We start from the raw sequence: 72,089 nt of genomic DNA, 5'->3' as shown, positions 1-72,089 counted from the left end.
TTCCTCTTCAGCCACTAGGGAAATTGAGGAAATAAAACTTTTTTTTTTAAATGAATTAAATCAAAGAGAAAAATACTAATTTACACCACTGCTAATGTTTCTCAGATATATACACAACTCCTTCTAGTTGTTTTTGTGGCTGATAATGTGATGCAATCTCTTCTGTATTCTTTCTTCCATTTGAAGTTTTGAACAATGAACAAGGATTGCAAAATTTGTGTCTACAGTAGAACGTAGTAGCTCCTCAGCAAAGATGTGAATAAACTATAACTAAGCCATTGCTTAACAGATGTCTTCTTTATTTCTGTTCACAGAATTCTTATTGAAATACACATTCTCAGATTTACTCATTAGTTGAAACGTTTCCTTCACCTATTAATCTCTGAATTGCGGGTTCTTTGAAGACAGCTCCTTTCACCTTCTACAATATAGGATATATTGATGAATTCCATAAACTTGTTTAATGGCTTTCTTACTCAAGGCCATAGCTTGTATTTCAGTGTGCAGTGGCAGCTGAATACTTTTCAGCAAAATATAAAACTTGAGATATACTTTCTGTACTGTTTCAGCATAAAAACCTTTGCTCATGTTATGGGCACGTAGGATTTTACTAGGAATAATCCAAAGAGTTCTTCATTGGCAAGATAATAGATGGTCTGGGCTGAATATATTTCAGAAAGCTAACATTCTCATACTCATCTGAATTCTAGTGATAAGCGAGGTTAGTAGGCTTGTGTTTAGTCAGTTCATATATATATATGTACTCAAGAATCCCAGCTATCTTGTGATCCTCTGTAAGTATATCAAAACAGACTGCTGTACCCATCCTTTTGTAGTTCATCAACCTCAAATTCATGTTATTTTTATGTTTTGCTTGACAGACTAAGGCAAATTCCAGAATGCCCAAGGACCTCAAATATAACAGTGGCTGTAGAAAGAAAAAGGTTATGTGGGAGATCTCTCAGATTATAGACTGGTCTCTTAGAGCAGCAGGGGTGGGAGAATGAAAGCTGATCTGTTGAGAAGAAATTATTAGAAGGTCAATAACAGAAGAAAAGTTCTGTTGGTTTTATGGAAGATGGATGAGGCAGAAATTTTTTTTTAAATAAACATTCAAAATGTTCATAGCTTGCACAAATCAAATCTACAAACCTTCTGAGGTTTGTATATTGCTTTTGACACTCTTAAGCCTTATCCTATGATGTGTGAAAGTACTGCAGACCTTTTACTGTTGATGTAGAAAAGACAGACACAAATCAATACCTTCCTCTTTAGCTGGTAGTAATGTTGGACAAGTCCTGTCTGCCCCCTATTAATGTATAATACTGCTTGTTGGCTGAAGATAAGATTGACATACTTTCCCCTAAAATTTTTTCTTATACCTTTCCTGCTACAGTACATTCATTTTTGACAGAAGAGTAAATGAATTGCTATTTTAGAGATCACACACACATGTGGTGCAATATAAAAGCTGTTAACATCCTTCTGGGAGAACAGGAAGATTACTTCCATGAGGCTATCATCTTTCTCCATCCCTGCCTTAGTAACCAAAGTCTTTTCCTCTGTATAAAAGACATGCAGTCACAGAAAAATGAACATGGATACGTAAAAGTATCTCAAGGATACTTCTGTGCTGCTTGGTAAAAGAAGGCCAGGCAGTGAGCTCAAGAACTGAACCTCTTCTTAGCCCAAAGTAATAGTTTTGATGCAGCACTTTTGAAACGAAACTACAGCAGTCTGCCAAACCAAAGGTTTCTTTAACAGAACATATGAGCAATCTGGGCATAATTACCCAGCTGATTACCCTATCAATCATCACTTCCCTTGTTTAGATGATCTGTCTATCCTTGGGTGACAACAAATCATCAGGTCTTTTCTGCTATCCTCCCTTTTACTGCTGCTCGGGCAAATCTAATTATCTTGTGTTTTTTTAATTTGTAATCATCTTTGCATATCTGAATACACATGTTCATACTTGCTTTATAATTTTACCAAACATATGATTAATCAAAAACTGTAGCAATTTATTCAGTATATTCTAGCAATATACACACACAAAAGTATTATTTTTTATAACACATAGTAACTAACAAAGTAACACTTAAAACATGTCCTTGTAGTACACATGATAATTGTTATAAGGAATTTATTAGCAGACTTTCAAGGCTAAAGCACAAAAATTTATGCTAAGTCCACAGTTTAGACCTACATCCTGATCTCTCACACTGCTTAACAGATGGCTTGCTCCCTACCTCTCACTGTTGTACTCAAAGCAAATCTTCCATAGATGGAAGCATCACTCATGATAAACGTGTGTGTAATCTAGTCTTAAAAACGAAGAAGGATCATTTTTTTTAAGACTTCTAGAGGCACTCTATTTCAGAACTTCATTACTTTACTATTATAAAGGCTTTTCTAATATCAAGACTGAATTGTTTTTGCTGCAATTTAAGTCCATTACCTCTTATTCTATATTGCGGCCTGTTTTTGATAAGCATTGTTTTCTTCCACAGAAAATTGTGCCAAGAGTATGTTTCAAAGCTGAGTTTACTATGCTTAATATGAATGGAATGAAGGTCTAAAAATTTGTGAGGAATATAGATTTTTGAGTATAGCAAAGACTAAAGCACAGAGTGAAATATATAACTCTGATATGTACCATGTGTCTCTGGAAAAACTGTATAATCCCTGTGTGCCTCCCTGAAAACTCATCTAATTGCAGATGATATCCTCTTTCTTACTAATTTCTTTTCTCTGAAATTGTACAGGGACAGCAGTCATCATCAGTTGTCAGTAAGGCTGGCTGAAAATCCTCTATCAAAGCTATAACAAAAGATCAGTTTTTGTCAGACAGTTTTCTTTGTTCTTTTATTTTTTTTCCAGTGGGTGTTCCATTTTCTCAGCACTTTTTTTTTTTAATTCAAATGTATATTTTTGGAGGAAAAGCTTTTTTTTTTAATTTTGAGGATTTTTTTTTTATTTTAAGGAACAGCAAAAGCTTGGATAGTTATCTATTGATTAAAATAAGCCACTGAAAATAGTATCCTTCTAGAGATAATCAGCTATATGCTAAAGGAACCTGCAGTAGAGAGATAACTGTGAGAATAAGCAAGTACTATGAAAAGTTTCTAGGCATAATATCCTTTTAATCAATCTCCCAAATCTTTTACGGTAAGCATACTCTGAAGAGGAAGAAAGGCTGTGTGTATCTTTTCTTTCTTTCTTTTTTTTTTCTCTCTCTCAATGAATTGTAGCAGGACCTTGAACCATCTAGGTCCTTGAGGTGAAACTGCTACCCTCTTCTCCCGTTGCTGAAATGTGCATGTCAACAGACTGCAAAATCTCTAAAGGTATGTTTTACCAGAATGCAAAATGGTATATGGGACCTAAGTAGCTTCCTAAACCAAACAAACCTCTCCTGCGTGAGGCAGATTACTCCTTCCTGCCTCTGGCCAGTGTGTCCTAGGACACATCTTTGTCTCCCATCTAGCTTCCCATCCAGCAAGCGGCTTCCTTTGAGTCTCAGTCAGTGACTTCCTGGGCTGCAGCAAACTGCACACAGCCTTGCTGACTCTGTAGGAGAATCTCTTTCTCTCTACACATGTAGGTTTTGGATCAGGTCTCTGCTCCAGATCTCCTCCTCCACCTTGGCCAGTTCTGTATACTCCTTTTCATGCTGTTTATCTTCATGCTTGTCCCTCCAGGCTTCCCCTAGGTCGGCAAGCTTCTCTCAGGAAGGTGTCATCACTGCTGAAGGACTGGTGACGTCATAGAGTTGTGGGTGTTGGAGGTTTATCTATAATGTCTGAAACAGATGTCTCTTATTCTTCTTCAGCACAGTATCCACTGACATAGCACTGCATATGGTTCCCAGGGAAGGGAAGAAAGGTTAATCAACAGAAAGTTCTGTTGACAGGACTGGTAGCTAAACACCCCTTAACACCACCTACACAGAGTTAAAACATACTTTAAGTTAGAAAGTCAAATATTACTATTGGAGTTAGAATATCTTAGGGTAATTTGGATGATAAGAGATCTTTGGAGATCATCTGGTACATCTCCCACCTCAAAGGGGAGCCAGCTTCAAGCAGGTTGCTCAGGATTGTGTTCACTCAAGATCTGAGTATCTCCAAGAGTGGAGATTCCACAATCACCCTGTGCAATCTTCTTTGGTGTTTGACGATCCTCATTGTGAACAATATTTTTCCTACTACCTCATTGGAATTGTTGCTACTTACATCTGTTGCCTCTTGGCCTTTCACTGAGCACCTCCAAAAAGCATCTAGCTTTGTCCTCTCTGTACCCCTCTAATAGGTAATCAAAGACAGCAATAAGATTGCCCCCTTGGCCTTCTGTTCCTAAGACTGTACAAACCCAGTTCTCTCAGCCTCTCTTCATACATCATCTCTCCAGCCTCCTAATCTTTTGACTGGACTCACTCCAGTCAGTCAATGTCTTCTCCCAGGGAGTCCAAAACTAGACACAGTACACCAGACAGGCTGTCGCAAGGCCTGAAGCAGGAGATAAGAGTAACTTCCTTTGACCTGCTGGCTGTGCTTCTGATAATACACCTTAGTATGCATTTGGACTTCTTTGCCAATTCACATTCAACTTGCTCTCCTGCCGGCTCTTTTCTGGAGAGCTGTATTCTAGCTTTTTGGGGTCCAGCCTCTATTGTTGCTAGCAATGCTAACAATGTAGAAATTACATAGATAGACAGACAGAGAGACAGACAGAGACAGATAAAATAGAACTGCCAGTCAAAGTTTCAGCCTCTAGTGAGACAGACCGTCTTTACATTGTAATTTGTTTCACACTTATAAGACATCTTTGGAGTAAAACTGATAAATCTCTATTGATTGTGAATCAATTTTCTATGTTAAGCAGTTCTGTAGGATCTCTGCTTCGTTTCTTGCAGATATCGCATAGTGAATAAGGTAGAAGATAGCAGGGAAAGAATATGGTCTTATACTTACGGCATTTGACTGCTGCCCTGCCAAACTAGATTCTTTCTTGTCCTTAGCCACACAGTCTTTGTGTAATGCTTGCTAATCACTTCAAGGAAATTATTCATAAGTGAGTGTTAACTGTGTGCTTCTCATTTTATGACCTGATAATCTAAAGTTTGTTTTGTTGAAGTGTTGAACATTGCCAGAAACATAAACCATCTGAATTCTGTCATCTCCTGCATTTTAGGTGCCTGTCTTTGCAATCTTTCAGCATTACTTTCTTTGTCTCTTCTGTCTCTTCCTCTCTCTGTCACTGTCTTTCTCATATAAACACACAACCACATACACATGACATGCAATTGAATTTAATAGCGGTGTCTAAGAACTGAATGACCAATATTCAGATAATTAAAATATTTAAATGAGTCAGCATCATGAAGATGAAATGTACCTTCCTTTTCATTCAATAGGAATAGCACACTTGTCACTTGGGCAGTAAAATTTATTGTGACTTTAATAATTTTTCCTTATTTATAAATGCTTATAATTATTATGTGATTCAGTAAATATAAGTGTTATTATTACTTATATAAATATAAGTAAATATATTGTTGATAATTAGCAGATTTAATTGGTTTTGCAGTAAATGTTTTTAAATTTTGGAATGCAAAGAAATATTTAAAATTGTATCTGTTAAAATCTTACAAGTCAACAGTATGAGGAAAACTGGCTGTCAATTTAAGGTTGATGATTCAATGGCCTTGGAACAGTGAATCATTTCCCATGCATTTTTAAAGAGTATTATAATAAAATTACACTGCCAACAAAACAGAAATGCCTCTGAGTTCAAAAAGATTTGGAATGGGAGCGGGAAGATGGCTTTGAAGAAAAGAAAAAAGCTGCACAGAGCTATGAATAACCACAAATGAAATACTTAGATATTGTTTCTTTGGGCTTTACTGAATGACTTTAGAGTGAATAATAAGTCTATTTATGTCATGGTGACCAGGCTCCTTGTCTGACAGAGAAATCTGTTTGCTGAAGGAACTTTTAGGATGGTAGGCCATATTTAGATAAACTTGTAAAAAAATCTCAGGATTAAAAGATCTTTTTATTTCTCATTACCAGCCAACAACAACAAAAAAGAGAATATTTCCCAGAAGAGGTTAATAAACTTAAAGAATGCTTATCCACAAAACAAAACAAACAAACAAACAAAAAACACCGAAACCCTCCATCCCTAACACAAGAAACAGAGAAGTAGTTACAGCTATTGTTTTTTAGAAAATTCTCAGTTGTCTGGATATGACAAAAGTTAGATTTATGTCTGGTAGTATCTTTCTGAGAAACATAGCATCAGCCAAATAGCATGGAGCCTCTTCCATATAATGCCAAGGGAAGAATAAAAACTTTATAGTTTTGAAAGCTGTAAGAGCCTTACTTTAATATGTAAGAGCGCCTTTCAAAAAGCCATAGAGCACTATGAAAGGGCACACTTTATTCCTGAAATAGCTGTGTTAGCCAGAGAATTTCTCAAACAGTTGAGGGAACAGTCTTCATAGATAAGAGTAAATTTATTGGACCTTCTCAGCATATTTGAAGATAGGTAGCAATAAATGACACATTAGACTGTATTGTGGAAAGCTGCATCTTAGTGAACCTGGCAGATGTAGTGTATTTGTTATCTTCCTGATGCTCGGTAGAGTAATCCTCGTGAATGAGCTGTGTTCTGTGTGTTTGATTATGTACGTACAATATGAAACACAGCAGAAAGGACAAGCTCGCTAAGCAAACCTGATCTCGCAGCAGTGTTTATATTGCAATTTGGTTTTACAGAATAACATAAATTCTGGCTGGATCCTAGTACTTTATCAAACTAGAATGCTCAGTGTAACCAGGAGGAGTTTTGTAGGAAGGGATTACAGGATTTAAAGATAATGTTACACAGATCAAGATTCTCCGGCTGGAGCCATGTGCCCTAGCTCCTGAGTTCTAGGGTCTTTGGAGTAAGCTCATGGATACTCAAAGGACTTAAAAATGACAACAATTCCTAATACCATATTTGTTTTTGAGAAATGGCAGAGAACTGAGGAACTGGCTCTCTTTTCCCACAGAAGGTTGTTTTTTTTTTTTTTCTTTTCAACCAAACATCGCAGGAAGTCAGAGCAGGCAGGATTTAATACCACTTTTACAACCGAAGGAAAAGAAACGGAGAAGCAGAAACATGAAAGCAGAGAGGAATACTGGGAGGCTAGCTTTTTCTGATTTCACTGACAGTGGATTGTTTTCTCAGCCTCCACTCACAGTAATGGGAACTATGACATATTGCACTCGGCAGCTAGTTAGAGTCTGAAATAGCTGCTATTGAGCATAGCTCCTTACATCTGGCAAAGAAAAATTTTAGCCTGCTTTTTTCAATTGGTTTCTAAAATTTCCAGGCCATTTTTGCCTCATTGTAGAGAGAAGAGCTAATCGGTGCCTAACCTTGCTTTTTAATTATTTAATCTTAATTTGATATATCCATTCCCCTTTCTTTTCTTTCACATTTATTAATCTAAAATTAAAGAAATCCTCTAGCAGTGCAGCTGTGACAACATCTTTTCCTTTAAGGCCAAATACTGAACTCAGACGTACATATAAAATGTGTTTAAGGTGTACAATCTCCACTGACATGCACAGCCACAGGCAGTACGTGGCCCCAGTTGTCAATGCCTTCACTGCCATGGATTGCAAAAAGACCCCATAGGATCATCTGTATTATGTATGTCATCCTAAGAACTGACATAATAGAATGACATCAGGAATAAACTTGGTTTATTTTTTCAGTTCCGAAAGGTTCTGTTACTGCTTTATAAGCAAATATGGAAATGTCTGTTCTGTGGTGAAATGCATTCTGCTGCTTCTCCAAGACATCTTGTTTCGCTTTCACTCCCTCATATTTTGTTTTGTGTATGTTGTTAGCTGAACCCATTCAAATAGAGATTGTTTATTACCCTGAGTCCTTTGCCTTCTGAATGTGGAACGTGGGTGTTTCAGAGTAAAATTTTTCTTCTGTATAAGTACAGAATCCAGCACAATGGGGTCCAAATATACCCTGCATCTTGTGGATCTGCTGTAATACACATTATACATTTTACAGTTCCCATCCCAGCAGAACAGAAGAACAGTTTTTCATTACAAACTTTCATGTAGTTCAGAGGCATCCAAACAGATTTTACATGAGCTAACACAGATACTGAAGTCTAGATGAATGGCAGAGGCTAATTTTCTCAATTTCATGCACACAGTCTATTCTATTACCTGCATTAACTTGTTCACAGCTATAGTAGATATCTCTACATTACAGTGCTTTGTGAAGCAGCTATGGTATACTTTTAGCAATATAAGGAAATAGACTCTGAGTTAATGTAGATAAGGTAAGACATAAAAATTGAGTCAAGCTATTGTTTGTGTTTTTTTCCTTCATTTAGCTACCTGGAGCTGATTTCCTACCTGCCAAATGTATATACTGGCTTCCAGAACAGGAAGAATCAGTTAAAAAGAAAGGACAGTTCTATTTTAAAGATAAATTTGAGCATTTTATGTTCTTCTTTTCTCTCTTTTCAATGACATAGTACAGTCATTTTGTTTCATTGGCAGCTCCATCATTCTGGTAATTCCACATTGCATGATTATCTAGAAGGCGAAATCTTCCATCTTTCTCTTCCTTTGGCTTCATGCATTTTAAGTTGTTTAGTTTCTATATGCCTCCTTTCTTTGTCTATACTACGCTAATATTATTGGCTGAGGCTGATGTAATTTAAAATTATGTATAACTCATTTTTGAAACCTTTGCCTCTCTAAGGTGGAAGATGTAAGTTTCTTTTTTTGTTTCTTTTTTTTTTTTTTTGTTACGTGTAGCTCAGTGATAGCTCACCTTATTAAATACTGCATCACTCTAGACTTGCTCAAGTGTTGCATCTTTAAAATAATCCAATGACCAGAATTTATAAAAATCTGAGTGAGACTTACTGTGCAATAGTAGAATTATATTCCTTTAGTATTATATTCTGTTATTATAGGTGTAGATCCAAATATTCTGTTGACTTTTTCTCTGTGCTTCTCTGACCTGTCTGAGCAGTTTTAAAGACAAATCTATTATTATGCCAAGGTCCTTTAGAAAGTTTTCATGCTTTACTTTTTTGATTCATTTTATACTTGTGGAATACTTATTATTTTATTTTCTGCTAGAGTTGTTTTTAATCCATTAACACATTTTATAATATTTGTGGTTGCAAAAATAAGCTGCATTTGAGTTATTAAAATTACTTTCCTTATAGAACTTCTATCTCTACGTTCTACTCTCTAGCTTCTGCAAATTCATCATTTGGGATAGAAAGTCTCTATTCTTGCTTAAACTCAAAAATAATTTTAAATAGATTTTGAATTCTTTATGTCTTAGAAGGAAGAACTTCAATATGACACAGAAACATAAGAGATCTTATGTTTCATAACCAAATATGTTCATTTTTGAAATTTCAAACATCAGAGATAAGAACAGTGTAGTTCTCTGTCAAATAGCAGTACTTAAGTTTGAAAGAAAATCTAGGGCTTTTATTTTTTAAGTATAAACTTTCCATTGTTAATTAAATAATAAGTGAGGTTTTATGAAATACTAAGGGTGAAATATTAGGTGCATAAATATGAAAACAGGAAACTAAATTTGTTTGAAAAATGTGGTCTTTAATTCAGGTTAAAATTGATAATTGATGAAAAATGTTTTTTGTCATGGTATATTATGTAGAGTGGTGGGATCTCAATGCTGAGCTAGTTTGATGGCCAGTAGCAGAGCTATCTAACTAAATACCAGAAAAGTAGATCAGGATCATGTGTTTTTCGAAATCTCACTTTAAGCTGTCATAGACATTTGGCGAATATAGAGAATTACGAAGAATGACCACAGTTGGTCAAGAGATTTGAGTCCCAGTGATATTGAAAGGTGTTACAGAAGCCCCAACACTATCAAAAATACATTTGCCTTTTGATGCTTTATCTGTTTCAAACTTAAATTTAAAATGCTTCACATCCTCACATAAACTAAATAAATAAGTCAGGGTCAATCATCAGGTTAGCTTAAAATAAATAAGATTTCACGTTTAGAATATCTGGGATTTATTCTCTTTTCCTTTTGCTGAATGAATCTTTGGGATACGTTTAATTTCCATTTTCATATATATCTGCAAATAGGAGAATAATCTTATCATTTTTGATAATGAGAGGAGATATTTTCAAATAGATTCATATGTCTTGGAACTGAGACAATGGCTAACTTCAAAATTGTAAAGGACATCATAATAAAACAGAGCAGTTAGCAATAAAGCTATCAACAACTCAGTTTAGAATGATCTGGCCTAACCCCCCTTTTTTTTTACTGTAGATCTGCACTACTGACTCCAGTGTTGTGGAGCCATACAATAAGTTACTGACAGACCCAGAACAAGCTGTACTATTTGGTACATATACAGAATTTAATGTCTACAAGGTTACTCTAAACTGTAACCTTTTAAGCTGGGGAATCTGATAGTATTGCAGCAGTTGTTGTTGTTGTTATTTTTTTTCACCACTTGTTTTCTTCCCAAAATAAAAGCCCACAAATATGGATCTTTGTGCCTGCTTAGGAATTCACTAACTTCTGGACAGGGTTAGGAATCAGGTTGGACTTTCTTGTATCTCTTGAGGGTTTTTTGCCATATGTGAGCTCCACTACTTTTCCCTAGGTCGCAGAGGGTTCTCCTGAGGTATATAAACTTTGGCACAGAGGTTCACAACATCTTGTTTGCTCCCTGACCTGCATTTCTGTTTTGTAAACTGCTGTAGTTGCAAACCAGTCATGCTTCAAAGAAAACAACACCACGAAAGACTGGAGTACAACATTCACAGACATATCACCCTGGAAATAGGGTGAGAATAACTATTATTTATGGTGTCAGGTGATACTCAGCATGAGGAACAGGATTGCAAACTGACTGCACCAAAAATGAAATAGACTCACCATGGCCAGCTCTGGATGTGCATCATGTAGCCAGTTGGACTGTCTGAATCTGGGAGTTTAGGTCATCCCATCTCTGCCATACTGCCAATGCGTGCAACAGAATCAGCCAGTTTGTAGTAACTTTGAAGTATTTCTTGACACGCATCATATATCCAGCATGTATAACTGGAATTATCAAAATCATATGTCTATTTGAAGTAGAGATAAGAAGAAAAATGTGGCCAAAACGATAAGGTATAATTTCAGAGGCTTATTTTTTTGAGAGGGCACTTTTTAAAACATTACAGAAAGTGAACAAATTACTATTACCAGCTGGTTTCTGTCCAAGTCTCCAAACACCTATGATAAGCTGCATTGTATGTTTGTGTTCTTGTTATCAAACTTTATTGCTTGCTTCTTTCCTTTACTAATCCTGAAACTATTAAGCACAGTGGATAGCTAGCAATTATCTGAATGCATAGTTTCCTTTGTAGAATAGTTTGAAGGAGTAAGATTTCCGTGTTGGTGGTAAAGCTATCCCAAGGACTAAAGCAAACAAAACAAGATCAGTGTAGTGTCTTACTCTATTTGCGTAATGGTTACAACTTTTCATTTTTCAATTTTACCTGATAATATAAAAAATATGGTTTTTTTCTTTTTACCTCCAAGGCAACATCAAATGATAAAGAGATAAAATGTTTGCAGGAAATGGGACTATTAAATTCCTTGATTGATGGTAGCAGAAAGAACTCATTCACTGAAGCATTTATTGATGTATCATTGACTTGAAACAAAGAATTAGAACCAACAGGAAACTGTTAAGTGTGATCTATATCAGACATCTTCCATTATTTTATTCTGAAGAAATGAAAATGCATGTCACTTCTGTGAAGGAAAAAAAAAAGCCAAGAAAAATCAAGGAAGAATCTTCATCCTGTTTTCTTCTTTCACAGTGATATGCAGAATATCATATCTATGAGACTATTTTGATCTCCTTTCCTAGGATCAGAAAACTATAGGTAGATAACTTTTAGATTATTACGTATCTCTATACCAGTTTTGAGAAAAACAGTCTTCAAAGGTTTCTTCTTTCTCTCTTTAGTGTATATGGTCTCTTATAGTTTGCCAAGTGCTGTATTTTCTATCCTTTCTCTTTTTATACCTTTAAATTTATGTTTACACTGAGATGTGTCATAAAAAATAAAAATAAAATATAAAAAACGAATTGCAAGTCTTTCTACAGAACACTGGTTTAATGGCTTCTAAAACTGGACCATTATGAGAATATGATCTGACTTCCTCCACAGAAATGCATAGCATTTCTCCAAATAAAGCTTTTGCTGGATGTATTCCTTTTTCCATATTTAGACTCCTAGACACCCTCCCTGCCCTGCCATGCATAGATGGAAGGAGATTCCTCATTTACTGAATTTCTGAAGTAAGCTTTACGGGTGGTGAACTACCAACCAGGTACCAACCAGGAGTGAGGTATCTATGTATAGTTTTACCATAAAGAGAAGCCTGGGAGAGTTACCACTGACGATAGCTGGAGTCGACTGAGCTCCTTCTTTATGGATGCTGGAGTTCCAGGTTCTTTTCCAGACAAAGCCAAGCAGAGCTATGGGTCTTGATCTACCTTCCTTGAGTGCTATAATCATAAAGTTTTAAAGAAAAATGCCATCTATGTCCTACATCGCCTGTCTCAAACAACCAAACACAAATACAGCACTTAAATACTTCTCGGGGTTTGCTGTGGAGGTCTTTTGTGCATTGCAGTGCTAGTACAGGTTAGGCCAATGTTTTTCTTGGCTGAATTGTGTTTAAAACTTAGTCTAGCAGGCCTTTTTCATGGTCGGGGTAGCAACTGGAGTGTGTTGTAATTACCCACATAGTTAGGGAAGGGAGAGGTGAATACTCTGTGTTACTAACACCAATATTTTTAGTCCATAATTGCAGAATATAGTTGTGCATTTGTAGACTGTAGTTGGTAGACTGTAGTAGTCTTGTTCTGCAGGGTGACTGACCTCAGCTGACTTATGAAAACTTGAGAAGAATTAACTTAAGTATTTATACAACAGAAGCCAACTCCGCAGTAAAGACGTAACCTAGGCCAGCAGGCTATTCACTCCAAGCCTGATTCAGTCAAATGGAAGTCTTCGACTAACTTTAACACAAAAGAATTGGACTGCTGTCAAGAAAGGAGCAAAATCTCCAGTGAGCAGCAGAGACTCAGAAAAAAGAATCTTGAATATCTGCTCTCAAACCACTTAACAGCATCTTATCACGTTTATGCATCTTTCGTGGGTAGCAGAAATGAAATACAGCAATAAGGATCTTACTAGTTCACAGGGATTCCCTTCTTTTGCACAAAACAAACAGGGCAGACGGTTTCAGGCAGAGCATCCAAGTTTTCATTTATTGTAACTGCTGCAGCAGACTGGTTGATGAACATTTTTTGGAGGGAGAAAAATTTTGGCCATCACACTTCATAAGAAAACAGGAGAAAAAGCATTTCCTTTTCTTCTTCCCTTTCCATAGTGACTTCAGAGAAGATGGTCAAAGGCATAGTGATTTTTAAAGACTAAAAGTGTACTTTTTCAGAAGTGAAGTAACAGTTTTTATCTCTAGAAAATGTTTTTGCAGGAAACAGGACATAGCAGTACTTCTGTAGCCACAGATATATCCTGTGTTGTTAAAAGGCTGGTGTGATTTTTGGCAGACACACAAATGCTAGTACCATCTGGAGGTTTTGCATGACAGTACTTAAACATTTGCAAATGATTAAAAACTCTCTTTCAACACAAATATCAAATTAAATTGCCAGAATTAAGGTTTGAGCCATATTAATGGCTCATTGAAATCAATGAAACCATTGAAATCGAATGGTTTCATTGAAATCAATCAAATTGCATCTACTAACCTCAGCATTTAATTTTCATATTTATTTTCCCAGATGAAGAAGGTGAAATTCACTATTGAGAATAAACTTAGCAAAAGGCCTATGCACTTCTTAAACCCTCTAAAGCTTCAGACAAAATAATTAGGCAGACAGAACTAAAAAAAAAAAAAGAATGTTCTTGTCAGCTCTGCACAAACAGGCCAAGAGAGGGGTAGAGAGACAGACACAGAGAGAGAAACAAAGATGGGAATATCCCTGGGTATTTTCATATTTTGATCAAATTATTTGTTTAACTTCTTGGTGGGTTGTTTAATAGGAAGATCTGTATTTTGTGCACTGCATGATGCAAAACCATTTACCTTAATTATATTTGATAGTTTAAACATCTTCCTATGAGTCTCCCTTAGGGAATAAAAAGATAACTGGCTTCTTAAAACAACAAAAGCAAGCTGTCTAAATTGAATATTGTGTTGTGCTATAATGGCCTCAAAATTTCTAAATTGCTGCAGTAAAATTCCAAAATTGCTGTCATTAGGAAGATTGGAGAATACTTACAGGTCAAATGGCAATTTTATTCACATGTAAAGCAAGCAAAAATGCCCCACAAAAGGATTAAAATACATGGATACATTTAAAAGTAACAAATACAGAACATTCACTGTCATATTATACAGTCAGTGGGAGTGCAGAACATAAATGAACAATGAATTCATGTTTTCTTGTTAATATTGAATAGTTCATTATACTGCCTTGAAAGTTTTGGGACTGATTCTTGGCACAACAACAACAATAATAATAAACAATGGATAGACGAATCAGCATTCAAAATGTTTAGGTATCAATACTTCACTTACAAAAATCCTTCGATCTGTGATTAGTTGGACTCCTTACAGATTCAAATAGCTACTAGACAATCCAGTGAATGTAAATTTTTACTGAATGCAAGTTTTGAGTCTGACCCCCAAAATTCTTTCTTTAGCTAAAGTTGAAATACAGTGATTTTTTAAGATGTCATTTCATGAATAGAAAGAAGCAAACAAAATTCACTGGGCATTGATAATTTTTTCCCTAATGCAACTGCATTGAAAACAATTGTTTTATCTGACAGATTATTTGATATATAGTTAGTATTGTGTTTTACCATAGTCACTAGTGACAATTCCCTAAATTGTAGTGCAGGAATGAGGAAATGGTTCACTTGCATTGTTCTCGCTCATACACACAACTGTTTGAACAATATACCCCTTTGCATCTGACAATACATTATACCTCCTTGAGTATTACCCATAAAAAGCTATGCGTGTGGAGGGGTACTTCTTACTCCTTTCTTCTTTCTTACTCCCTTTAATCTACTCAGTTTTAGACAACTTTCAGCTTCATCCCTTCACTACAGTATTCCTTGCGTTAGGGATATGCTCTTTCTTCTAAAATGGGTAGAACACCTCTATCTGTCAAATTCCTTATGAAAACTCTACTGTTTATTAATTCCCTCAACTTATTTCATCAGTCAATAGTGCTCCAGGATGTATGTTCTGTTTTATTTCAGCCTTTGGGGCTGAAATATTCCCCTACTTATATTTAAATCCCACTATGTTTTAGTAAATGAAACAAGAACTGTACAAATATATGATAAAAAAGAAAAAAAGTATATAGATGTATAAGAATACAAAATAAATGGAATAAGTAACCATTAATCTTCCTAATATGATCCTTTTCTTAAAAAAAGCAATACATAGAAATAAGGTTAAATCAGTTAAATTATTTAATTGCAAGATTATTTTCAAATATTGGCCTGCCTTTCAATGGCACAAGTGCCACAATCCTGAACGGGCTACAACTTTCCATTATAGACCAGGGACTCATGAAAATTTTATTATATTGTTCTTCATGATGAAATATGTTTGTTCATGAAGAGAAAAACAGTACAGTGTGTGACAATAAACAAACGAGCTCAGCTGGAATCTGAAAATGTCCTTCTTATTTACAAAGTCTTCTTGTAGGTTCTGAAACTTGTAGATACTCTGTTCAAAAAGATATTGCCACAATGACACTTAAATAGTTGCTAAGCTCCTAAGAGTTATTATGGTAATTAATTTTTATTTTTAAATTTTCTTCTATTTTAATGACTGACATTAATTTTTTAATTTTCTTTCTTGGTTCTCAAATATCTTTATTCATAGTACTTAAAAAAACCTTCTTGGAATTAACAAGCTATATCTAAACTTTGCATAAAGGACTGATAACTTTAATCTCTCTTCTATTATCTTTATGTTGCAAATACAAGATTATTTTGTTCTACTGGATTACAGATAATACTGCCACTATATGTGTTAAAACTGTATAAAATATTAATCTTCTTTTATAAGAAGCATAGGAGTAAATGCCTTACTTTACTGTCTCTTAGCAATGATGAACATTGTACCCTTCTTTTTGGAGTACAAGAACACTGCCTGTGTTATTAAAGTGAACGAAGAACAGCCATACTCTGCAGAATTTATTTCTCTAGAAAGACATCACTGTCCCCATGTCACATTGATAGTTTTTGTGTGATTCAATGGCATTTGTCCAAGGGTGCTAATTTTGGGTTACAATCAGATGGTTTCTGATTGGATCCAGTGGCCAAGTGTGTTATGTTTCAATTAAAATTCCTTGAAAGACTGATGAGGAACAGATAATTTTAGATAAAAGTAGGTTTTTACAAGTTCATCAAAACTAAAATGGAGGTATATTTAGCCATCAATCTCTAAAGTTTTTCTTAACAGTGTCATCTTCAGCTAAAAAGCATACATAAAGTGTATTGTTTTGAGAATAGTCCTGGCTTAACTGAAATAAAAGAGTTTTAGTTTCAAAAGATTGCTTTTACCCAAAGAGATCTTTTTAGGATGAAGTGGATCAAAATGGCGAAATACAAAGAAGTGCTCACTTTTTCTGTTTTAATAGTTTTCCTTAGGATTGAATCTTTAAGAAGCCTGAGAAGGTTTTGTAGCTTTCAAGGTGCCTGAACTTGCTGTGGGCTCACTACTCTCTTAAAATGACATGAGTAGAACTTTAGCCTCCGCAGTCTTCTGTTCCTGAGAGTTTTATTGTAGCTCTTTTCCTTTGAAAAGTACTGTTCCTGGTAAGAACAGAAATCACAGTAGAGGCCAATTTCAGATGTTTTTTATGCTCCTCTAACTAAGGTTAGCTTCATGAACCAGAATAACCTATGAAGACTGAAAAAAAGTTGGGATAGAACATTTGAAAGATAGGTGGCTTTTTGCCCAGCTTACTGGTTTATGCTTGCTCTTTTTCATTACATGTGCTGTAATTATGACTCAGTCACTGGGTTGTATTCACAGTAGAGAGGCTAAAAGAAATCAATACCATTGAAAAGAATAAGCAATGAAAGCTCTCTATTAACGACAACTTTCTTCTGCACAGATGAAAACTGAACCCTTTAGTCAGATCACAAGACCTTCCACTCTTGCCAAATTTTAAGTTTAACCCCTCCCCCCCAAACCAGAAAACAAGTAATCCCTTTTAAACATAGAATGTCCTATAAATTCTGATCCTAAAGTTTTTAAGTTAGACTTTGAAGTGGACTGTCCTGCAATAGAGACTTTCCCGATATACTCTCTGAATTATATCAGACCTGATAATTCCTCTCCAGGTAAGAGAATATACCTTAAGATTTTGAGTGAAAATATTATGAGATCAGTTACTATGTCCATACTTCACTAAAAGGGTCTCAGAGCAGCCGTGGATACCTGCCTGCCTCACAATTTCTTTGGCTTCTCCCCAGACAGCTTGCATACTACCTGCAAGAAGCACCTGGACATGATGTCTAGGCATGGGTTTCCCATGGAACAAAAGGTGAAATTCAGATGGAGATTAAAGGTTGTGTTCAGTTATCTAAACATAGGTACCTAGTGCCATTCTACTGCCCTTCATTGGGCTGGAAGATATGGCAAAGGACTTATGGAAGATCTGCATCCTTCTCGATCTGAGGTTAGGCTACAGGTGCACCTCAGTACCTAAAATGACAGTAGGTGATTATTTTTAGGCCACTGAAGTTACCCTAGGACATCAAAAATTGTTTCCAGAATGTGGCTGTTTATGGTAGCTGGAAGTCAAAGCTCTTATCACACTCAGTGGAAAGCTAGTCAATGCATTGCCTTTGGAGCCTTGACAGTGGTTGAGCTAATAGCTGTGATGGATGAGATTCATTTGCTTAAACATTTGAGATACTACAGTGTATCTTGCCCAGTTTCTAAATACTGCATCAGAAGGCCATGAATCATCTGTAGAACCTGTGCTGTATCTGCCAACTGAAATGGATGTCTTAGATACTTGAGGAGATCTAAAATTGTACTAGACACCTATGTTTAGGCATAAATAGCACTTCTGGTAAGTACTGCTTATCAGCTGCCTATGCTCCTGTGATCTTCTGGAGCACAGGCTGAGGCCCTACCAGATACACTAGGGCAGGCATTTAAAATTGCAGCTGATGCCTATGTTTAGGCACCTGAATCCCACCCTTTGATCAGATGCTGATATTTAAATTCAGGTATCATGATCACTAATGGAAATCAAGTCTAGTTTTCAATGTAGCCTTTGGGACAATTCCCTCTAAATAGCATAAATATACAGTTTTGTTTCAATAGTGAAGCTATAGCACTACTATTTTGCTTTTCTTTTCATTATTTTTACAAATTCTTCATTTGTAAAATAAATACCTACTTTCCATGAAATCAAGTGTCGATAATTTTACTTTTGTATTCTAACTCATATGTTCTTTGATTATTTATTCTTTCAATTGCTAGAGTACTAAGCAACTTGGAAAAGGACAGAAAACTTGTGCAGGGCACTAGAGTCAACATTTAGACAGTTTACAGTCTGCATAACAGCTTATGATATAGGGCAAATTTTCATGATATCATACTAATAACTTAGAGTAACTGAAGTGAGTTACCATGAAAGGTTTCCCTTGCCCTATCAATGCAGTAGTTCTCAAAAGACTGTCTAGCACTGAGCTGTCTCACTTCAGATGAAACATCCAAACCTCCTTCTTCTTATCACAGTTTTGGATATCTTATTCTATAAGCAAATTTTCTTCTCCCAGAGTTGCACTGTGTATTTGTAACTAGGACTACCTAGTGCATATAGATGCAGTATCTGGGGATATTAGTTCATGCACAGGTAGAATTTTGACATTGCTGAGAATACATGTTTAGAGCAGCAACTGAAATTGCCTTTGGGTTGCCAGCTCCTGTGATTTGTCACGATGGGGGATTCAGAGCTAGATTCAGACATCTAACTTCAGGTAGCTACACTATAGAAATACACATCAGCTAGATGTTTTATGTGGCAGGATATCTAATGATGCAGGACCTACAGCAGAGCTGTGTCCACATAACTGTGTCAACTGGAAGCCAGGTGACATATCTAGTCATAGCCTAGTGTGTCTCAGATGGTGGCGGACATCTCTAGTATGGCAACTGAAGTGAGCCTATGATGTCCACTGACTTTATCTGAGGTGTTTAGCTAAGTGTTGGAATCTAGAGCTGAACTTCATTTTTAATGTACTTGAACAACCAAATCATAATTATAGTCACTAAAAGTGCCTTTATAGTTGCAAGAATAATGAAACCTGATATTATTATGTAGATACTGAAGAAAATAACTTAATCCTGTTTTGGATTTTTTTTTTTTTAATTTCTGATTTATGAATGTTTAGGTTTGATCATGCTGCCACTTGAAAGACATGGCATTCCTCACTTTTAACATCCACTTTAATAAAAATAATCAGCCTGTTGTTGATAAAAGTAAGTCAAAGGCAGCGCTGTGTTTTCTCCTTTGCAGTGTGGACGTGGAAACCACCCAAAGACTATAGTATCAATCTCCAAAACTTTAGGATAAGCCACTGAGAGGAAAAAGTTATAACACTCATTCTTACAGGCTTCAGCTTCAGGTTACAATGGTATGGATCTAAGACTGTAGACATCTCCTCTTTGCCAATTTCCAGATAAACATGCTAACCTTCACTAAGCTGGTGGTTTATGAGTAGCTTTTTTTCTGCTATATGTCTGCAAGGCTCCTTTCAGTCAATAAAGCAGAAACAAGAGCTCCCTCCCAGAAAATGTACTTTTTTTCCATCTGCAAGCTGTGCTGACAAGACAGTTCAGTTTTTCTTGGATTTAGAAGGAGTTTTTCCTTTCAGGAGACACAAAGTCTTGTGTTTTCCTTAAATACTTTTCTTGCTGAGCTTGACTGAGTTCAGATCCTCAGTCTGAGCAAGTTTTCTGGAGCAGAGCAAGGTGTGCTCCTGCTTCACTTTTCTTATAGGGAAACAAGCCTTTCCTTTCCATGCAGTCCACACTGCCTGCCAACATTTTATCTTTGTTTGCTTCTTTGTTTTTGTGGCCCTCTGTACCACTCATGCAGTACAGCGTGCTAAGAAGAGGAGGAAAGACTGTATTTTCAAGAAACCTAGAATGTGGCTTTTTCCCCTAACAACTGACTTCAAAAGCCGTTCCCTCTGACCACTATATAACGTGTTTAGTTCTGTGTTCAGTGAGTTCTTCTGCCCCAGCCCCTCATACATCTCACCCTGTTATGCATCACTCAGGCCTTCCTTGAAGGTACACCTCACAGATACCCTCACCATGTAGAAACCAATTCATGAAGAGGTCCTGGAGCTCTAATGCTAACATTTTCTTTCATTTCAGCAGCTCTTAAAGCTCACATGGTGACACTAGGTTTGAATTTTCAATCAGTTTCTGGTGCACTGTCTGCAAATTTGTTTAGATAATGTTTTTGTGCAAGTCCTAATGAGCACAATCAAACTTATAATGCAGAGTGAGTTTATGGGGCTATGTGCAGTCAGCTTACGAGTTCTGACGACTTCGTTCGGCCTTTTTGCCAGAGTTCAGCAAGACAGAGAGAAGTTAACTGCTGCTTTACCCCTGGGATGTGAAATTGTTCTTTTTGTAGCTACTTATTTCCATCACTTACATCGAAGCTATTGCTGTACAGGAGGGTATATCAGTTTAAAGCCAATTTTACTGCAGTTGGTGAAAGCAGGAAGAGAAGGACAAAAAGCTTCACTCACTTGCAGCCATGCATATCTGTATTTAATGAAGTTAGTAGCCCCATTCTCCCGCACATGCCACCTGGTATACTAATTTTTATCTGTGTGAGCCATGAGCAAAATGTTACTAACTCAGAGAGCTTGGGTTTAAAAAAAAAAGAATTAAATTTAGAATTCTTATTTTCTGTTGCAAATTCAATGTGGGGAAGGAGAGATCATTAGAAATCTGATTATTATGCTTTTGTTCTATGGAGATAGTATGCCCCATACTGTCCGGATCTGACTTGCTTTTAAGTATGTATTAGAAAATATACAGTGTGGTGTGCTTTTTTGATAATTTTCCTTTCCCTCTTTTCTATGGGAGTGCAGAAGGAACATAATGCTGCAGTCAACTGATGATGAATTTATTCTCAGCTGTTTTTGTGCATAAATGATATTAAATGAATGGACTGTGACCAGAAAATGATATAGGCAGTATATCTGAGCTGTGATTCCCTAATCTTAGTGATTAGGGAAATCACTGAGATTTTGCTCTTGATATTTACTGGTGCAGACAGGCATAGCATTTGGCCTACTATTTGACTTTAAATCTATTTGTCAAATAGTTAGTTATGAAACTAAGTTATTTTACTTCTGAAATGTAACAAATTCAAGAGCAGACAGAAAGAGTATATATATGGACAAAGTTATTCTCTGCTTTATTCTTATTTGTGCCCTCTGTTCTGTAGTAAGGCCTTCAAACTATTCACTTATAGTATTGTAAACATTTGGAGGGGGGCACGTATAAGACTGATAATATTTCAGATGGAAAAAGCAATATGATATAAAATAATGATTTCCTGGTTAATGGAACCTGCTGATGGAAGAAGAGTACAGCCTCATAAAGCTGATTGAATATAGTGATTTATTGTTCGGTGCAGTTCAATTACTGTAAAAAGTGAAAAATAAAAGTTAAAAGACTGTGATGGTTATTTATTATGACAATTTTAAAGGTGGGTATTAGAAAGAGTTTTTTTTTTTTTTTTTTTAAACTGCCATTACAAATCACAATGTCATTAAATAGATTTTAGCAAAATGTGATTCTGAAGCCCCGATGCAGTAAAAACATTAAAATATTCCCCAATTAAGAGTTATGGTTTTATTCCACCTTCTCCACACTGATATCAATGGAAGAGAGAAAACTTGAGGTGTTAAATAAGCAAGCAATTGAATTTATTATCAGTTTGATACCATATGTCGTAAGGAAGTACTGTGCATACTGCAATGTTCCCGCCACTGCTTCTTACCAGAAATAGGTTGACACACACTGAATACAGGTGAGCAGACCCAGATTCAGAGTCAATATCTTCAATTAGATTCAATAAGAAAAACAATGAAAATTGCAGGATCTCTGGGACTGAGGAAGAGGGAATAAATGGAGACTGTTTTTTGAGTCTAAATGTGAGGATGCAGCATTTCTAGAGGATTTTAGAAACGTGGTTAATGAAATCTGTCCTTGGAGGCATTTATGAGCAATTTCGTTCTTCACAGTCTGAAACCTAGCTCATCATCTATACCTGTGAGAACTGAGGTAAGTTACTAGCAGGCAGAAATGCTTGTGTGAAGTGCAAACAATACAAGAACAGATCTAAGGTTTCAGATGAAGTCAATGAGCGTGTCTGATTATTTTTTCATTTATACTTTTGAAAACCTACTGTAAAATAATATTTGGCCTTTAGTTCTCCTGGAATGGCAGAAGATATGTGTGAGATCAAAATTTGGACAAGTATTCGTTCAGTAATTGAGATCTGCAGCACAAGGGACATTCCGGGAGTTTCATTCACTGTTCTAGGCCACTCTGCAACATATTCTCCTCATATGCCATTTTCTTTGGTATGCTTCTTACATTGGTATTTAGACATGGGAAATAAGCTCTATATCATAGAAGATAAACGATATCATATCCTTATAATGAGGGTAGACTTCTATGTTGGATTAAAGGTTTATTTTTGTTGTAAGGGTGATGCTGTCAATGGGATAAGCATTCTTATTTCATGCCTGAATCTCATCCTTGCCTCTCCATAGATTGTAATTAGTTTACTCCAAACACATTACTTTTTATATAAAGACTTTTTTCTCCATTTGACTTTAATTAAGCTCCACTATCATTTGCTAGTGGAAATTCTATTTTTTTTCTTTTTGAAAAGAAAAACTTGGCTGACACATGAGTTTTCCCAGGCACTCACAGCTCTTTGTCTTAAATTTTATTGCTTCCATAATTGCTTATAGGAAATACAATGTCTTTTGGCATAAATAAATCAATTTTATGTTGTTGTGACATCTTTGAAATGAAAAACAGTTCCCTGCATGAAAACTAGAACAACAAAAAACACTTCAATCTTTTGCACAAAGGGCTGTTTAAGAAAATCTTTTGTGTGCATAAGGCATACCAAGCACAATATCAAAGCAGAAATTGGTGCACTGAATGAAAGCCTTTTGACTATACCCTTGAAACCTTTAGGGACATGGAAACCATATGTTCTTCTTATTAAGTGAGATGACACACAAGGGTGTGCCTGTACAATCCTTCAAGGAATAACGATGACAAAACAAGTGCTGTTGAAAAAAAAGAAGAAGGCGGCATTCAGCAATACATTTGCTCTATTGTAAAGAGTTGCAGAGTTGCCAGGCATTTAGGAAATCACTTCCAAGAGCTCCTTCTATATTAACAGGAAAAAAAATATATATAGTTTGTGGATTCATAGCATATAAAATAAAATTAGCTCCAAATTGTACCTAATGTCAGAGTACTGACTACATGACATAGAATATTCTAGGCATAGATATGAAATATGCACTGACTGGTTTCTACAGGTCAGCCAAGGTACAACGCAGCAGACAGCTCCACTCTATGACAGTGATTGCACAAGGAGGCCATGTGGCAGAACTGTTCTCCCACTTCTACAGATCCCTCCTATGGTTCTGTCTCCTCTCTCCTGAATGCTGAGCAGCTATAGAAACTTTTGCAGGACTACAGCATGTAACACAGCTCAGCTAAGCAACTCCAGTGGGAGAAAGAGAGAAAGTAAGAAACTACTGCATCTAGCCTTATGCTTCAATAATTAATAACAAATAATAGGCATCTAGTCCCTTGCATCATTCTCATGAATTTCTAGGCTGAAAAGAGAAGCCAGAGAGGGAAAAGGGATTTTGCTTTTAGGGCAAATCTGATGAGTGCATCCTGGCTTGTACTGGTAAATTAGTTGATCTATGCAAAACGGAGAGCTGGCCTCTCCCACTACAGACACCACTTGTGAGCTGCGTAGGACATGCTCTGGCATGTAGTGAACTGAATACCACGCTGCAAAAAAAAAAAAAAAAAAAAAAAAAAAAAAAAAAAACAGGAAGAGATAATGAAGGTATAGACTCTGAGTTTGAAACAGGTCATCCCAGAGGTTAAAAGACACTTGCAAGGTATGTATGTAAGAGTTACAGCCATGATATAGCTTACAGCTTGCACATGGCAATTCCATCTATCTCATTCTCCCTTTATATGGTTTAGTTGCATGAGCTTCACTTATAAAACTGTTATTTAAATATGCTTATAGGAAGGGAGAGATACACAGGAAGATTTCATCTCTCACACAGAGAAGCAAAGAGCTTGACCAATCCTACTCGTCTCCACATCCAGCAGCAGCACACTGTGAAGACTTTGAAATTTGCTCTCATCTCCTGCACTGGCCTGGGGAATTAAAGGAGCACAGCAGGGGCAACCATTTGTTCCATACTGATGAAGGAAAGGGATTATGTGTCTGTAATACAGAAGGAAGGGCCTTAGGGATTTTAGGCCTGCACTGGCATAAATCTCCCAGAACTGATCGTAGGATAGGGATGGTGAACTTGTGACATGTATTGCCATTGAAAATGGTGTGCAACCAGAACTGGAGATATCAGCTGTCTTTTGGCTGCTGTAGAGCTGTTGCTGCTCACACTGTCCAGCAAGCAGTGGCTACAGCAAGAGTTCAAAGCATCAGCTGAAAGATAAGGATGTTGCTTAGAGGCTGTAAGGAGCATAAGGAGATAAGGTTGTATAAGGAGCAGATGGGGGTAAAGAAATACTGGCACACAGTGTGAAAAAGGCTCACCAACACTATCTTTGCCACCGCAGCACTTTACATACAAATGAATATGATTTAAAAGTAACAACATTAAGTAATGTTTAATGAAGACAGATGCAGGCAAACTCTCCGAATGGCTTGTTAGCTTAAATAATGTCAGCTTTTCTTCACTTTCCTTCGCAGATATGAAAAAAATTCAGGATGCACCTTATAATAATACTTTATATTTTCCATGTTGCTAAATATATTGAATTTACATCTACATCTATGAATTTTATACATACACATATGACACTGCATTATACTGTGTGGTTAAAATATTGTGAGAAAGAATCTTTCAAAATTCTCTTAAAATACTATGTTTCTGCTATGAAACACATACAGGAAGAGGTAAATATAACTACAGTGTGTTGTCAGAGTTGCCAGCAGGTTGAGGGAGGTTATCCTCCCTCTCTACTCAGCTCTGATGAGGCCACATCTGGAGTACTGTGTCCAATTCTGGGCTCCCCAGTACAAGAGAGACATGGAGCTACTGGAGCGAGTCCAGCGTAGGGTTACGAAGGTGATTAGGCATCTCTCTCATGAGGAAAGGCTGAGAGAGCTGGACCTGTTTAGCCTGGAGAAGAGAAGAATGGGAGGAAATCTTATAAATGTATACAAATATCTTAAGGGAGGGTGCCAAGAGGATGGGGCCAGATTATTTTCAGTGGAGCCCAGTGACAGGGCAAGATGCAATGGGCACAAACTGAAACACAGGAAGGTCCATCTGAACATGAGGAAAAACTTCTTTACTGTGAGGGTGACAGAGTGCTGGAATAGGTTGTCCAGAGAGGCTGTGGAGCCTCCTTCTCTGGAGATATTCAGTACCTGCCTGGATGTTATCCTGTGCAACATGCTCTAGGTGACCCTGCTTGGGCAGGGGGATTGGACTAGATGATCTCCAGAGGTCCATTCCAACCTCAACACTATGTGACTGTGACTGAAATATTTCACAAGTGCACTAGGAATAGGTCCGTTCTTTACTGGTACCAGTAGAAGTTCTACTGAAATCAAAGGCATTTTACCTGACTTGTTACTGCTTGAGACTTATGTTTTTTCTCTTTTTTCTCTTTTTTCTTTTTTTTTCCTGTGGGTCTCTTGTCTGCAAAGTTAATTCTAATGCAGAACGACAGAAAAATTACTTTTACAATATCTATTTTCAAATGAAACATGATTATGTAATGAATCATCTATATGGAGAAGAAAGTATATTAGGGCACTTCACTTTAGTCAGTGGGAATCCAATTCAGAGCTTAAGGCACCATAAAGTTTCCTCTTTTCTCTTTTTCTTTCTTCATTTTTTCCCTTTTTTCCCCCCTTCTTTTTGGGAAATCTTAACCCAGATATATACATACATATTTTTTCTTTTTAGCTCTAAAGGAGTTTATGTCTCCAATAATCTCATAGAAGAGATAAAAGCAGACATCCTGGAGAAGCCTGCATTAGAAAGAAGAAAAGTTGCATGAATTGCTGAGAAAGACGAGCTAGGGACATTTCTTCTGATCATCAGCTATTCTAATTTCTGTTCCCTAACTGTGACCTGGCTTCATGACTTGTGGTTTTCTGTCAGCTTCACATCATCACCTGCAATTTGTATAGTGTAAAACTCCAGGAAAACACAGGGTAGGACAAGCTTAAATTAACCTTGTAAGGTCTGAGCATCATTCTGGCTCATTAATTTCAAAGCAGATGTAGTTCTAATACTGAACTCGTAGTGAATGTGTCCAGCTGTAACAATGAACTATAATAAAAAAATGAAAGATTGTAATTTTAGAACTAGTTCTGATAAAAATGAGATTTGATTTTTGGATTTTGTTGCTATCTCATACATAAGAAACCTAAATACTGCAATCCACTCATTTTCCTACAATGAGGCATTATCACAAACTAAAAATCCTCCTGAAGATATCTTTGAATAACGACGCTAAGCTGAGGAAGTATTAGCTTCATTTGCTGAAATCCAATCTCTACTCTCCAACTTTGATAGTGTGCTCTGTATTGTAGTTTTATGAAACCACATTAACCACTTTATTTTATCAGATGAAGATTCTTTTGTGTTCCTTAAGCTTGCTGAGGTCTAGTAATTAATCTAAATAGATTTCACTGTCTCTGGAACATAACTTAACATATGTTCATGATCCATGGAAAATTATCCTGGAACAATATCTTGGTAAATTAAAAGTATAATTCACAGTTGCTTTTACCTTTACCAAGTTTAAAAGCATTTTCAGGGCTGCTTCCCTGGTGTTTTAAGTTACAATAAATACCAGCATACTAATACTTACTTTACTAACATTATAGTAATACTGAATCTATTTACTTACAGCAGTTTGCCATATAAACCAACTGCAGATCACTCTATCCATAGCAATCTGTGGCGGACAGATGAATGAATTTTTTGCCTTAAACATTTCTTGGTGCATGGGGTGCAGGCAGGCTGTAACCCCGAACAAGCCATCTGTCCCTGGCGGAAACAGGACTGGGCTGCTGCGACCCCCGAGATGGTCTCCCTGCGACCACCCGGAACACACCGAGCCTGCACTGAACGAGACCACAGTCGGGCAGAGACTTTGGGATCCGTTTTTAGCACAACTTCTATAAAACTTGCTTGGCATGAGTGGCTAAATTTGCTGAAGCCTTAGGCCACACTCCCTAGTTTGGTGAGAAAGGGCCCCAGAGCTGGTGCAGGCGGGAACGATAAGGGAGTTACCAGCAATTTGCATTCCTGTGCACTGCTGAAACAGTGCTAATTGCTGGAGTTACCACCTCTTTGTCAAGACCTTGAGAGATGATGGTGGGACCCGAGGAAGGAAGACACACCTATAGGATGGAAGACACACCTGTCTGCAGAAACTGCAACAGAAAAGATAAGGGAGAAAAGAAACAGCCTGCCTAGGAACAACGATGAGATCCAATAAGGAGCAGGAGACCCCAGACTCAAAAATTACTATTGGTCTGAACTACCACGTGGGGGGGTGGGAAACTTAATTTGAAAAAGCTATAATTGCCCAGGGATCTCTTTGTTCAGGGTCCCTCTTTGGAGGTACCCAACTCGAGCTGTAACCACTGCACGCGTGTCATTCTGAGCTAACCTAGGGTCGGACCCAACTCGAGTTGTAATTACTGCACGCACACCACCAAAACTTACACCCAGGGTGAAGAGGACCCACCTACCACCAGACGGGAGCCCCCCCACTGCCGAGACTCCCAAAGGAAGACGACCAACAGGACGCCGCTGGATCCACGGGTGGTGATATCTTTCTCTCTCTCTCTCTCTCTCTCTTTCCCCCTCTCTTTTGTTGAATGTTGGTAAGATCTGTTTTTGTCTAGCTAGTTGCAGTATTCGCCATTGAATTATCCTATTTGACCACATGCCTTATCTTTGTGTTAATAAATCTTAAAACCGGTTGGCTGGTGTCGTTTCACCTTAATTCAGTCCAAGGGCATCACGAACTTGGTCGTTTGGCCCCAAGGGGAGGGAGGTCATCCTGAAGGACTCCTTTCGGGCCGCGACACAATCAGGTTCAGCTATTCTGGTTTAAGGTTATTCATTGATTTAGGTATATAAGAGTCTAAATTAGTGCTCATGCGTCCTCTGTGCTACTGATATAGGAAAACATTTTATCAGAAGTATAACTACATAACATAACAAACCCATCAAAAAATTCGTCACTGCATTCATTTTCAGAAAGTCCACTAAAAAAAAAAAAATTTAAAAATGGAAAACATCAGAAAGCACATTTCAGAAAGTCAAAAAAATCAAGCAACATTTCTCTTGTTCCCTGCTCCCAGACCCTGTTCAGTCCCAGTTTCTTTCTGGGCTATGTGTCTCAGTCCTGGTTTTCTTTTATGTCAGCTTCTTGGCTGAGAACTTCTCAATGAAAAGGTGGTAGGAGATTTTTCTTCTCTTTCTTAGATCTCTTTTGGTACAAATGTTCCAAAAATCCAGCCTAAGGCAAATACTTGGCATGGAAAATGTCAGTCCAAAGAATGAAGCTCAGCAAAGTTAAAAATAACTGAAATTATATGTGATGGTTAGCTTTAATAATAATAACAAGTATTGCCATCTCCACCTAATTAATAAATACAATGGTTACCAATAAAAAATCTTCTAGTCCAAAAGGTACTTGAGTATCAGAAATATTTTCTGGAATCGAATATTCACTGTGAATAGTAAAATGCAATCTTTCAAACTTGGCCTGTAGTATAAAACAAAAGAAAATAGCACAAACACGTCCTTTCTTAATAACATGCCAGCTTTAAGAATACTGAAAAGAACAGGACAGTATATTCAAAAACCCAGCTTAGCAACCATATTGCCGATATACAGTAATGAACAAAGTTTACCAAATTCAGTCTGTAGTTACTGTTATGGGTTACAACTTTCCTGATACTAGAAAAAAGATGGAAAAAAAATAATTTGAACACAAAGACATAAAAAATATAATTCAGGAAAATCCATTTTGCCTTGAACGTTCTACAACATGGCCTGAGTCTATTCTATTTTCATTCCACAAGTTAGTATTTTCTCAGCTAACAGCTGAGTTAGTCCACATGGGATCTGTCTATACTCAGTTGAGAAAAAAGGCTCTTCTAGAAAGTGATTCATCACATCCTACAGTAGATCTCTTCAGATTAATTGAACTGCTTTCTTCTAATGACTCTAAAGGGTTGCAAGGGTGACTAGCTCAGAAGAAATATGCAATGAAAGCATTTACTCAGATAAATCCTCAAAGCTGCCTTGCCTTTCCGACCATGCTGGTCCTAGTGCTTTCCCGACTAGTGTAAAGATTGAGCATTGCTAATATAAAGATCTGACCTGCTCCTGGGAGGTGAATGGCTTGGGATGTGAAATCGGTGCTTGTCTGTGCTATGGCACTAGCTAAAAGAGCTATTTTACACTCTTCAGAATACCTTATGTTGCTCACGGAGCAACTCCTTGTATCTAGGGCCATGGGGTACAGAATGGCTCATGTTCACACTGCTTAGAGCTAGCTCCTTTGAGGTCAGATAGGCTATGTCAACACTGCATAGCTGTTTTTAATTCAAAGTATCTGAAGTAACATAGCTGCAACATAGCCAATCAGGGGGTTGTATTGATGAAGTAACATCTGGGGTGTCAGAAGCTCAGGCTATGGGAGTCTGTGGAAGCATCTGTGGGAGCAAAGCCTTCTGGGACATATTGTAGGGCCATATAGAATGGAAGAACTCAAACCTCATACAGCCTTTTTCCTGCTGTCTATTGGAAGAAGCCTCTTAAGCAAAGTATCCCCCAAGACATGCCTTATTTTTTCCTAGGTAGAGCTAGCTTGAATACTAAAAAAATAGTTATTATTACAGAGTTAATATTTCTGAAATGCTTGGTTAGATCTCAGGGCAATATCTCTACTGTTAAATAAAAGAGGGTCAAGAGTCAACTTGACCTCTAGACCTTCGGTCATCTGTCTGACTAAATTGTTAGCTTTATTTCTGTCTCCATTTTGGAATATTCTGACTAGGTCTGTCCAAAACAAATATGCTATGTAGAGTGGGTTAACAGAGTGGGCTCAAATCTTTCTGTTCCATTTGACTTCTGGCCAGGTATCAGCTTGTGTCCCTCTTTTATTCTGTCATATGGGTGTAACCTCACAGCATGTAAGAAACCTTTGAAGAATGAATTCAAGTCAAAAACTTCTCTAACTTGAGTTAGGGGTTAGATAAGCTTCTCAGCCTAGATTTCAAAGCAGGAAGATTAAAAATACCTTTGAAGAAATTCAAACCAGATATATTGTCTTTGTCTTTCCTGTTTATTAATATGTTTAGTAGTATCTTCAATACTAGCCAGATCTTTAAGCAACAAGGTTTTAGTACAGGTGTTTCCCATCATTTCATTTAAATCTCTGCTGGAAATTAGAAGTTTTCTTTTGTGTCATGTCAGTATACAGACTTTTTCTACACTTGTGAGTTTCTTGCCCATTTAATTAGGTAATTCACTAAGTGCTTTTGTTTTCCATTTCTACTGATTTCTCTACTCCTTCTGCTCTGAAGACCTTTTTTGCATATGCAATTCGTGAAATATTCATGTGGGCCTTTAACTGATATTTATTAGTTAAAAGTGTAGAGTGAGACATTCCTGCAGTGCTTAATCTTTGCCTTGAATGCAATGAATTGCTGTCTTAAGTTAAGGCTGTGAAAAGATGTATTCCATTCAAAAGCATAATGCTGCAGCAGGGATGCTTGAGCTTAATTTAAATGTAAGAAGTTGCTGCCACTGTAGGTTGTTTGTCTTAAGACTTCCTTTCTTACTTACCTCCAAAAGCTGGATACACTGAAAAATTGTCTGGTATGAGGAGAGACGTAGATAACACAGGCTGAAGGCTCTCAAGGATGTCAAGCATGGTGTGTAGAGAAGAATGCCACAAGTTAAGGGATATTTTATTAGCTTTCATCAATGCTTATTTTAGGAATAAGCTCTATAGTAAATGTGTTGCAAGCCTGCTGATTGGGAACTCCTATTGCAAAGTAATTAGAACTACAAGCAAACATTTCAGAAAAAAATACATCTGGCTTATCTTTTTATGGAGAAAAAGGATCCCATTGAGTTTTAACTCACGTAAGCAAACAGGCTCCTGTCTTCCTACAGCTTTTCTTACAGACATCAGATTTAACCTTTAGAATATTTTCTATACAAAGGGGTTCTACTCTGACCCAATTAGCATATTTCTCTTCTATGAATATTAACATACTTAAAATGTAATTCTCAGAGATATACAGTACAGTGGTTTTAGGCATTGTACAATAAGCCATGTAATGGCTTAGAGCTCAGAGAGACAGGAAGGACAAGTGGTAGGAGAGTAATAGAAGAAAAAAACCCTATGCTTTTAGCTAAGCTCTGAGTCCCGTAGGAACTCAAATTTAATACAAGCAGTAAATGTTGACCAACCAATCTGTGTTTTCCCTATTCCATGACAATGTCCTATTCACTGGGTATAGCAATGCTACAGGACACCTTTTCTTCTCCTGATACCAGAAAGTAACTATTACTGCTGTTTATGGACCATTCAGCTTCTCATTTATCCAAAGTGAGCCACATTCCCAATGTCAACATCACTGGAAAGTTTCATGAATACAGTGACAGAAACATATCACATTTCTTCTAATCCCTCACAAAAGGAAGAAAAATTGCATTTTCTGTAAGATGTTGATGTCTGAAACTGTCCTCTTGATAACAGTAATGTTTGTGGTACAGGAGTATACTTGAAGTAAACATCTGTTGCAGTTGATTAAATGCCTTAGCTCCACAAAGGCCATTTATTGTTTTGTCTACTTCAGCACCATAGACATTCTCCTTTAAATAGAACAGATGTCAGTTATGGAAAATGTGATGCTCAGACCTTCAGTTATAAAATAGAAAACCTTGACCGTTTTTTTTTTTTTTTTTTTTTTTTTTCCTGGGATGGCAGATTCCAATACTTTGCCTCAATACTTTAGATTATCCTCATTTCAAAATAACAAGATATAACTGGACAGAGAAGTTTGAGAGGGAGAGATACAATGCATTTTCACCTATTCAATTTTCCAATCCATTTAGATTTTTGCAGCCTTGGAGACAGCCTGTGCTTTTGTTGTGAAAGATGGGATTTAAATATTATTGAAAACCCATTAGTAACAGTTAGAAAGACTTTTCAGGGCTATGAAGAGTTAGATAGATTCATATGGATAAGTCTTCAGTGCAGTACATGTGGACTTAAATCCAAATTGGATAATACTATAAAATGTAGGCATATGTTGCACACGCTATGGTTACAAGACAAAAAAAAAGACCTTTTAGTCATAAAAATATGTATAATCTTAGAAAATTATAAGGAATGCATGCCAGTTTTTCCTACAACACACAAGTTGAAATAGCCTTTGCTCAAGGTATTGTGTTTCTGGGCGGTATTATCACTAAAACATGGAGTATAAGTAGCATTTATTGTTCTAGGGTAGATCCATAACAATGTACACAGCATGGACACTTTTTTGGTACTAATGTAGCTGTAGCCATCATTTAACTTTGAATCTCAATTACCAGGGCAGATGTTTTATAGCTGCCTTAAGGTACCTACTTTCTGGGTGTGATCTGAATAACTGTAAATCTGAGCCACAAATGCATCAGAAGAATACTAGACCCCCTGGTTTGGGAAAAAGCTCTACATCTGAAGGAACGGTTTGTGTTTTTTCATTATGTCTGCAGTCCTCGAAGACCTCCATGCAACTATTATTATGCAGTATGGAGTAGCCAATGGAACAGGCACATTCATTTCTTAGTGAACACATTTTTAATGCAGACATCTACTTAAACAACTAGATATGCATAAAGGTAAATCAAATAGGTTTAGTGACAGAAGGCACAAAATATGCTCTAGAAGATGAAGTTCAAAGTCTAGTGGCACCAAATATTTTATCTTGCTTACATTGTGCCTTAAATGCCTTGAGTTTAAAATTTGATTCCATAATATTTATTGACACCATGACAACTGGCTGTGAAAAGAACACAATCCTTGTATTCAGCTTTTATAACTCTGCTTTGTGGATTGCTAGGACTGTCAGAATTTTTTAATTTGTGTAGGAGAATAGATTGAAAAAATAAGTAATCCTGCTGCAGAACCTGTAGATATCACCTTTTTTTTTTCATGCCTAATAGAATAAAATGTCCTGATTAGTTTGCAGCATATTGCAGGGAACATGTTTAGTTCAAATATCTATTACAAACTCCAGGATGCCACAATGGTGATGACTCTTTATGTGTAGCTGCTACTGTAAAACAAAACAAAACCCTAAGGAAATGCATGTAACTACTATTAAAGAAAAAAAGAAAATGATACTAAGTGAGTAATTATGTTTGCCCTTTCATTATGAATCTTCTGTCTGCTAAATATTCAGTTACTACATCAAAGTACTACATTTATCTCCTTGCATGTATTAAAGTATTGGCCAATCCATCATGGTCACTTCAAGTTAGATGATGCTATAAGCAAATTATCTAGGCAAAGGTTTATGATGGTGATAAGTTTAGGACTCCTCAACATGAATGTACTCAAACAAGTCCATGGTAGGCATACTCATTCTGTGAAGTTAACTGCAATTACTTATATGATCTAAAAAAGGAGGTTTCATATCATAGAAGTAAGCCAGATAAACAAGTATTTCACAATAAAAGGGCAAGTTTGAGAGGGGTTTAACCCATATTTGCATTGTAAGACACAGAGAAGTAGCTTATGCAGCTCCTTACAGTAACAATACTTTTATTCAGTACCATTCTTTTAAGTTGTAGAACTGAAGGAGAAGCAAGACATAATACACCCTTGCAGAGTGTTTGTATTCTTTTTTGGTTGTCAAAAAAGTCATTCAGGCTAGAGGCATATGGTTGTTCCTTGTGTGAGAAGTTTTTAAACATATAATATGAACAGAAGGCACCATGCAAGATTGTATTCCAAGGAGCTGGCCTTGCAAATAAGAAAAGCATCTGGACTGTAACAGAGGACTGGTTGTTCCTCAGGATGGGTTTAAGGGTCAGTTGGTAGTGTCCTTGGTTTTATTCACCATTTCCTACATTTATACTACATCTTATAAATCTGGACCATGCAAAAGTAAAGAAACAGATTCACCATATGTTCTTACAGTGCTTACAGTGACCCTATGTACTCATATTGGCTGCTAAATTCTGTTCCTGGCAATCATATCAGATAAGTCAAGAACAAGTGGCGGACAGGTAATGCTCACTAAACATGAGAGCTGATTGGGACTTTTCTGATGAAATACTGTATGCTGAAAGTATGCATTCTGGGCAGGAATGTGCAAACTTCAAAGAAGCCTTCATCAATGTAGACATCTTAGCAGCTAGATGCAGCACATCCCTCCCCTTAATAACTAAGTAGTGAAAGTGTCAGAGAAATACAGGAAATATGGGTTCAAAATCTTTCTTCTGCATCATATACAAAAGCTTTCAGTTGCATGCTACTGTAGTGTGAATTTATCATTCCTGCTGGAACTGTTTCATATTGTGTAATCTATTAAATATTTATAGGAACAAAGAGTGCAAGAATAACTGTGTGATAGAGGTCATGACATTCATGGGGGAGAAGAAAACTTCAGAATCAGTTCTCTAACTTAGAACAAGACAGATGTGGACCAGGGTACCCACATGGTAAGCAAGTCCCTAAATCTGAGTTACAGGATATACTGCTTCGGGGGCTGTCTCATTGTGAATTACTATTAAACTTTATGCTTTTTTTCCAGTGCAGAAAAGAAGAACCTTAGAAACTTCTTTATTTCTGCATGGAGTGGGAAAACTTTTCTCATTTGAATTTTATTCAATTTCTGCTAGATTGTACTACTGCAGATTTAAAAAAGAGAGAGAGAGAGAGAGCTGCAGAGGGCTTGTGAATTTTTGACCTATCTAATCTTACCTCTATTAACATTTTTATTCAGCTATTTTGAGTGATAACAAGCAATTGTGAAAATATGTAAGTAAACCCAAGAATAAAATTTCAACTAATATGCAGCATGCAAAACTATGTATAATTATAATGTGGAGGAAGAGTCTGAAAAAGAACATTGACAGCCTATATAATTACAGTGTTTGAAAGGACACTGCTTTCAGTTACCAAATCTGTTTGAATATAATAATACTTTTCAGTACTCAGAACTAGAAGACTCTAGATGAGTCAGAAGAGCAAGTACAAAAGCTTACATTAAATGTCCCAAAGGAAAAATAAATAGAGAATTTAAAAAGAGAAGATATAGTACTAGAAATAATAGACTCACTAAAGCACCACAAGTAAGGATGGAGAAACTTCAAAGGATTCTGTATTTGGGTTCATTTGTTAACTATCAATCCCCCTCTCTGGTATGTAACATTCTGCTGGAAATCTTGTGTGAACAGATATATCAAAAATATTTCAGAACTTCCAGTTCTTATCCAGCATAGCCCAAAGCTTCAGAGATGCATGAAAAGAGAGAAAAAGATGTTGGAAAATGGGCTACGTAAAACATTTTTGAAATATCAAGAAAGCTTTGATTCAGTTTTGACTTGAAATAGGGAGCAAATTCTTTTTCCTGTTTCCATTATGAAGGAGGAAGCTGGAATTCAAGGTGAAAAGTTCTATGTTTGTCTAGCTTGCAGTATAGAGTAAGATGTCTACATTAACTCAAATAGTGTGGGTATTAGCAGTAGCATACAGCTTAATTTTACCTATCAAAATGCTTCACAATACCACAGGTAGAATGATTCCAGTACCTGAATGAACTTATTGAAACCTTCAGGTATCTCTACATCACATCTCAGGCTTCAGAACAGAGTACTTTGGGAACGTGACAGTTTTGACAATACTCTGTAATTTAGGATTGGGTGTACATATTAGTAGTCCCTTTCCTAGCTCAATCTGTGTACACCAGCTAAAAAGGTGTTGTCAAATGGAGTAAAAGGTCCCATCACAGACAGAGGAGAATTTTTTCGTTGCAGTAACCAAGGGATACTGTACTCTGAGTACAGGTCTGGGCTTAAAAGATCTATAAGGGAAGGACTTGAGAGTACAGGACATATTAACGTACAATATTCACTTCTGGTCTATAGGGCCGACATACTGCTGTGTTCTGCAGAATGAGGGTAATTATACTACAGACTTTCTAAACCTGATTGGCACTGTATTGAAGTGCCAGAATTTCTAGGTGACAATTTTTTTTTCTAAAGAGCTAATAGTTAATTAGTATTACTAGTGTTATTATTTGTACTACACACTTAGAAGTCCTAGCCAAGACTGAGGTCCTTCTGTGCAGACTTTGTAAAAATGTAATAGAAGGCAAGATCTCTTTGAAATAAGCTATATTCTCAGTCAAACAAAGGGTGGGAAAAGGTGCAAAGAGCTGGACTGATTTGCTTGTTGTCAATAGCAGATTTTTGGAAGAAAGTGTCCTGGAGATCCTGCACAATACCGTAGTTTTTGGATGATACAATGCCAGCTGGAGAAGGCATAATTTTATATACGTATATAAACACACACTACACACTGTCATTCAAAACAGGATTTTCTCAGTGGGATTATGAAAAAGTCTGTCATGTCAGGCTAAGTCTGGAACCTGCTGTTTGTTCAAGCTGTTTTTGCAATCAGAATCTCTAATCAACTGTTATGTACCTGGGCACTCTCTTCAGTCATACCTTTACGTTCTTTTTCTTCCGAGGTAGATACAGCCTTATAGATCTTTTAGGAACATGGAGGGTAATAACCTGAGGATTTACTTCTTCTGAAGGAGGATATATATTTAGGGGATAATGAGTGACTGTCATTGTTGGCATGTGTCTGATAAATGTGGTAACGCTACCTCAGAATTTGGGAATATCCTAAATCAGGGGAGTACAAGCAAGAAATATATTGCTGCTATGTTATACCCATGCATAGAGGACTGATGCACTTGCACACTGCAGAAGAAGTATTTTGGAAATGTTAGTTCTGTAAGCGTATGTGCAGTGTGAGAGTATCTGATTCCTTAAGTTATCTGGTTTAGGATTATTTAGTGTAAAAGAAATAACAAGAAACAAGGAAAGTAATAAATTAAACACACAGATACACAAACATGAATGAATAGATGATAGCAGAGACAAGAACAAAGACCAGAACTTTTCATCCACTGACTGTGGGCCATTAAAGAAACTGCTCAGGCATAGCCTTGAAGAGGGCAAATCTGGGCTTTGTAACTGGTAAGAAAGGGGAAACAAGAGTTACATGAGTATTATGGGATACTTGAGGGGGTCCTGTGGGACTGTGTGAAATTTGTTATGGGATGGTTAGAGGAATGTCCGGTGGATTTGGCAGCTTTCTCAATGTCCTTAACAAGTTCTACAGAGCCACTATCTTCTGTCAAGTCTTACAAAACTTTATACAGTACCATCATCACAGGGGGTTATGTTGATCCTAAAAGCAAAAAATTCAAGAGATTCCACCTTATCCCCCCAAATCCTGTTTATGCCATATCTCCAAAACTCTTGCATCCTTACTCAATAGACACTAAGATGTAGTGACTAACTATGTGAACTACTAAAAAAGTCGTAAGAGAACTGTTAATGACATTTTAATTTCAACTTGCTCTTTTAGCTCAAAGAATTCAGTCACAGAAGTACCAACATTCCTAAAAGATGCTATTCTTAGGAGATTTTAAAGATTGTTTTTCCATTTCTTAGTATTCTTTCAAAACCCCAATCCTGTTTGCTTACTCTCCTTTCTTGTTAGCTTACTCTCCTTTCCTGTTTGCTTACCCTCCTTGCAAAATACTTTATTTTTAGTGCAACCAATTATTCTTACAGAATAATTTAATATATTTTTTCAATATAATCAGCTATTATGTTAGAAGTTGGATAAGCGAGTTTTGAGTTTAGGCTGGTAAATCATCTTTAGCCTTGCTTGCTTTTTTCCTTCTTCTAAGATCTTAATTATGCAATCTGAAAATCAATCCTTTCATCTATTTCTTTTCCCTCTTTAGGAGGAGCCGACATCTTTGTTCATATTTGTTTCAATTTTGGTAGCATATTAAGATCTTAAAGAATAAATTGGAATTTTGCCTATCTTTTGGTGATAGCCAGTCATATATTCTTCAATTTACAAATACATTAAAAGTAAAAAAAAAACCCAAATCAGAAAAATCTCAACCTGTTACTCATAATAGAAGAGCACAGAAATGTTAGGATTTTCTTTATGAATTATGAATAGAGTTAATCTAAATTTCTGAATGCATAACTTACTAAGAGGAAGGGTTTTTCCACTAGCGGTCTACCACTTCTATGAATATTTGTTAATTTTTGTGGTAAGTAAAACATCTCTTCTGTTTGGATTGGGAGAAACCAAAACAGACTGAAAGATAGATAGATGAAGAAACCCATCTCCCCTTAATCAGTCAAAGTATATCAGCTGTAAAGTAAAAAGAAAGGAAAAATACATGTTAAATAGACATATCAGTTTAAAACATATCTGGTGTAAAAGCTAGTCAAAAGCTGACAAAAAGCAGGTACATATCTCCATTTTCAGTAACCTAACCATTCATTCTATACAACAAGATGTAATCTGCAAACATGACATAGCAGTATCAGAATTGAGTGAGAATTAAATATGGTATTTCATATGCTTTCCACCTAGATTTTGAAGAATGATTTCACACCTCATTTTGTGACTTGCTAGCCTCTGTAATCCCTCTGAGTCTATGTACAGCATAGCCTGCAGTGGAGTGAAGAGAAACCTGAGCCAGCATAGGTGCCAGAAGCAGCAGAGTCCCAACAGCATTGAGTTCAGCATGAGTTTATTCATCCTACTAATGTAATCTCAATAAGGTAAGCTCTCTATTATGTATGCTAATTGGAGGATGTCAAATTTAGAAAACAAGAGAAACTTGCTCAGAATCAGACTCATACATGGCCCATTTGGCTTCAAGAAAGATGCCATGTTGGGAAAATGTATGGAGCCAGTTTGAGTTTGAGATTGTGTTCCCGTTTTACAGCATCTAAACCAATAAGCCCTCCAGACATGTTGAAGTGCGCACTGCAAAAACAGCTGAGACAGCTTGGGATCATTGGCAAGTGCTCAGAACAGCATGGAAGCAGCTATAAAACTTCTGTGCAAAAACCAGATGCCATTGTGCTCCTGTTGCACTACACTTGGTCCAGTAATCTGTATAGTATCTCAGCTGGCTTGCCTAGGTCAGCTGGGATCTTTTCGCAACTCTGGCATGATTTATATAAAACATAGATAGCTATTCCCAGATGATGCAACAGTTATTAAATCTGAGATCTATCTGACCATCTGTAGATGTTAGTAATACATATATCTGAGCTAGTCAACTAAACTCTCTACGTGCTCAATGGAGAAAAAAAAAACAAACAAAAAAACCCCACAGCTTTTGGATATAATCTATTCCTTTATAATCCTGATCAGAACTGCTCCTCGATATGCCCAATTCTCAATGGCTATCCCAGACATGGATATTTACGGCTGATGTCTAGAACCAGCTGACATCACCTTTCGCAACTACCATGGATCCTGTGTTCTACCACTTTAAAATGTAGTATCAAGCATTTCTTTTTGAAGGAACAAAAATGTTCACCTCCTACTGAGGAAACATGTACTTACAAATTCCTGTAGGACAGATAAGTCTTTCATATTTGGAGTTAATGCAAGCTGGTGAGAGTTACTCTTATCTAATCCTGTGAGGCATCTGTTTTCAACATTGATTTAGGACTAAGCAGCGAGACCACTTTCTTTGGCACTGATATACAATGCAACAATGACTTCAGAACGGTGATCCTGCCTATAATTAAATTCATAAGATTGACACAAATCACATCTTTTGTGAATCTTTTAGTCACTTGTGACTCTGAAGTCTAAAATGTCAGATCATTCTCCTGTTCAGAAAATTAAGTATTCAGAGGGAAATACACAAATTGTCAATTAATCAAGTGTTTAAAAGGTATCTTTATCAAAAGGACAATTTATCATTCATAAACCTCAGCTGAAGAGATCTTGTGATATGTTTGTTAATAAGGGCACATACTGTATTCATTGTGAGAATCTCAAAGCAGTCAAGCATGAATTTCAAGAAAAACAGAACAATGCTTCATACATATAGTTCCTGAAACATTTTTGACACATCTCAGTTTTTTTGAAAATAAAATTAACAAAACCTGTTTTTTGAGCGAAGGAACAAAAGGAGAGAGGGGGAAAGAAGAGGGCCAATTTCAACTCATCTCCTATTTGAAAGGAAAAATATCAGGCTGTTGAAATGTCCTGTTCTGACAGCTATAAACTTCCAAATTATTAAGAGAAGATTCTTGTAAGAGTGGAAGTATGTTTCTTGCCCATATCTAAGTCTACCACTGTCAAAAATACCGCATTATTTTAGCAAAAAGTCTGAGAACAATTGCTCATTTAAACACACAATTTACATATCAAACATTTGGGAATCTTTAGAGACCTACAAAACATGCGAGTAACTAGCTATCTCATATTAATTCCATAGCAATGGAAATTGTTTTATGAATGTTTAAAGAAAACAGCTCTAAATCTGTACACTACTAAATTACATGTTAAGTAATACTGAACTGTATGAATGATTACAGTGATTGGGTATATTTCTACTGATTTTGTAAAATTTACTGATCTGCTGTAGTGTAATATTAGTATATTTTTTGAAATAAACACCAGGTCAAAGTCAGGAAACTGGATAAGGGTTAGATATAATGAAAAAACTGTACATTCTCATCATCATATGTGTTTTCAGGCAGGAGTTATTTACTGAAAGAGTATGGTTGAACATTAACTTTCTGTGACTAGTGAGAATTATGCAGATTGTACTTGAGTAAGTGAGGGAACTTCTGTAAAATAATAAAAAATAAAAATATTTTGGAGCTAATTATACTCTAGCAGATTTTATATATGTGTAGCTCTATTTAAATCATAGTATTAGACCTTACTTACACCAATACAGGAGAAAACAGCTGTGTAAGTTGTGCACTCTTGGCAAAATTTTTGTCAGTGCTTGAGAGGAAAATCATAAAAGCCTTTTACTCTTGAGCTTCTAAGAGATGATTGCAAACAAGAGATTTAAATGCTGTGTGTAAAAGGAGACCATGTTTATTAAAACCAGTGTGACTGGCTGTCCATAATTCTGTGCATGGTTGCCTAGAAAACAGCCCCCAAAGGGCTTGAATCAAGTCTAAAGAAAGCAAACCACCAGAATTACATCTGAAGACTAAGTTCACAGTCTGTCCTTAACTCACCTTATTGACACTGTTGAATAGTCTTTTGTATCTGAAACAGTAGTTGGGGGAAGAAGGCCAATTCTAGAAGATAGGTAAAAACTCTACATTCATTTTATAGCTCTTTGTTATGAAAGTCTGTAAAAAATCTCACTTATATAATTCTTTCCATCCAAGGACAAAAGAGCTTTTAAACTGATAAAAAGTTTAGCCTCAAAATATATCTATGAGTGAAGTATTTACTATTGTTTTCTAAATGGATTGAAAACAAAAAACTTTCACTGACTAAAATCTGGCATCTAATTGTTGACCAAATTTATCCCCTACAAATAAAGATTAATTTAAACTGACATGGAGGGCTTCACACCACTTGAACCTTCTTTTATTGAATTTTTATTGCCTCTGTTCCAATGTGGGTGCTGAGATTTGCATATCGAAGCATGGTAAAGTCTGGCCTTCAGATGGTTTCTTAGTGTTAAACCTAAGCCAGTCAGTCACTATCAGCTAGTGAGCGAGTGACTGACAAAAGAAAAAAACCCTCAGTTGTCCTGACTTCAGTAGCATACTTACAAAGAATAATTCAGGAGTTTGAATCACTTGTGGAATCACCTTCTTTCTTCCAGACCTTATTTTTTACCTACAGTGTCTGATTTCTGTAGTCAAGATTAGGTCCTTCAGTGCCTTCTGAGCATTTAATCTTCAATTAACACAACTTTATCTCACTTAATGGCAATTTTTTTTCTTGTGGGATGTGTATTCTTAGCATGAGTCCCATTAACTTAGGTCCAGATTAGCCTACTAACTTTAGGCCCTCATCTAAAATCTGAATAATACTCTTAAGGTGTTTATCTCCTACTAGTGAGGAAGCTTCCAGAGATGATTTCTTTAGCTCAGGAATGTCAGTTAACTCAGTTAGATGTGAATGAGTTATATCTGAGCTTTAATGTTCAAAGGCACGAACTTCAAAGGGGTAAACCACACAAGACCAACAGTAGACTTAGGTTCCAGCTCCAAGCATCAACTTCCTAGGAATTAACAAAATGTTCCTACTCAAGAGTGTTTTCTCTCTACCATTAAGGTTTTAGATTCTGGCACGCAGGACTAAAGTACTTCTAGCTGTTGAACTAAACTACTATGTGAATTAACTGCTATGCTTGATAGCTTAAAAAAATCAATATTTGATTTCCCCAGTCTTACCAAAAAAATCCTCAAAGTCATCAGTGGCCAATGTTAATAATATCATGTAAGAAGCAAATTCTATCAGCTCTTTTTATTATCATTTGGGTAAGGAAGCCTTATGGTTTAGAAGCAGGAACAGTTTATCAGTATCCTTAAGAGAGTCTTTAGACAAAGATTTATTTGTGAAATTAACCTCTCAATCAAAGTATTTGTGAACTTGGCATTTATCTGTGAATAGTTTTACACTGCAGTCTCCCCACAGAGGAGTATGATACCTTCCTATCCCAATGTAGCCCCTCAGTGGAGCTGAGTGAGAATACCTGAAGGCATGGCACTGTGGCAGGCACGTTCACTGTAGGCAGCCATGGGTCTATACGCTTCCCTCAGTCCCTTTGAAGCAGGAGCTGCAGCTCATATGATTCTTATGCAGGCTTCAGGCCTCTTTCCGTGAAAAGGCTGCCCACTGTCTAGACTTGTATTGTTAATGATGAAACCCATTATCTGTGATGTTTCTGAAGCAGCTACACCAGCACTTTGCCTATTGCTGTTGGCCATTGTTTAAGAGTTGGCATATTAAAGTGGTGCATTTAAAAGACAGCATGGATTGGATCTAGTGTTTCTATTCAAAAAGGCAACACTGATCTGATCCTTGGATTTCCAAATGACATCGGCTTTCTTAGATGTGGAGAAATTTTCCCATTTTAGTCCTAATGCAAAATTTCAGCCTGGAGCAAGTTCTTATACAGAGACTTGCCTATGAAAAAAAACAGAATCAATGATGGGCTGATAATTATAGCAATGTTAGAATGTACTGTTGTGACATGCCTTTGTAGTGAAGTTAAGTGAAGTATCCTCTACAGTAAATTGCATTTTTCATAAATACCAAACATTTGGGAATAATTACTGCAAAGCATTCAGATGCCCGAAGGCTTACTTCTTTGTGAATGGAAGCAACAGTGAAAAATAGGCATGTAACAGCCACACATTGCTTACAAGTCTCTATTATTCCCAAATGGGTTCTTTCTAGCTTGTTCTTAAAAAGAGCTTGAAAAGGCTTTTGCCCTTTATAAATTCAAAAGATCATTAAATCCTGTCTTGTTTTTTGTTGTTTTTCGAGCAACATACTTGTCTCAGCTCTACACTTAGCAATAAAGTTTAAGATTTCTGAGCTGAGACACTTGCCAAAATAGCCAGATTTCTTGACTGAGAGGATTTTCTAATGTGATTTTCACCTTCTTTTTGTTTTCCCGCTGACAGAAGGGACAAGTAAAGATTAGCAAGTACTGAAGTGTTGACTTTGCATAGTGTTATTAAATATACCTGAATGTGTCTTTTTTCATGATTTATCTTTCAAAAATATAATTGAAAAATCTTTGCAGGAACTGACAGCTTATATACAAGCCTTCCTGACACAAATGTTCCTCCTTTCAGATGTGTATAATTTTAAGCCTGTGCTATTTTACTTTCCTGCTTTCTAAAGACTTTTTTGAGGTCTGTGTTTATCTCTTCATTTCATCAGGTATTCTTTCTGTCTAATGATGCTGTCATATATTTCATCTCCTTTTTAATCATTTTTTACCTGCTTCTCTTGACTTGATAGTTACTGCCAAACTACATCTTTCTCTATCTCATTCCATGAAAGATGATTCTTTCAGTGTGGTCCATAGACAAGCGATTTTGGTTTTGTGTGTCTACCACCTGTGTTAACTGGTGGGGTGGCTGCTGGCTTGGATATCACTGCTTGTAGGACTGATGGATTATTCCTATTAAAATAGTTCACTTTTCCTATGAAATGTCTGTTGCTGGGCATACTGACTTCCAAAACTCTTGACCCCTCAGCAGATGTCAAATTCTCCCTGTGGGAAGAATGGATGCTAATTTCATACCTGGGCATGGTATATATCAGTTGTAGCCTTTCTTTAGTTCCAGCTTTGCAATTGTCTTACATTGGTTCTCTCTTTTTAATGATTGGTTTGTTTTAGAATAATTCTCTAAAATTCAGGCTTTGGAAAGCACAAAATCTCATAACAGCATGAGTTAAATCATTTAGGTTTTGTGACTGATGTGGGATTTAGACTCAGATTCAGATATCTATGTACCAGATGTCCATATGTGAGGAAGGCATCTAAGCTCTCATTATACTTAGTCAAGATCTAGGAGCTTAATTCATTTGCCTCTAATTCATTTGAGATGCTGTGTTACATTCCACCTGGCTTCCAGCCACTTCTACAGAAGGCTGCAAGTTTCATGTAGATCTATGCAGGTGTCTCTGATACTTAAAGGTGCCTCAAATGTCACTGCATGTTTGTCCAGCTGAAAAAGAAACAAACAAAATAAAACAAAACCACCAGTTAATATGGTGAAGTGTGAAGTGATTCAGTTGACCAGTCATGAAGAGCTTGATTGAATTGCCTAAATATGTGTATCTAATACAACTTAAGATTCTCTAGAACATCTGAGATATCTACATGAGTCTGGTAGGTATGATCCAGGACTTAAAGGAGATATATGGATTTCTGAGTTATAAGTTATAGGCCATCACTTCTAAAATAGCACTACACACCAAATTCCATATATACAAAATAAAATATTTCTTGGAACACTGTTACTTAAGCTACTGATTCCAGAAACTCACAAGAGATAGAAGAGGCAACATTCAACCAATAAAATAGTTAATTTATTTGTTAGTGTTGGTAATTTTGAACTGTATGATTAAAAAATTACATGAAGGTTCAGGGTACTTTAGAAAACTAGGTAAAGACAGAAAACTAAATCACATGGAAGTCTTGAGCAACTAAAAGTCCAATGAGACAGTATCTAACAATGGACATGCAATGTGTAATCCAGAACCATGCCTTGGGCATCCAAGCTCCCTAAAGATTAAACGGAAAGCATGAAATAACACAGTTGGATCCAGAACAAATCAGCATGCTCAGCAAGTAAAATATGAAATAAGTCTTAAGACACTAGCCAATATGAAAAGGCTGAATATAGGTGGGGATCCAAAATCTCATTCTGGAGATACCTCCAAGCTTTAATAAACCATTTCCGTTCAAAGAAGGTATAAAATCTGGATCCATTAGTAGTTGCATCCTTTCTTTCAGAAATCTGGAAAAGTCTCACTCTCTCAAAACATAGCTGAAAGATGAGCTTTACTTTAATGAAGTTGTCTAGTGATTACAACATACTCTTTTTGCTTCTGCTTTACACAGAAATATGGGTTCAGTTTCCTCCTCTGCTTGAAAAAAGTTTCGTTTCCTTGGTTTCTAGTTGTATGTGCAATCTTGGGCTATAGTACATTCTGAGGGATATGAATCTGTGTGTATGTTGTGGAGAAAGCAGTTAAGGAATGAGACAGAGAAAAGGAGGATCCCTAGATATTTCAATTATGGCCAGACAGCCATTTAAAGGAAAAAAACGGTTAAAAAATATTGTGAATTCAATGAACTTTAGATTCCTTAGTATTCTGAATACTCAAAAAGTTTCTTATGCTTAAGATATTCCATTTTAATAAATGTAAAGTTATTATTTTTTGCACTATATTATATACTGAAGTATGTTAATTGGTGTATTATCAAAGACTTAAAACAGCACAATACAAACCAAACAAAAATACCAATATATTTACCACAGACAGATAGAGACTGCAACATTAAGCACTTAATGTAACTGGACAGCAATACTGCTAACATTCTGAGTATATTAGCTTTCTTTCCCATTGGCAGGTTGGTATTAGTTCACTGATTTACGTTATTTTCTGTTTTCCGAAGTACCACCAGAGTGCTTTTTACAGCCAACTAGACTTAACCAGAGAAAAAATAGTGCCACAGAATGTAATTGTCTATCTATAAGGACCACAGCCAATGCAAAGTATAATTTTTACAAGTGATTATCCATGATGTTACAGAATAAGAAAATTCAAGATAAAATGTTGTGATACTAATCTAAAATCAATGGAATATACTTTTCCCATCTAAGTGCTGAGTTTGTTATTAAGCAACAAAAAAGTAATCAATACAGAAGTACTATTCTAAGGGGAGATTACAGAAAGCAATCATTTTCTTTTCATATTAAGTTGATGCCAATTCCAAGATTCCATCAAAGCCACTGTCAGTCCTTGCTGTCATCACATACATAATAAACTATCTCCCTTCAGGATAAAAAATATTCTACACGTTACTGGCTCTTCAAACTGTGTGCAATCAGAGTCAGCTCTTAGATTTGTCACATTATGGTATGATGCAAAAATTAATCTGAAATCAATTCAATACTCCCACTGACTTCAAATAACTTTGGATCAACACTTATCACCTTAGTCATGTATCTCATTATCTTACAATGAAAAAGAAATCTGTTACCTACGGTGTATGAAACCACAGTGTTGATATAAAAGGAGGAGGGTGTGGTGGCACAGCTGCTTCCCACCACATGACAGAGGCCATCAGACAGTAAAACTGAGGGTGAGGATGGGAAAGGGAAGGGCGTCAAGAGCAGTTTTCACTGGCTGTGATTTAGAAAGAAAAGATTAATAAGGACAGATTTTACTTTTGTACAAACTGTTGTATCACATTTGTGTCTCAAGTGTGGAATTGATCCACAACAGTTTATAATATCCAAGTATTTATCTGGTAACATCTAATTCTGGTCTTCATTTGCACCAATAACTTTATTGCTGTGAAAATAGACCTGATTTGCAAGCATCTAAGCAAGATCAGAATCAGAGCCATAATCTTTACAACTGTGCTATCAAAGAGAAGTAAAACAAACACAGTTCCTCCAACAAATTATTTTTATGGTTCCCATCTCTGTAGAATCTGAGCATCTCATATATATTAATAAATTTATCCTCACAAAGTTCATTTGAGAAAAGGGAACATTTTTAGGTTCGTTGAATGTTTGCCTCTGTGGAAGAGAATCAAGTATATTAAATGCTGAGCATCAATAATTTTATTCCCAATATTACTAAAAATTCATAGTCCAGAGAAACAAGGAATGAAAGGCTAAATTTAATAATGGTCTCTCCATATCAGTTTGGTGCTGTGTGAGCCAGTGCCACACATGCTTTTAGAGAAGTGATTCTTACCGTTTTTGGAGTTACTTTCAGGATAATTATCTTATCGTCGTCATCCACATGCCCCATCTCTCTGCCTCTTTGGCAAGTCTTCTACCATCACTCCCTCATGAATTAGCAGGACACCGTCCATTGTCAGGGAATCAGTGGAATAAATGTAACCATTTAACTGTATCCAAGAGCCAGTTTAGCTAATCCTATTTTTCCCAGTTCCCTGGATGGAAAAAAATGCTATGGAGTACATTAGCTCTTCGGCTGCCCTACACCTTTCTGAGATCTGACATAACAGAATAGATGCCACCAGTTATGTTCAGTCTGGTGAAGGAATGGAGAGAGCTGGTGTACAGTGCAACTGGCTCAGACTGGGACAGCCAGTTTTGGGAGACAGGCTGCCTCATGGTGCAGAAATAACAAGAATCCACAGGCAATGAGCAAATGATGAGACATTCAGAGCAGTAAGGAGATGAAGGATGGTAGTTAGATGGCAGTTGCCAGGATAAAATGGATATCCTTTCTGCGGATTCAGTTTCTTCCTATTTCCTTACCTGTCACATTCAGGGAGGATGGAGACAGTCCTGACTGTACCTTGTGCTGACTCTTCTTCCTCACCATTTGGAGCTATTCTGCTTCCTTGCACTGTTTCCAGGTTAGTAAAGACCAAAATGGTTTATTCTGCATGTTGTGGGCAAAGCAGTCTCAACTCGGGCAATTTCACTTAATTTAATTTATTGACCGTTAACCTAAAATTTTTATTACGATTCGGGTATCAAGAAAAAGCAAGACAAACAGTTAAACAAATACTTAGGGAAACACTTCCTCCCCAGGCTCAATTTCAATCCAACATCTCTCCTCCCCCTTCCTAGCTTCAACTTCCTTTGTTTTTGCTGCAGGTTCAACACAGCCCGTCCCAGTTCCTTTGGTGAAGAGCGGGTGGCGCAGGAGGTTGTGGTGAGAGCATAATGTTTTTTTCTTCTGCCACTCCTTGCTTCTTACTCTTTTCCTCCACTGCTTCTGGCTTCTTATTCGTTTCCTCTGTTCTGGTGTGGGTGTCCACAGGCTGCAGTCCCTGTGGGGGCATCCCTGCTTTGGCATGGGTTACCCACGGGCTGCAGTCCCTTTGGGGATGTCCCTGCCCTGGCGAGGGTTTTTCCACGGGCCACAGTCCCCGCCAGGGTGCCGCAGGCCCCTCCGGCACATGGCAGTTTTGGGGCACGGTGGCTGTTCCCAGCCGTTACGCAGCCAGCTGGAACCGGCCGTGACCGGCACTGGGTGGCTCGGGGCTGCCTCCCGCACGTGGCGCCCTGCAGCGCTCTTCTGCCAAAACCCTGCAGTTCTGCCCAATACAACTCCATATGAAAAGCAAATCTTGGCTCAGATGAAAGTGTATAAATAACTTAGGTGCCTCTATTGGACAACAGGTGGCATTTGAATAACAGTAGGGCAGCTTAGCTTTGGTACTGTAGCTTAGATATCTGAGAGGCTGTGTATACAGTTTTTCACCAGTGTATAATGAATATTTCTAAAGGCACTGCACACTGACTAAAAGCAGGTATCTCCGTGGAAGATGGTTGTTTCTTCCACAGTACGTTCTTGGCCCAAGGCATATACTTTGAGCTTGGATCAGTCATCTGTATAAAGGTATCTTTTACCATCTGAGATGCCCTTAGCTGTCCAAGACATCATCACAAGGCTAGCAGAGATGGCACAGGATGAAGAGAGACTTGTGTGCTTCTGCTATCAGCTGAAATACAGTGGAGGCATCCTAGTGCATCTCAGCTGGCACTATTACCGTAGGACTGGACAGTTGGGCTGGTCTCCTTATTTCTCCATTTACATACACATTGGGAAGCATTATAGTCATCTTGGTCCTCAGCTAGTGAGACAAACTGTAGTCCACTCAGTAGGATGTCTGCACTTCACTACCAAGAAACAGTGCAGCCAAAGTCAGAATGGTCAGACTTACCTTCCATAGCTCCAGGCATTTCTTCACGCTCTTATTTCTACATCCGGTCTGTCACTACTGCCTTTTACAAAATGACCTTGAAGGTATATGGGGAAGTGAACAAAATGCACTGTGTTCCCTCCCAGAGCTTCCATGAACTTTCCCAAGACCTTGGAGACAGGCTGATGCTAGTGACAATCTGTCTATGTGCTGGGATGGTCAAGCAGTTAGACAGTTTGCAGCAATATCCCTTTAGATTGGCATATAGATGCACATACAGATGGCAAAATGTATTCTTTGCATGTAGATGATGGCTATGAGCATATAGGTGACCAAGTGCATTCCAGCCATCCAGAAAGAGTAACTGAATTGTGTGACATGTAAGAGGTATAGGTTGTTGTGATTGTGTGTAGTGTGCATACCTGAGAGACACAAGGTTGAGCTCCTAAGCCTGGACCCTTGGGTCCAGCTACCTAGCAGGTGCAGGTTTCACATGTGTTTTGTGTCAGGAAGGCAGCCAAGACACTTAAAAAGGAATACCAGAAAGGTAGAGAAGACAAATCATAAATGAGAACTCAAATATCTAAAGTGGGACTAGGCTTCTACTTTTAGTCTGATAAATCACACTGTGATGCTTCAGTACATTTTAAGGATACATTTTTTAAGAAGCATTAGTAAAGCCAAAATATTCTTTCACATAAATGCAGAAAATCTTAAAATTTTGGATAGTTCAAAGTAGTCTTTTCAATGAAAAATAGTTCTGAAGTTTTGTGGCCATTGAGTAAGCATGGTTTCTTTTTAACTGCCTTTGGAAAAGTGGTTCTTACTTTTCTGAGGTTACTAAGTGGCCTGAGACTAGTCAGACACTTAATGAATTCTTCAGTTAATTCAAATATTGTTCAGATGGATGCTTATATTAGTAATCAATAAATATATTTTGAATCCGTCTTCATATCTAAAACCATGCAGTTTACACCAAGACCCCACAAATAGTTCCATTATTAACAAAAAGAGTATCCAGCCATAAGCTGTCAATGAAGATAAAGTTCATTCAGAGACAGACTTAGGTCTTATTTATGTTTCATCATCTTCTAGAGTCCATTTGCACTGACTATTTAGGAAGCCAAGGGCAACTTAGGAATCTCAATAATGTCCTTAAAGTTAAGGATATGAATTAATTCTTAAGCTTTTTGCTCCTACTAGGTCAACACATAATTCCACTCTAAAATTCCAGAAAAATGATTTACGCATATTCTGTGGTACAAGAGAATCCTACGGGTTGATTGTTTTCCTAACAAACCCATCTGAAGTTTATAGTAACTACTTACAATTCATGATGAAAAATGGTATCAACACATTCAGAAGTTTCATATACTTTTAGAAATTTAAAGACCTATCCACATATACTAGACACTTCAAAAAATAATAGATTTTACATTTTGGTATAATTTTCAAACTGAGCATAAATTAAAATCACTGAGCAAAAGAGGTTTTCAAGATCTGTTATCTAGCCTGTGGAGTAAGAGATGGAGGTGTTTAGTAAAGATTTATAGATGAAAGAGGTATTCTGTTTGAAGGATTTCATGCTTGTCACTTATTCTGAGAAAGCAAAAGTTTCTTTGACATTTCTTTAATTAGCTTAGACATCTCATTTAATAAAACAAGCAACCAAGTCTATCAACACCTAGTTATTAATGTCTATTGTGTGTACGAAAGTTAATCAAAAAGTATCTCTTAAAGATGAGCAGATGTGAGAATTGAAGAGTAATATATTAAAATTATAACTTACAATTAATAGAATGTGCATATAAAAATATAAGGTTCTAAGACTGGGGCCCATCTTTTGAAGCAATCTCATGAAGTGAGGGCTGCTCTCAGGTTTGCATTACAAGATAGAATATGATCCAAAATTGTCATTTAACTCAAGAATTTTGGACTTTGAGACATAAAGTCTAAAGAGAAGATGTCTTCTGTCAGTTTCGTAAGAAAAACTTCATTTTTTAATGTAACTTAACCCAGTGAAATACTAATATTTGGGGTCCTGAACAATTCTCTGATTGCTTCCCCACTAAACATAGCTGTCAGTCAGACATGACTAGAAGAGGTTTATCCAGGGCATTCCCAACCATTATATGTATGTCATTGCCCATAACAAAATAGTTGGAATGAGAACTGAGTTAAGTCAGACTGTATTTACTGGGCTTCCAATTATCTTTTTATAAAATCTATCATTGTACTTCTACCTTCAAGAGCCATTTTTGGCCACATGGTCAGCAATTCACAAGTTTGAGAAGACATCATGGTAGTGAGCTTCCTGCCATGAACTTCTGCAAACTTTCAAGCAATCTATTTAGTGCTTTTTAAAAATGGTTTATAAGCTGTGTATTTTATATCTCCTACTGAACAATAAAGGTTGGTAAAGGCTGTGACTAGGGTTTATTTATAAACTCTGCTTCTTTTGAAAGATACCATGATTTGTGCCTTGCCAATGTAGCATGCTACACTAATTAATTTGTGCTTACTTGCATGTACAAGCAATTTTCTTTTTTCTCTGTCTATAAATTCAACATTCATTGCTCTATTAAAACTTTTCTCAGTATCTATCACTTACGTTATTGAGCTTCTAATTGGTATAGACATTGATTTTTTAACAAAATTTTTGTTACATTTAGACAAAGGACAGAGCAGTACTTGCTTGTTTGTACATATAGAAAGTATGCAGAAAAATAAGCAGGAGTTAGTAATGGACAAAATTTTAAAAGGTTCAAGAGCTTAGTTTAAATTCACATGCACACAAGGAACTTCAATGAGCTATCTGAGCTCTCTAAATCCCTGAGGTCTGCAAAAATTGGGTCTGGAAAGCTTATGAGAACAGGCTATTCTCCTGGTACCAGCTGGTTTGAAAATAGTGCAAATAGCTTTTCTTATCATATTTTAGCACTTCTGCTTCTCTTGGGCACATTAAAAATATAGAGGAAAGCAAAATGAATAATAGTAACAACAAACACCTAACTGAACATTACAGAGCTTGTAAAGAGATTTAGTTTGGTTCCATTTGAGTCTAAAACTTGTTGGTTTTCTTATTTTTTTTTATATATCCAGCTACATCCACATACACCCCCACTAGGTATACCTATAATTATTTCAGACATACGGGAATATCCAGCAATTCTTGTTAATCTGATGCCAGTGGGAGGTTTGCCACTGACTTCAATGCAGACAGATTTAATCATCACTTACTAATATCATTTCATGTATATCATTTCAGGTTTGTGACATATCAAGAATGATCTAATTCTGTGAAGTAATCAAGATTCCAATGTAGGGACATTACTGGCTGTGAAAGGTATAGTCCACTATATATTCTCCGCTAAACCACATAAGTGTGTCCTGTTCCTTTTAAGCTGCTCCACTGACTTCCCTAAATACAGAAAGTAACTGGTATGGGACTCATTTCATTTAATATTAGGTATCTTATCTATGGTAATTGCTTAGTCAATGATAAGGTACAGGTACTTCCAAGGATAGTTCCTTTCTTTGTCAGATATCTAAGATAGCAAGGACAAAATCACTATCTGGAGGTGCTTATATTTCCCCCTTAGAGTTAAGACAACTGCTTAGAATAGAGAGTAAACTTTTAAATACTTATACTTTGCTTGAGACAACTCCCAGCTTTACTTTTTCCATGACTCAATGTCCTTTTCTTTTAGGTACAGACAGTACCATTTACTTCAGAAGTTCCTGAACTAGACTGGAGATTGTTAAGCTCTTTAGAGTTCTAGTTTTGCTATGTTAGTTGACATTAAGTAATTATCACCATTAGTACTGTTGATTCATTCTAGCTTTTAAATTATACAAGTTTTCTAAATATTTAAAAATATGAATGTTTGATACATTAACACAGAAAAGTCAAAGACTTTATTACTAGAGAATGTACCCCAATGATAACAGCTAATCAGAGATCTGTTTTTGCATTTCTGTCTTCTCTGACTTCAGCAAGATCTCCCTAATGCCATCTTCTTGGAGATCCTTGCCAAATATCACTTTATCTCCCATAATGGAAATACTCTAGATTTCATGCCGCTGTTTCCTTCCTCCTTTGTCATCTGAATATGTTCCAATTTTGGCTGCATACAAAACTATTTCAATCCCAATTAATTCCAAGTGCAAATAAGGTCAGTCGTTTTTAAGTCAGTTGACTTTCTTCCCCTTGTTCTATTTGTGATACTGGCCCTAAATATAGCCCAGACCACAGAGATACCTTTTTTTCTGAAAAAAACAAAACATACTCTCCTTCTCCAGTCTAACTAGTTTTTCCTTAAGCTATGACAACGGGGACAGTTCAGTTTCTATATAATAATATATAGGAGACCAGTTTGTTATATATTCTTCTAACAGAAAATTAGCTGAATGTTTGTTGAAGCTGAGCATAGTGGAAGGCTGCGAATAAGTAGCTGTTGGGTACTTCCATGTCAAGGTCTGACTTGTGTTAAATGCATTGAATCTTGCAATATAGTAATTTTTCCAAGGAGCTAATCTAACTTAGTTATTTGCATTAATTGTGTGTCATTCAGTGAGGAAAAATAGTTAAATTTGCTGTGTCAAATTCAAGCTGTTTAATACTGAAAAAAACCCCTCTGCTTTCATTTTTTTCACAAATAGAGTAAGTAACTTGACTTTATTTTGTTTAAATACTGTAAAACATGTAAGCTTGGCTGTATCTCCGTTTTCTACTGCAGAAACATTTACTTTATTTGGTGATATTCCTGTGAAGGCTTATAAGCAAAAAATTGAGATCCTAGTCACAATGAGGAGAATTACGGAAAAGGAGAAAATACATACCAGGAAAAAAAAAAAAGTGCTTTTAACTCCCATTAAATGATTTAAAATACTCCCAGTTAAAATTGATCGACTGCCTCATTCCTCTCTGAATTTTCAAAGACATTTTAAAAGAAAGCTATCTTTTTCTATATAAAATAAATTACAGCTATCCCAAGCCTTGAAGATTACTCTTACAAACAGGCAGAAGGAAGAGATTAAATGAAACATATAATTTATATTTCATTCAGAATTTCCTGAGCACTTTTTTTTCTACAGAGATCACAGAATATGGTAATAATTGCCTATTTACTTCTTTTCTATATGTTTCATCAGATTTAAGAAGCATAGCGCTGATCAGATGTATTTTTAACCTTCTTTGCTATGTAATAAGGGGATTCGTAATGGTTTCATGCTTGGCTGATGAACAGTAATGGTGCTTTTGACTTTCTTGGTTAGTTCACAGGTCTTCTGCCTTCAGAGTCCATCATACTTGAAGTAGCATCTGATTTATATTATCAAACTTGTCATTATAATGTATGAGAGTTTTCAGATTGATTTGGGATGAAATAAATTTTCTCAAGTTAACTGTTCATTTGTCTTCGTACTTAAGTGATAAAAATGTGTATTATTGATGCAGTAGGATATAAGAGTATGTATTATTAACATTGAACTACTGCAGCAAGGATGCAGGTACACCCTCAGAAATACAGGAATTTGCTTGCTGGAAGTAGCATGTCTCAGAGGCTTCTGCTAATCTCCACCTGTGACACTGAACATATAACCTCCTGTTTCTTTGATTGCTGTTAAGGGACTAAGCACACCTGAAATACAACGGTGTGGTGAATCTAAAACCTGCAAACAAGGTTGTTCAATAGTATTGCCAACACATTCAAACTACTGTGATTGCTGTTAGAGATTCAGAAGTGTTTTAATATCGTGGCAATAAAGAAGGAATCTTGGGTCCATTATAGCTGATATACATTTTCCATTAATTTCAGAAACCCATGGTTTCATTCTAAATATTTAACATAAAAAAAAAAAACCAAAACACATTCAGCAAATGCCCAGCTTGACAAAATGACATGGTTTCATTCTAAATATTTAACATAAAAAAAACCCAAAACACATTCAGCAAATGCCCAGCTTGACAAAATGAAGGAACACCCTCCTTCATATTACAGGTTTTGAGCTTATAATTTCTACAGAATTCCCCCCAAAACAGTGAAAGCTTTATAGTATGAGTAGAATTTAATGCTGTAATACTGACAGTGAAGTAAGAGTTCTGCTTTATACAGTCTTCCTTCTGTTCATCCAGGATCTATCCAAAAGCCCATGGAAATCCTTCCATAAACTGTGAAGAGTTTTGGATCAGGATCTTTTAAGCACTGAATAGAGATTATTGAGTGCATAATTTCAAGTTTTCCGTCTAAATTGATTAAATCATGTGACTTGTCACTGATATTTCAAAACCTCTTAGCCATCAAAATTATATTTCTTGGCTCATAAGCAACACTAATTGAACCTGCACATTTTTTTTAATAGTCTTGGAGTTTTGGAAGGAGTGAAGAACAACAATAACCTGTAGTATACTTTTATAAATTCAAATTTTTACACTGCAAATTTCATAATTCCTTATAAACTAGCATAAACTAAAATATATCCTAAAAATTTTACCACATAACATGAATTAAATATTTATTTTCCTGAAACTGACTTAAGTCAAGAACAAAAACATTGTGTAGGTCATGTTCTTAAATCATTTGAAAGTAATGACTACATGATTATTTGTTAATCACTTAAAAGCTATGATTGGCACTTTATTTTAACTTCTTTTCATACACTAGTTAAACAAAAAAAAATCCCTTTGTTATTCAGTAAGCTACTGTAAAAGTCTTTCCTTATGTAGTTCATTCTTTAAAAGAAAAAAAAAAGATTGACCATTTATTTATATCATGAAGTAGACAGATTTGTAGATAAGTACGTTTGGTAGTTGATGTTGAAAAATATTCTTTTTTTCCTCCTTTCCTGTTCTTTGTCTTAATATTCTTTATACGTGGATCTTTTAATTTATGCAGTCCAACAGAGTTCTGTATTTTATGAAATCTAAGCCAGTTTTCAGATTTGTGCCAGCTTATTCAGATGGCATGGTAAAATTGCATTAGAAATCAATTGATTGATATTGGTCTCTTTTTACCAGTGCTACCAAACCTGTTGTCAGTGGGCCACTGGACTGGTGAGCCATGAGATGTCAGAAAGGAACTCAGTATTTTGTCAGCTCCTAAATGCAATTAGTGCCTGTTGGATCTAAGAGACGCAATGAACATTCTAAATGAAAATGGTTACCACTACGATACTTAAACTCTGCTAATTCAAAACATTTTCTTTATTTAAATTCTAACACATCTTTGTATAGTCATCCCTCACAACTGTTTTTTTCCACTCTCAAGCAATAACAATCTACAAGAGTAGATCTCGATAAGAGTCTGAACATTACTTCTTGAAAAAAAAATAGGTAGCTTTTCAATTAAAACTAATGCTTTATACTCTTCTCTTTCAATATTCAAGCCCTTCTTTCTGTAAAAGGGGAAGCCAGCATACTGAGTTTAATAATAATCCTTACGCAAGCCATGTCATACCTGAAGGAACAAGCTGTATTTGTTTATGTCAGATAATTCTAAACTAAAAATGCAAGAAGAAGATAGTTCTGGCAAAAAGAAATCATACAAATGAAAAAATGATAAAATCATAGATGTGGCTTAGACTGGCATATTTGGGAAGGGTCTCAAGTAGGATGTTAGAAAGAACTGAGGATTATGACTCTGCCAGCCTGCTAAGGAAAGGTGTTCTGTGAATAAATATTACAGCTGATGGGAGAAAAGAGACAGCTAGGGTCACTGGCAGCATGCAAAGGGTAACAGATAAGTGGAGAGGGGAAGAACTACTCCAGTCCTTCATAGTAAAGTTGTAACTCATACATTGACCAGGTCAGTAATAGATTGACAATGAAAAATTGCAAATGCAATAAAAAATGAAGCAATCTTTTTTAAAAGAAAAGATTATTAGATCAGAATTGAAACATATTGCTTATAGGCAGTAGATCAGCAGCATAGTTAGATACCTGTCTAGCATGATTGATTATATTCATTAAGCCAAGAAAAAAGCCCTACTACTCCCCATTCAAGTTCAAATCAAGAAAGAGCAAGCAGTAGGGCCAGGCACTTTCCTTGATAGTCTTATTTACAGTATTAAGGAGAGACTTTCTTCAACAAATTAGTATAAATGCATCATGGTTCAGGATCCATTTTGATTGAAAGAGGTATATGGTAAGAATTGCCAGCATGTTGGTGAAAAAGCCATGTTGAAAACTCGGCATACATCACTAAAATATTTGTGGTAGCAGTCTGAATCTGAATGAGTTGCTGGCGGTTTCATTCTCCCTGTGCAGTTACTGGTGTCATAAAACTCAGTTAAAAAGAAACAAGCAATGTGAAAATTTTAGGAGCTTTTCATCAGCCGTGCTTGGCCATTCAGAGAATCTCTTCTTCAAGTGTCAATCAAAGAGGGATATATTGAATGTTGATTAAATTCTATCATTAATCTTCCAAGTAAATGCGTTTTTTTCCCTAAAAAATACTGATTTGTCAAAATTAAACCTTGACAAGAATAAAAGTTAATGTTTAATCTTAGACAAAAACAGACCCACAGTTCCTTCCCCTTATTTGTTGCTATATTTTCATGATTAAATATATGCGGGGATGGGGCCAATTTCTGGAAAGCATCTTCCTCTAACCCTGTAGCAGTAGGAAAAGAAGCAATAAAAACATTCAAAACAAAGGAAATTGTGATTAAACAGGTTTTTTTGTTTTTTTTTTTTGTTTTTGTTTTTTTTTTTTTGGTGTGAGGGTGCTCAAATACTGGAATGAGTTCCCTAGAAAGGTTGTGCATGTATGAGTATATCCCATATGGGCCCATGGACCTGTGTATGTCCTGTTTGCCTAAATGATCCCTAACCCAATCCTCCTTCACCAAGGGCAAGTCTTCCTTACTGCAGACTTCCTATCATCCTATCATCATTTTTGAACTATTGAACTATGAGAAATATTAGGTTTAAAATACTACATTTTAAATGAAATCTAAATTTTAGCATGTCTCTCCAAAACTAGGAATCAAATTGCAAATTGTCAGACAATTTCCCTTGTCCTCTATAAGAAGTTACAACTATGGATATGCAATACTGTGAAATGAGCTAGTTAAATATTAAATACAATAGTATGGAAAGCAAAATAATATACTTAGGGCTTTTTGAAGTTTAGCTATCAAATGTTTAAATTAACACACCTAGAAACACATAAGGCTTGACATTTTGGATGACAAAGCACCTCTAAATAAGGTGTATTGGATTATTTATTCATCACCATGTTATATCTTTTTATTAATTAAACATATAAGCAGGTATATTCAATATATTTCCTGTTAATATCTTCTAAGAAAACCAGAGTTCAAGTTTTTGTAAGAGGCTCAGAACCTGAAGGGCATATACTAAATGGAACATATCAAGTTATTGCTATGTTTTACTGTATTTCTGTCACAAAACTGGCATGATTTAGTTTCTGAAGAAGAACTGTGATTTGCCTACACAGCAGTAAGACTTTAAATTAATCAGTCAGGAACCTCTGAATCATGATGCAAGCACTACGACCAAAAAAAAAAAAATCTGCTCTGTGCCCAAGAGAGATTATAGAATTCAAAGTGTTCATAAAAACATCCTGAACTGAGAAAAAGAGTAAAGGTAAGCAAAAGCAGGAAAACCAAATCACATTTGGAAAAAAGAATTGATTGCAAAACTCATTCAATATAGTTTGCCTTTAAAACATATATATATGTATGTATCTAGTAAATCAGCTACCTCATAGAGATTTTTATCATCAACTAATTTGGTTAGGTTTGAGTGTTTTCTGTAATAAATGGTTTAAGAGGAACAAAGGCTGTATACAACATGGTCTTTGGCTCTTCTTTATGGAGAGAATTAACATCGAAAACAAACTACTGCTAAAATTACGCTCTCATGTTAGTCACAGCACCTTCAACAACTTTTTCATTTTGAAATGTAGCCTGTATCCTCAAGGCTGAACATTTTTGTGAATACAAATTGATTAACTTTCAACAAGAAATTGTGTGAAGTTCAGAATGTCTTCTGGCAGAGAGAGCATGGGTAGGAAAATGACTACATCTAAACTGCTAAATGTGTCTGACTGGAGAGTCATCCCTGGTCTCCAGTCAGGAGGTGCACAGTGATTTTCACCCACCCTGCCTAGGGACGTCCCCACGAAGAACAGTCTGACTAGTCCCATATGTTGTACCACTTTTCCCTGGGTCTCCTCTGGTATCACATAATGCCCCTGGGACTCTAAGACATCATCATTATTTGGAGAGGGCTTCTTTTCCCTCCTGCGTCCCCCCCTCAATTCAAAGTGCCTGGAATAATGTGAAGACTGCACTACAGCCCAGCATGGCAGTGTTTTTATGTTATGTGCTTAAGGCATGTAATACATGCCCCGGGCTTTGGCATGAGGGATCTGTATTTTTTGTAATGAGTACAGGCCTATCACAATAGGACTAGAGGACAGAAGCCAGAGCTAGAGAGTTTCAGCCACTCACTTGTCGAGAAAGGTTCCAGGACTGGATTGTTCACAGATTTGCAGGAAAGAACTAGCCTTTTTACTCCATAAAAGCTTTTGTGATCTCTTATTTCTGTTTCTAGGCAATCTGTACACACTTATGCTTGACATATAGATGTACAGACGTATGTCTTTTTCCAACAAACACAGATGCATTCACAGGAACATATTATGCAATTTAAATACATTTATTTTGCCACAAATATTAATAGATTTGGGCTATGTTCGGGCCATCTTTCCTATTATATTCTTTTGGAGCAGCTGCAATTATCAAATGCATCGATACAGGAAAGCTCTTAAACATGTAGTCAAGCTTTTAAAATATTTACAGTAAAAAATAAATATATTTTCATGGCCTAGTTCTCCATTTCTACTACCAGCAAGCATCGCTAACTCCATTGTATTATCCAGGCATAAAACTGGTGCAAAGAATCAAGCTATAAAGTCTTGATATAAAAACATAACATTACACAACACTTTCCCTAAAAGCACTCTCCACATTTACATCCATTAAAATGTAACAAAACTAAAAGTGGTTTGGTCAAGCTGACCTTTTTGTCTCCATGAAACATTTATTACCTTATTCTACTTGCAGAATATGGACATAAAAAGTTGTTCTTTGTAACTACCAGCTGCTGAAAAAAAAAAGTAACAATTTCTACCTGTTTAGAAAGCAAATTTATACTGCAGTAAAATATTCTGGATCTGCAGCATAGTATAAAACACTGACAAGAGAAAATTAATAGTTTGAATGCAAACTTTCATAAAGCAGAATCTTGACATGAATCACCTTGAATCAGGTTCAGGAAAAACACAACTAAGTAGTTTACATAATAATCCTGAAATGAAGATAGTTTGAATGGTGTGTTAATGGAAGAAAACCAGAATACTTTCAAAAACAACCTTGAAATCACATGAAGATGAGACCTAGGTGCACACTATCTTTCCTCCTTTTAGTCTCCACTCCACAGCAATTCACGTCTGCATCCAAAGCAAGGATATAATTTTAAGGGTTACTGATGCTACCCCCTTTACCTAGTAAATAGAGACTTGGGTTTTATGCTTCCTCAGACATAAGGGATTCTGTTCCATATCTTCTATTTCCCTAGAAAATATTCTACCAGAGGTTAAAGATGGGAGAAGGAAGGAAGGAAGGTAGGAAATATTTTCCTGTCCACTCTTATAACCACTCCATTGTGCAAATGAGAATAGAGGGTTCAAGAGAATAGAAAGCAAAGCAGTTTGTGCAGGCCTCTGTACTTCATGGTGAAGCATCCCTCTGACTGACAGGAGACCCCAGTTCCTAAAACAAAAATATGCTTTTTACATGTTTTACATGTTACAGAAAATAAGCACTGAAAGGAAAACCATGACTCAGAACTCACAACTGAAGACTTAATCACCAGGCTATAAAAATCTTCTTTCATTGCTGCACCCACAAACATTCTGTCATAGCTCTGTGAAACTTACATTCTTGGCTCCATAGCAGCAAATTTGGGACACAAGACAGTATTGATTTGTTTTTTAAGTTTTTTAAGAAATTACAGAATTCTAGAAGAGAAGAATTTGTATCACCTGAGAGTCATGAAAGATGTTGATTCCAGGTTGTCCAGTCAATCCTTGATTGATATTCAAGGACCGGGTTGATATTCAAGGATCGCCTCCTCCAAGCTGAAGAACAGTCCATCCCAATGAGGAGGAGGTTGAGCAAAGGGAGCAGGAGACCTGTGTGGATGAACAAGTTGCTCCTGGCAAAACTCAAACATAAGGAAGTATACCAAAGGTGGATGCAGGGACAGGTAACCTTGGAGGAATATAGGAATGTTGCCTGAGTATGAAGGGATGGGACTAGGAAGGCCAAAACACATCTGGAGCTTAATCTGGTGAGGGATGTTAAGGAAGACAAGAAGGGCTTCTTCAGTACCAAAAGAAGCAGCATACACATCATATATAGCATATACATCAGTAGCAAAAGGAAGAGTGGGGGAAATGTGGGCCTGCTGCTGAATGAGGCAGGGACCTGGGTGACAAAGGACACAAAAAAGGCAGAGATACTGAATGCCTTCTTCGACTCAGTCTCTCCTGGTAAGACTGGCCTTCAGGAATCCCAGGCCCCAGAGACCAGTGGGAAAGTCTGTAGAAAGGAAGACTTTCCCTTGGTGGAGGAATATCAGGTTAGAGATCACTTAAGCAAACTGGACAGACACAGGTCCATGGACCCTGATGGATACATGGGCACTTGTGGATACACCCACAAGTGCTGAGGGAGCTGGCTGATGTCATTGCAAGGCCACTCTCAATCGTCTTTGAAATGTCAGGGTGATCAGGAGAGGTTCCTGAGGACTGGAAGAAAGCAAATGTCACTCCAGTTGGGAGGGGATGCTCCCAGGTTCCCCCCCCCCCCCCCCGCCCCCAATCTGGTTCCAGTTACAAGAAGTTTGCATTCCTGTGCTTCACTCTCTGAAAGGGAGGATGTCAAGGATTTGAGATAAGGCCTGCTTGGTTGCCAGGACTTTGGGAAACAAAGCCTCCTCTCACCCTGAACAGTGTTAATTAGGGTGGTCTGGACTATCTCTTCTTCCTCAGGACCTTGGGAGATAACACCTACTTTCACTGCTGGGGCAGTGTTAATCATTGCGGACTGGAATTAACTCCTTCTCATCCGAGCTATGGGATCTCTCCTTGGCACCACCACCGCAAGAGTAAAGCAGTCATTCACAGTCACTCAAACTCCTTTCTTCAGTGCTGAAGAGTGCTCAAGGCAGCTAGCCTGCCCTTGGGGGTGTTCGGCTATTCCCCCCCTCACCCCATGACTGTGGGTGCGATCGTCATAACAACAACAGAGGAGAGTTGAACCCTGGAACAGCCAGGAGCTAGGGACTGCGACTGTGTGAAGAGAACTGCAACTGGCCTGGCGACTCTGCCTCCACCTTCACCTGAAGGGTGTAAATAGGTTGGCCCCGGAGGCTGTTGTTGGCTCTTCACGGGTGACAGCGGGTCTGCCAACTTGCGGATCCCCTCAGGATGGGGACGCCCTCCCGCAGTTACTTCCCTGGGATTTAGTGTACGTTGGCTGCTCAGGCAACACGTGGGTAAGATCAACTAAGTTATCAACTAAGTTTCTGTTGATAAGAATTGTTCCTTTGTATTGTTGTAACTTGTGTAGTAAATTTAGATCTTTAAAAAAAGTTGTTGAGTCATGCAGTAAATCTCCCTCCTCCCCTCCTCCCCTCCCTTGCACCACACGAAACCCTCACGGTCCGGGACTGTAAAGATAGTCAGTTGTCCCGTGACACCAGTGTTCCAAAAAGGCAAGAAGGAGGACCCAGGGAACTACCTGAGGTCAGCATCGCCTTGATTGCTAGGAGGGAGCAACAAATCCCGGATGCCATTTCCAGGAGAGGAAGACGATCAGCAGTAGTCAGCATGGATTTATGATGGGAAGATCATGCTTGAGCAGCCTGAGAGCCTCCTAAGATGAGATGACTGATCAGGGGATGAGGGGAGAACAGTGAAGGTTGTTCACCTTGACTTCAGTAAGGCTTTTGACACTGCCTGCCATAACATCCTCACAGGCAATCTGATGAGGTATGGGCTGGATGAGCAGTCAGTGAGGTGGACTGAAAACTGGCTGAGCTGTGTGGCTCAGAGGGCTGTGATTAGTGACACGAAATCCAGCTGCAGGCCAGTCAGTACGGTGTATCCCAGGGGTCGATACCGGGTCCAGAGGTGGGCAAAGAGGAGCCTCGTGAAGTTCAACAAAGGGAAGGGCAAAGCCTCGCACTGGGGGAGGAATAACCTTGTGCACCAGGACAGGCTGTGGGCAACCTGCTGGAAAGGGGCTCTGCAGAGAGGGCCCTGGAGGTCATAGTGGACAACAAACAGAGCATGAGCCACCAATGTGCCCCTGTGGCCAAGAAAGCCAGAGCTATCCTGGGCTGCAGTGGGCAGAGTGTTGCCAGCAGGTTGAGGGAGGTGATCCTTCCCACCTATTCAGCCCTGGTGAGGCCACAGCTGGAGTGATGTGTCCAACTCTGGGCTCCCCAGTAGAAGAGAGATATGGATGGAGCTGCTGGAGTGAGTCCGGTGAAGGCCCACGAAGATGGTTAAGGGACTGGAGCATGTCACGTATGAGGAAAAGCTGAGAGAGGTGGGACTCTTTAGCCTGGGGAAGAGAGGACTGATGGGTCAATCTTACCAATGCATTTAAACATCTAAAGGGAAGGTGTCAAGAGGATGAGGCCAGACTCTTTTCAGTGCTCCCCAGTGACAGGACAAAGGGCAATGGGCACACACTGAAACACAGACAATTCCATGTGAACATAAGAAAAAGCTTTTTTACTGCGAGGGTGACTGAACATTAGAACAGGTTGCCCAGAGAAGCTGTGCTGTCTCCATCCTTGGAGATATTCACAAGCTATCTGGACATGGCAACATGTTCTAGGTGATGCTGCTTGAGCAGGGGGATTGGACTAGATGATCTCCAGAGGTCCCTTCCAATCTCAACCCTTCTGTGATTTTGTGATTCTGTGATTTACTTTTATTTGTTATCTTGAAGTATAAAAACAGAGAATTTTAACAGAAAATAAAAGTAACAATTTTTAAAGACATAAAAAGGAAAGATGATTTTTAGACTACATTAACAACCTTTGTAACTCATTGCCGTAAGACATAAAGAGATCAAGAACTTAGAGTAATAATAGAAACCTCTTTTAGCCAACTAAAATGGGATCAGCCAGGCAGGAAACATGTAAAATCATTGCTGCTGAATATATTTCAACTGAGAAAGACTATTTTGATACATCTTCCCCAGCTCATTTAAGATAAATAATTGAAAGTTAGGGTCCTCCAAGGCTACAAGGTCTACTGACATGCACATTGTTTCAAAGGAATGTGTTTATAGGTTTAAATCCTAAGGCTATTTGGTCAATATTCAATTTACTGAGGTTTCTACATCTATTTTTGCAGCTATGAATACAGATGCATCTGTGTATTCAGATCCCAGGGTCTTCATATTCTATCCTTTTCTGAAGAGAGGAAACACTTTGTGTGATAGGAATTCAAGATTATTCACTGTAATTTATCTTGTACTGTAGGAAATGCTTTGCAAGACATGTTGAATTTTAGGGCTTCTAGGACTGGAGTCCATTTCCTTTGTTTGTCCTTTCCTCAAGCTTTTTATCTTTTTTCCTACTTCCCTTTCTTTTTCATCTATTTTCTCTTGCGCAGTGTCAGAAAAAACAACCGGACAATTCAGCAAAGCATAACACAGCTGAATACCTGCAGGGGGCAAGAAGGAGCAGCAGCACTGATGAGGACTTTTAGGGAGAATGTTTGAAACCGTTAGAGTTACAAAACCTGAATATTAAGTCACTACACTAAGAAACTGGAACTGATTTATCTTCAGAGCTGGAATTCTCATAAACTATTTCATAGCTCCGTAACTGCCAATATTATCTGTATCACATGGCAACAACTGTTCTTAAGCTACAACCCTTTCCTTTATTGTATGTGGTGTTTCAAACATTTCTAATCTCTGTGGAATTAGACTTTATATGCGTATTCCTCTGTAATTTTGGACATGGACCTAAAAACCTGACAGCTATGTAACCATTTTGTTAATGATGCTTTTAAGAGGGTTGGGCTAATAGTGTCTTAAGGGCTGATAAACAGCTGTGACTTCATTGCAGTCAGTGAAGAGAATTCTGAGTTATTACTCAATTTTACTTGGTTTTAATTCAGGCAAAATTGTCCAGCAAGCAAACTCAAATATATATTTCTTTTCAGGAAAAACACTTTCCTCTATTTTTTATTGAAGCCAGCAATAAATAAATAAATACTGTACAATTCAAACTGGAATTGGGCAAAATTTATGACAAAATATCTCTGCAATATCTCATAGAAATATTTATGAAAATAATATACCTTTGGATTATTTCAAATATTTAGTAAATTCATTAATGTGCTTCAAAATAAAAAGTATCTTTTTATCATTTCCCAGATAAATGTTTTCATTTTTAGGTCAAACATATCACTGTTTGTTTCATTTTCATTTTGAAATATTTGGTTTCCATTAAATTTCAGTAGTTTTTAAAATTGTTATTTTGATATTTTTGCAATGATATATTTTTATTTAAATCTTTCAAAGGTTACTTATAAATTCATAAAAACATAATGATAGAAAGTAAAGTCCATTTTTACGTCCCAAGAACATTATAATATAAAATTAGTTACTTTTAGTAGGAATACTTAGTCACACAGCAATCCTGGGGACCATCAATTTGGTGAGAACTTTTGATTAGTAGTAACTTTAAAAAGGCAGGGCTTTCCTACTGTTGGCTATGAATGGTGCATAAATAAGAGAGTGAGCAATAGGTGCGGTGAGCACAACAGCTTGGTAAGCACCCAAAAAAAGGGGAGTTCAGCCAGGACTATTGCATGATTCAGCCTTAGCAATTCCAAAGCTATTTCTGATAGACATCTCAACTCTGGGAGCATACTCAAGATCATCCATGATCAAAAGTAAAGACATCATGAGATTTACTCTGTGTTTATATGAAAACAGATGGCCTAAGTATGTGGACAAAAGCAATCTGCATTTCATCCATGTATTTCCAGCTTTCTTTTCCTATGATACAGTCCTTGTCAAAACTGGTTTTAAGATGCTGCTTCTTTGATAATTTATTTTCTCAATTAAGTTGACAAAGTCATTTATTATTTTTGTTGATTTTCTTTTTATTTTGTAAAGCACAGCCAGATTAAGCTAATTCATAGTAATATACTGTCCTTTTCTTCACTTACAGGCTTGAAGCGGGAACTGGATGTAATGTGACTGGACTGTAATATCTGTACTGTTTTATGCTCCTGTGCTTAATGCAGCTCTTGGCTTATATGATTCCTTTCAAAAGTCTGTGGCAGTTTGACTTTGAATCTGTCTGAGAAGTCATATTTATTTTCACTCCAGCAATCTGCCATAACATTTTGTGTATGTTTCTGTTCCTCCGAATACTCAGCTTTTGTTTTGCTCCCCCTAAGAAGAAGGGCTTTGGAAACAACTGGCAGTGTGCGGTCCTGAAATTCAAATGTTCCAGCTCAGGATATTTAAGCTACTTTTATTTCAGCATATTCTCTTTTAGGCTTAGAGCTATTGCCCAGATCTCAACATAAGCTGTATCAGTCAGTGAGTTCCGTTTTCAGGAGATAAAAATTAAAAACAAACAGACCAGTAGCAGAAGGGGAGAAATGTAAATTTTCAGTTTCCTCTATCACTTTTACTGTTGGTTTTACATTACTGTACTGAGGTAGGACTATTATTTGAATATAATAATCTTGAAGTTTAAAAGAAAAACTCTTAAGGATTGCTTTGCTGGATTTTTTAAGATCAGAAAGCTGAGGAGAGGGAAATTGGAATGTTAATGGAAAAGCAGAGAAGCAGTGGCAAGCACTGAGACTTTTTGTAATGGTTTTGAAGATTCTTGTTGCTTATACATGATTTTTTCTTAAGCAGCTAAGATAGACAACTTCATTCATCACCGTGCAGGCATGTAATGGCAGTTATGGGGAAGGAAATACTCTCTATTCTGTTCTACCATGCTGTCTGCCCTAGGGATACAGTCTGTTTCTTCTGTCTTTTTCTTACTGTTTACTCTTTTTTTTTTTCTAGTTAGAGCTAGAGCAGTAAATATTTCATTCACAGGTGGTCTTACACTGAGTCTATGCGAGTGTCAATATTTCTGTATGGTTAAATACATAATTTTCAAGTAGACATTTTTTAAATGGGCCATTTATATTAATCTTTTATCAATTAATCATGGTTACTGATATTAGTGAGAATGATTTCCACTAATGAAGTGAGTCTGTTTTTGTGTGTTTCAGGATCATCTTAACTCTCTTTTCAACAACAGCATGGTGAACCTCCAATAGCAGAAGTGTTGTTTGGTGCCGTAGTCTAAGGAAGACCTCACCTCTTGGAAAATTCTTTTTGGATAAGTATCTGAACATTTCTGTTACAAAAATAAAAGGAAAATATGAATAATTCAGATATGTAATTAATCAGTGCCGGTTTCAGCATGGTTCATTTTGAAGGCTCAGTCCTTTTTTCAACTAAATTCTGGAGCTATTAGCATGAGTGGGAGTGTGACCCTAATTTCCCAAGTCTCTTTCATTTGTTTTATGAAGGAATGTGTATGTGGGTGGAACTAGCTGATGACGACAACTTGGAAATGTTATCAGTCATCTGATCCTTCAAGTGCACAGTCAGGAAACCAAGAGAAAAGAAATATTCTCAAGTTTCAGTGAACATGAAGAACAGTTTAATATGACCCATGACATTGAAATAAAGGGGTGAGATGATATAAAATATGCTTTCCCCATGCTGCAATGGTAGTCCTTATCAATCCACTTAAAGATTAGTCATTTCACATTAGAGTGAGAGAAGTTTTAATTTCCTTCTCACTGTACTCCTGGACTTGTATCAACAAAGACAAATATAGTGTGCAATTTAAACTATATATTGCTTTTCCTCCACATACCATACTTAAAGTTAACATAAAATAAAGCAAAAATCCAAACAACAAAATATTCAGGCAAAAATCTAGTGAAGCAGGAATAAAGGGTAAGCTATCTCACAAAGCATTTAAAAGCTGTGTGCATCAATACCTTTTTTTTGCTTTTTTTTGGAAACCTGGGAATTTACATTTTGATTTTATGTATTCTATGTATTTTAAAGAAAAGGAGACATAGCAAAGTTGAATGTGCCATTTAAAAAATGGACTAAAAAATACATTTAATCTCTGTGATTAAAATGCATGAACTCCCTTATGATTAAATCATTCACAGTAATAGCTAAATTCAACTTCTAATTACATTAACCACTTGCTTCAGACTCTGGGTTTGTAGTTTTTTCTCACTTGTTTCTTTGAAAATGAGTTCTCAGGAAAAAAAAGTAATTAATAGGTAGTTTGTTTCAAGAGTCTTTGGCTCCACCTTGTGTCCACTGTGTTTTCCTAAAAATTAGGAAAGAATTAATCATTTAGAAAAAAAAATATGGAATGAAATTTCATGCTTTAACTTAGAGGGAAGTTTTACCATTGTACCATCTGTAGTGCTGGATTTGACCTTATCTGCCTTTAAAGAATGATGAAGCTCAGAAACTCTAGTATTTTCTATTTCTGAATAAATACAAAATTCAAAATATTATAACATTTCAAATGGAGAGACCTGTGATGAACTGCTTAGAAATTCTTTTTTTCCCCTCTCTCTCTACTTGTAAAGAGATTATTTACTGGAATGAGTCTTTAATTTATATAAGTGAATTCTGTATTTGTACTGGGTTTTTACATTAATATATGAAAAGTAACAGATGGCACAAATAGCAATTCATTTTGCTCATATGCTATAGATTCTGCCTAAACTATGAAAACATTACCAGATTTTTGCAGAGACTGTTTCAGATTCAGCTAGGTCAGATTTGAAGATATGGTTATGAAATCTAACCTCTCTCTTTCAGGTTCTAGTGTACTAACACAGTTTTCTCCACAAAGGAAACACTTCCCTACATATTGCTTCATTTCTGTTATAAGGCAAGGAAAAGCTGTAATCAGTTGTACTTGCATTAGTGTTTCTGTTGGTATGAAGAGATGCTCAAGACATCTCTCCAGCTATGGTATGGTGCAGCAGAACAAGAATCTGATGTTGTTTGTAGTGATAGGCCTAGAATATCTAGTAGAAGAAGACAGAATTCATTTGGACCTTAGTCAGGGAAAAAAAAAATCTTTCTCAAGGGCTTTCCATCATGCCAAATACTTAAGGGCATATGGGATCCTGTGAAGGAGGTGTATCTGGCCTTAAAGTTACATAGATGACTTTTAGCTGACATTACCTGTGTAATTTCCATTCCTGTATCTTCCCTTCGTAATACATTTCTGCTCCTCTTTAGATTTATGCTAGTAGTAATGGATTGTGGTGCTGAGTCAAGTGATGCACAAAGAATGGGAACTTTCTTTCTTGACTTATTAACCTTTCATAGGGTCATCTACCCTAAAATCAATCATGGTTTCCCTCTTTCCTTCTAGGTACCCACAGTGATAAAGAGATCTTTTTTCCCCCATTTGGGAGTCAGTGTTGAGCTTTGCCACCTCAGATATGGACCTGATATTGTGGTGCACATCCGATCATCCAGACAGCTTCACTGCACAAGAGATAACCACTGAGAATTTGGGTCTTCCGGCAGCTTCTCTCACCTACTTGTCAGAGGCTGATCTTCGGAGCCTTACTATATGAAATATGTCTCATAGCCAGCAGACACCAGAGGAATCAGGAGCATCTCAGTTTATAACCACATACAAGAAAGGGATTTTTTTTGTTAGATTTCACACTAGAAAGACAAGGCATATCTTCATGATAAGCAATATCACCTCTCTGATTTCTCAGTTTTGGCTATAATTAATTCCATTCTTTGCTGTGTCTGTTCATCTCCTTCCATTCACTCATACTTTTTTCTTCTATTTGTTCTAGGACATTGTTTAAATCTCTTTTTTTTTTTTTGTCTTTTTTTATTCTTCCTCTCTCAAACTGCTTTTTGTGGGAAATCTTTCTTTAACAAGAGATGGGACCAAGACTCAATGCTAACTCTTCTTAACTCAGTAAAATTTTAGACAGGAGATTTAGAGTTATGGTTTGGATTCAGATCTACTTATCTCATCCATCTGTTTTTCTTCTGGTATTTTGATGTGTGGATATTGGTCTACATTACTGAAGGGAAGAATATGCCAGTCTGAACTTTGATCAGCCAGAGTCTGCCAGGATTTTTAATGGCAAGATAACACAGAGGGTTTTTACTTTTTATTTATTTTGTTCTGGTTTTTTTGTTTTGTGGGGTTGTTGTTTTTGGTTGGTAAAAAGTGTGGTAAGACATTGACTTCCCTTTTATTCTGCGGCTGAGTCCAGAACTGAATCTAGGTTATTTTTTTCTAAATCAAAGCAGTGCTCTGAAATTATTATGTGAAATACCATGTATTCTTCAGTTGAGGCAGATACTTCTCTTAGAGATGACGCATATGGAGATATTGAAAACAGCTGCATAGTACAGGGTCCTACAAAGCAGCTACAAAATGAGGCTTAACCAGAGATAAAAAACAGGAGAATGTTCTGAGTGAAGAAAGGAAAGGAGGAAAACTCTGTTCTCGTTTTGCCATTTTTCATCCAAATTATACACCTTTATTTCCCTAGATCTTTTCCTTTCTTGTCCCCGGGATTGTAAGAGCTATTGTCTTCTCTGAAGCAGAGGAAAGCGAAAGAACAAAGATAATCATTATGAAGTCCAGAACACAGGAGCTCATTACTGACATCAATGCTCTCTGTTACTTCTATTCAGACAGGAGTAATTTCCTGATACACAAGCCACAGATTGAATGCTGATCACCATGGCAGCTAGAGAGAGACCTCTGTAAGAATAAATCAGTGTGGTGTATAGATTTTAAAAACCTTCAGGGGCTCATATGTTTAATATTGCTGTTTTAGGGCCAGCAGAATTTGTCCTACTGGTTCATTTGCTTTATTTCTTCTCTAGTCATACA

At 36.9% G+C, this 72,089-nt stretch overlaps 1 long non-coding RNA gene across 2 annotated transcripts; it reads left to right on the top strand.

Annotated features, from left to right (window-relative positions):
• Nucleotides 1–27,511: 27,511 nt before the first annotated feature.
• LOC112987958 (uncharacterized) lies at nucleotides 27,512–68,492 on the top strand. 2 transcript variants are annotated; one of them, XR_003260426.2, is made up of 7 exons: nucleotides 27,512–28,310; nucleotides 35,112–35,231; nucleotides 39,211–39,401; nucleotides 48,631–48,718; nucleotides 48,963–49,020; nucleotides 53,283–53,360; nucleotides 68,389–68,492. It is a non-coding gene; the product is annotated as an uncharacterized LOC112987958 (long non-coding RNA). The 2 variants fall into 2 exon arrangements; XR_010392140.1 differs by lacking the exon at nucleotides 68,389–68,492 and adding an exon at nucleotides 53,725–55,420.
• The last annotated feature ends 3,597 nt before the right edge of the window (nucleotides 68,493–72,089 follow it).

The sequence above is a fragment of the Dromaius novaehollandiae genome, chromosome 1 (assembly GCF_036370855.1).
Source record: "Dromaius novaehollandiae isolate bDroNov1 chromosome 1, bDroNov1.hap1, whole genome shotgun sequence".
NCBI lineage: Eukaryota > Metazoa > Chordata > Aves > Casuariiformes > Dromaiidae > Dromaius > Dromaius novaehollandiae.
This window is presented reverse-complemented; position numbering and strand designations above follow the sequence as displayed.